Source organism: Lepidothrix coronata, unplaced genomic scaffold (genome assembly GCF_001604755.1).
Source record: "Lepidothrix coronata isolate B3197 unplaced genomic scaffold, Lepidothrix_coronata-1.0 Scaffold35, whole genome shotgun sequence".
Lineage (NCBI taxonomy): Eukaryota > Metazoa > Chordata > Aves > Passeriformes > Pipridae > Lepidothrix > Lepidothrix coronata.
In genome coordinates, this window is record NW_016690215.1 from 2,792,019 (window position 1) to 2,854,874 (window position 62,856).

General features: G+C 41.0%; 2 protein-coding genes across 5 annotated transcripts; both read left to right on the forward strand.

Annotated features, from left to right (window-relative positions):
- Nucleotides 1–658: 658 nt before the first annotated feature.
- On the forward strand, nt 659–5,405 carry LOC108495964 (transcription initiation factor TFIID subunit 4-like). The gene is made up of 3 exons (XM_017812218.1): nt 659–1,756; nt 4,217–4,264; nt 4,351–5,405. Exons 1-2 carry the CDS (start codon nt 659–661, stop codon nt 4,223–4,225), a joined length of 1,107 nt encoding a protein of 368 aa, XP_017667707.1. The 3' UTR covers nt 4,226–4,264; nt 4,351–5,405.
- Nucleotides 5,406–36,258: 30,853 nt separating this feature from the next.
- MSL3 (male-specific lethal 3 homolog (Drosophila)) lies at nt 36,259–60,021 on the forward strand. Of its 4 annotated transcripts, none has more exons than XM_017812298.1 (13): nt 36,259–36,549; nt 38,514–38,596; nt 39,186–39,281; nt 39,847–39,947; nt 40,659–40,750; nt 41,607–41,729; nt 42,192–42,352; nt 44,228–44,386; nt 44,654–44,916; nt 45,296–45,405; nt 45,591–45,690; nt 46,116–46,200; nt 54,642–60,021. In XM_017812298.1, exons 1-13 carry the CDS (start codon nt 36,451–36,453, stop codon nt 54,739–54,741), a joined length of 1,572 nt encoding a protein of 523 aa, XP_017667787.1. In that variant the 5' UTR covers nt 36,259–36,450; the 3' UTR covers nt 54,742–60,021. The 4 variants fall into 4 exon arrangements, 3 of the variants coding, with proteins under 3 accessions (XP_017667787.1, XP_017667784.1, XP_017667785.1); XM_017812295.1 differs by lacking the exon at nt 36,259–36,549 and adding an exon at nt 37,229–37,386; XM_017812296.1 differs by lacking the exon at nt 36,259–36,549 and adding an exon at nt 37,229–37,374.
- The last annotated feature ends 2,835 nt before the right edge of the window (nt 60,022–62,856 follow it).

The window sequence follows — 62,856 nt, forward strand, 5'->3', positions numbered from 1 at the left end:
GGCTGCTCAGTGCTTAGCTAGGACAGCTGAATCTCTGTGATAGCACACAAGGAAAAAAAATAAAATTCAATAAAGAGAAAAATATACTTATTTATACTGGACGGGAAAAGTGATAGAATGCTGTAACTTGAAACATTTGCTCTACTGAAGCAATAATAATGAAAACAGGGATGCTATTGTGTACCTACAATACAGTAGCATATATATTAGTGTATTGTATATATAACTATATATAGTTTATATGAATAGCGTAGAGATATATATATATAGCGTTCATATATATACACTATATAGTTTAGGGGTTTATTTTTTTAGAGAGAGAAAGAGTATTATGAGCTCTATGGTTAGAGCATGGTGCTAATAACACCAAAATCGCGGGTTCAATCCCCGTACGAGCCATTCACTTAAGAGCTGGACTCGATGATCCTCGTGGGTCCCTTCCAACTCAAAACAGTCTGTGAAATCCGTGGAAGCCAGGCACTTCAGCGCCAAACAGCAAGAACCTCTGAAACACCACGGGCAGCGCCGAACCCCGGGGGGCGGGGCCAGGCGGGGGCGGGGACTCTGTTTCAGGCCCCGCCCCCACCCCACCAGGCCCCGCCCCCGCCCGCCGCGGCCCCGCCCCCCGCCGCGCGCGCCGCCCGGAGCCGCCGCGCCGATGCCACGTGGGAGGCGGCGGAGCCGCCGCCGCCGCCGGGCCGGACCCGCGGCCCCGCTGACGCTCGGGACGGCGCTCGCCGGCCGCCGGGAGGAGGGGAGGTCGCGGAGCCCCCGGGACCGCACCGGCATCGCCGAGACCCGATGGGTGCTCGGCGCGGTGGCGCCCGGCTCGCGGCTCGGCCTCCCGGGCCTAGAGGCGCTGGCGGCGGCGGCCGGGCCTAGGGGCGGCTCCCCGCCCTGGGCGGCGCCCTCGCTGCTGCAGGTGCCGGCGGCGGCCCAGCCGGCCCCGCGGCGGGACGGCAGCGACCTGCCCGCGGGTGCGCCGGCCGCCCTGGCCGTGCTGCGCCTCCAGCCTGGCGCCGAGGGCTCGGCGCGGGTGGCGGCGGCGGGGGCCGCGCCGCGCCTGCGGACCGTCTACGTGAACCCGCGGTGGCTGGAGCGCCAGGCCGCGCTGGGGGCGGCGGCGGCGGCCGCCAGCCCCTGCGCCGAGGCGGCGGCGGCGGCAGCGGCGAGCGGCGCGGCCGCGGGCCCGGCCGCGGGCCCGGCCGGGGGCCCAGCGGCGGCGGCGGCGGCGGGGCAGGGCGAGGCGGCGGCGGAGGCGCCGACCACCCCCTACGTGGGGCTGCGGCGGCCGCTGGGCTACAAGCTGGCCAAGGCCACCAAGGAGCGGATCTGGCGGGGGGAGTTCATTGACCTCTTTTCCTTGCTCCACACAGAGCTGGCCCCCGAGCACGGCCCGCGCCCGGGGGACACGCTGGACCAGTGGGTCTCTGCCTTCCTGGTGTACGCCAGCGTGCTGTGCGAGAAGCACCCGGCGCGCTGCGGAGCCATGTTCAAGTACCTGGACACCATCCGCAAGCTGCACGCCACCTACGGGGGCACCTCCTGGATGAACTACGACGAGGACTTTAGGCGGCGGGCGGCGAAGAACCCCTCTCTGCCCTGGGGTGACGTCGACCTGGACCTGTGGATGAAGTGGATGGCGCCGCTCAAGTCCCTTGTCCCCAGGCACTCGCGGGTTGAGGGCGAGACACAGCCCTCGCCGGCCCCGCCGCCCCCGCCGGCGCAGAGCCCCAAGCAGGAGGAGAAAAGCCAGGTGTGATGAGCCGATGGCCGCGTGTTTTCCCGCTCCGCTGGCTGGGCATGGTGCCCCCTCGGAGGGGAAGAGGAGGAAGGGGCAGTTGGGGTGCCCATGCATTGGTCAGCGGCTCCAGTCTCACGGCGCTGACCCTTTGCTCGTGCTGACCACAGGGACGTGGTATCACGGGTGCCCAGCTGGCCACCGGCAGAGATGTGGTCGTTGATGGACGCTGAGTAAATAACTGTAACCTTTATTGCCCTGGCCACCAGAAAACAGGAACTCCACTAGTTCCCTCCCCCGATACATAACTTCATCTTCCTGAAGACATTAGAAAAAAGATGTGGTTTTGTTCTTTTCCTCTGAGTTGTCTTTAAAAAAATAACTTTCTCATCAATACAGTTATTTGTACGTAAGATAAAGCATCCAGACTTTCTTGTTACTATGGGAGCATGTGGGTAGTTGCAGGCTGTGTGGGAGGGCAGTAAAATTGATGTGAATAAAGATAAAATTCAGTATGAATGGCCACAGCTTGCAAATGCACTGTGATTTGAAGATCAAACCTGGTTTGGGACTCAGGAGATTTAATATACAAGTTATCACCTGTTTTGTGGGAAAAGATGGTGAGTGTGATTAGGGAAAGTGAGGGAGGATTTTATGTTTTTTTTTTTTTGCTTTCAGTAGAGGTATCACTGAGTTCCTCTAACCTCTGGTGCACACAGGCAGGTCTTCTGCCGCCTGAGGCATGATGCTGAGCTCTACAGCTACAAAGAGCTTCCTGCCTATATTAGGGGTTGTGCTGCTTCTCTTACTCTGGTGGCTGTAGTCTGCCAAATCCCCAGCACAGAAAATGCTGAATGCTGAACATTTAGTTTCATGCTAGCTGAATGGTGGTGTAGAGATTCTGTGATACTGGTTATATTTATTTCTAATCAGATTTTTTGGGTCTGTAGGAAGAATCTTTGCATTCCTGTAGAATTTTTGCTAGTTTATCAGATGCTCTGCTTCCTGAGGATTGCCAGCACAGAGTGGCTAAGTTGTTTGACTCTGTTAGCCTGATCTGGGAAGGGAGGATCCATTTTCAAGGCATCTGGACGTGTTTGGTGTGTCACACCAAGTCCTGACTTTAATACCTATTAAAAGTGACTTCACTAGGCCAACTGCTGACAAAGAAAGGGAGTAAACACCACACAGTAATATAGATAAACCCAGGTCTGTTGGCCTTGGGCCTTCTGTAGTTGATGCTCTATGTTCCTGCAACTTTTTCTGATATCTTGTTTATATTTCTCCATTCTCAAGAACAACAGCTCAGTTCTTGTTCTCCTACAGATCTCAACTGAGCACCAGATGAGCAATGGCTTATAACTTTCATCTCATCTGAGACTGGACCTTCAGCTTGTCATTTTACCCGCTCTTGTAACAACTTCTGCAGCAGCTGGTCTGTCAGTGCAGACCTTTGATCTGTTGTCTGTTGAGGCACCAGAGGTCTCAATCCCCTTTGATTTCATGGAAACTTCCCAACTGATTATTAGCAGTGGCATTGATACGTATTTCTTTCCACCCCAGAAAGTGTGTAAAGGAAAAATGTTTAACTAACTTACAAAATACTGGAAGTTTAATCTTTGTAGAAAGAGTAGTGCTTTAGCAGCACAATGAGAAAGTAAAAGTTTTGCAATTGTTCAGTGTGGTTACAACCACTTTTCTATTATTAGAGCAGTTTTTAATTGGTAGTGCACAGTGTCTTATAACTGCTTAAAAATGTCCTTAACTGAACTAAGGGTTTGAGCAGCTGTTAAATGTAAATGAGGCCTAGGATAAAGCATGAGTTTATCATTGGCAAGGCAGCAGCAAGGAAATGTTTTCTTGGAGGTGACTTCTGTGTTTCCCCCACACCTCCCCAGTGCCTTGCAAGCTCTGACTATGTTGTGTAAAACTACTTCAGTAAAATAAGATGTGACATCACACTTGGGCAAAAGAATTGGAGAATTAAAATGGGAGAGAATAGCCTTTTATGGGCTTACAACTTTGGCCAAAACCTAAGCTTTTCCACATTCATGCTGTCAAGAGGAAGAGGAGGTGTTCTACAAAAACCTTTTCCAGATTGTTAGTTTGAACTGATTTTGGTTCTGTAATTTCAACAGATAGCATTAGGCAGCATGACTGAATTTCATTTCCTCTCTAAGTCAAAGACTGGAATTTCAGCATCATTTAGTTTAGTGACTGTATCTCTGGTTTTGCATTTCCACAGATGGTTAAACAGTAAAGTCAATGTAAACAAAGTGTCTGTCTTCTGAAGCTATCTGTCCTTTCTAAGGCACTGGTGAAGAGCTGTATCTTTGCTTTACGTAGAAAGAACAAAGTGAGAAACCCTAGTTTTAGTTTGAATCTGGTAATTGGCATGTATGTAGGATAGCTGATATTCATTCCTGCAAATTTGTCTGTATATATAACTTCAGACAATTCTCTTTTTTTCCCCAGACTCCATGAAAACAGAAGGCCAGTTGGGATGGCAGTCAGACTAATTGGGTGAGTTTATTTATAAAACTGACTAACTTTGGATCTTAAATATTTGCAGATTTGTTAAATACAGAATTTTTTATTGGTGCCAACAGCCTGACTCCGTTGGTGTTTAAGTGGAGCTCTGGTATTCTAGTGCATTCTTTTACCTCTGCTTCTGTTGCGTTGCAAGCTGTGCTAGAGAAGACGTAGGAAATTCATTTTACCCAATCAGCAATTATAACAATGGACTACAAACCTGCAGAGCAAGCCAGTTTGCTGGAAAACAGGAATTCCTGCAGCGCAGCACTTGTCACAGACTATCCAAAGAGGGCAAAGATTCAGGAAGGTGAATAAATTGAACCTTGGTTGAATGAGGTCAGGAACAGTCTCCCGGAGGAGAACCCTGCTCTAAAATACTACTTTGAAAGTAAAAGCCAATTTAATGTGCAGATTAAACCTTCTCATTTGACCAAACTGTGTGCAATCCTGGATCTTTGCAGATCACAACCGGACACTTCAAAACCTTATGTATTATATTTGTTTAAAAAAAAAATAAATCATAACTTGTCTTGTTACAGCTGTTACTTTTGCCATTTCATTGAGAATATTTGCAACATAAATGTGTATTTGACTCAAAACAGTATCATACACTTGCTATAATAACTCAGGTTGTCAACAGAATTATTCTGTGAGGCTCAGTATCACCTCTCCATTGTTCTTTAAAAAATGAGTTAACCATTGCTGTCATTGCCAGATAGCCCAACTGTGCATTACAAAATTCTTCAACTATAGTAATTGACCTAAATTATAATTTTGTTTTTATTCTTGTTAGAATACTTAAGATCCTGAGCATCAGACTACACCTTTGTAGTCTGGTGTTCTTGAAAATTATGTTCGCTGGTTCATGGTTTAATCGTTCTGCATCTCAGTGTTTTGTTTTCTTTTCCTTTTTCCTTGCATACTAGGGGTTATGATCAAGGTAATACTATGATCCAGTAACACGCATGATGGTAAGGGTTTGCCTTTAGTTGTTTCAGGAAAAAGTTGCCATTATCTCCTCTCCTTTACCTTTCTCGATAGTTCCAATAATATGCGTAACATGGAGTGTTTGTAAATTAATATCAAACTGTTTGTGACTTCACCTAAATAAATTTTTATATTCAAATGCTGTTCTTAATCTTAGTGGTTTTTCCTCCTTTGTTCTTATATTGCCACTTCCCTTTTGTGATCACTTTTTTCTATCACCTGACCTTTTTACAAAATTTTTGGTTTTCAGTTAGTAAAGCACAACCAAATTTTAGCTGTGAAGAGAAAACAGCCTTTGAAATTTGCTTCCAATATTTTGCATAAAGACTTCATAATGTAACTGTAGTTGTTGTAGCTTATTCATCTGCCACTTGTTTAGACAGTGATAGGTATCAGGCCTTGATCTGTCTAAAAATGAAATAACTGCTGTGCTAAAGTACCGGTATTTTAATGGTCCCCAAACTCAAACTGATCCAGTGAATGCTGAGATTCCTGCATTCAATATGGTAGAATATAGAGCACTTTTACAGATGGAATTACAAGTTTCAAAATTCCTTTTCATTTTTGAGAATAGGCTTAAGCTCAATCATCAGATCATTCATGTAATTTTTCCCTCGTCCTGTTGTCTTAAGAAATCAGAATTTGGTTACTCACTGGTCTGTGCTGCATTTGTTACCATCATTGCTACATGAGCTACATGCCTGCTCCATCACTGCAGGCATCTCCTCCTGAGGAAGTGCTATAACAGTGGCAGGATTTGGGGAGAGATGTGGGAGAGGGAGGGAATGGGGAAGGATGAGCAAATACTGGTCTCTTCTGTCTCCCTCATGAATTGTTCAAGTGTGGGTCTTAACCTACTGACTCAGAGCAGCAAAGCAGCAACAGTTTTGGTTTTTGTGTCCTATTTGGGAGCAGCATACCCAGCTGGAGTCTGAAACACTTCCTAATGTTCTTTAATGAGTCCTTCTGCCAAGAAATTTTTGGGTTTTTTGTTACTCTCTCCAGCCTTCATACAGTCTGGTGCTCTTCCTGGCACTCTGTCACCTCCCAGTTTCCTGGTTGCTACTGGTGCTGAGTTGGACCACCCTGTCTGCTATGTCTGCTGTAGACAATTGCCAGAGCTTTGTCTTGCTCTCCAGCGTCAGTGGCTGCTTTAAACTTGCTGCCTGCTTTCATAAAGAAACTTGAATTTCACACAGTGCTGTTTTTACAACATGTGGGACCTCCCCCTTCTCCCCTTGTTTTTTTTCTTCTTCATCACTCTCTTTGAGCCACACAGTAATTTCACTGTGGTACTTGTGCATCCTTGCTTTGGGGTTTATTGTTGCACATGTGCTTTCCCCCTTATTGGTGTGCTGTAAGCTTCTGCATGAAACTTCCTCGTACACTAGTTTCTCGTTAAAAGTGTTGGGCTTAAATAGGTTTATTCAAATTTTAACAGTTAGTTACTGCACGGGTTTGCCTATGTCCTTGACACCCAGTGAATCTTTATCTTTACAGCTGATATCCCGTCCTTGTTGAGTCAGCATGATGGCTTATGAAAGGGTGGTGCCAAATCTTCTGTTCACCTCTGATTTATGAGTAGATTTTTTGGTGATTGGAAGCTAAACTTGCTGTCATTTACATGATATGGCAGGCAGCATGAAGAATTTGAAGATTTTTACAAAGGTGCTGCAAAGCTTTTCACCAAGACATGGAATTTCCAGTAGGGAGTAGGGAGTACTTGTAAAATGCATGGGAATCAATTTGTTTGGGAGGATGACCAGCATCTTATGGAAAAATAGTTTTCTCTCAGTTGACTAGAATTAAGGAGCATATACTTTTGGGGAGTAATTTCAGACAAGTTTATTTTTAGGGATTTCTAGCAGGATAGGATTCTTTTTCACAGATGTTCTTTTTCGTGTGCAGGATTGATACACATTGTTGCAAAGAACAAATTAAAACCAGTGCAATGTGACTGACAGCACAAAATGTGTTGCAATGTAGGATTGAGACTTAATTACCTAAGTCTTTATCAAGCTTTAACAAGAGTTGAGCTTCAGCAAAAGTAGACTCAAATTTCTAAATTTCTCAAATTTCTAAATTTCTACTCAGAAGTAGACTCAAGTTTCTAACTTCCACCTGTGTGCAGCAGTTCAGTTTGAGATACTTGAAGTATCTTGAAAACTCAATGCTGTTACTACTTTTGGTCGTAATGATGTGTCTTTAAAGGTAGGATGACAGCAGAATATTTTGCATGTGGGGTAGCCTGTCGCATCTGCAGTTGAGCAAAATCATTACTTCTGATCTCAGAAGATCTGCCAGTTATTCAGTGTGACTTCCAATTTAAGCTTAAAACATTGCTTTCCCATCTTCTGCTGTCTCCTATCGTCTTGCCAACTTGGTAATCTTCTTTATAAGAATCTGGTGAGCACAGCAAACGTTCTGAGGGCCAGCTGTGGGATCAGGCAGCATCTGACCAGCCTGTCTGCATGTACAGAGCCTTTCACCCCTGTATAGGTAGCTCTGTGACGGTGGTGGTCTCACATTAAGGAAGTCAGGCTGGATGGAGTGCACGCAGGAGACTCCCCAGCTACCTGCAAGGCTTGTGGGTTTTTGAGAAGCCAGTGGCATTGGCAACAGGTTTTTCTGTCCACTTCTCTGGTAAAACCAAAAGCCCCAGAGGCTGTTGCAACCATTGAGGGGAGGGATGTGACTCAGTTCAAACAGCCTAGGTGTTGGTGGAAATGTTGCCTTAGTGGTCAACTTCTTTTTAGGTTATATCCTTAACATATGCTACAACAACTGATAGTGTCTATGGAATACTTTTGGTAGTTCTTTCTGCAAAGAAAACTCAGCTGGAGAAATCACAAAGCTAGATGTTACTTTTCCCCTCTTAGTTTGGCACTCAGGTTTGTCTTTTTCCCTTTTTACGAAGTTCAGCATGCATCAGCCCAGTCCAATAAAGGACACACATTTTTATGCATAAAATCTTCTGGGTCCTGCACTTTTTTTTGATTCCCCTGGGAACTCTCATCAAAACCAGCTGGCATCTTTGCAGTTTAGCAGTTTACTGGGCAATCAGCTAAACAGCAGTGGAGATTTAAAAAGCAGGAACATGTTTATGGTATTTTACATTTTCGTAAACGTGAAATAATTCAGTAAGTACTTTTACCTTTTTTGGTGGTTGTTGCTCTTTCTTTACTTTAAAGAATACTTTCTTTTTCATAATGTCTCAGTGCAGTGTTGCTGTGTCAATATTTCCAAGGCAGCAGGGGAATGTTTACATCCAAACAAAATCTGTTTTCTTCAAATTTTTTTTATTGCAAATATTTGTGTCTATAAAATCCTTTCCATAAAACTTTTTTTTTTAATTCTGTGCAAAGATAAACTTGGATCACAGTTTTCAGATTTGTTTATTTTCTGAACCATGTAATACGAGCATTGTATCTGAACCTACATCAGCAGGTGTAGAAGGTGCCACTTCTAATGGCAGTTCTAATGATCAGAAGTCAAGTGGTTGTTTAAAAACAGCTACATTGCTTACACTGACTTCACATGTTACAAGCACCGTTTGCATTGCTGATGTTCAAAGTGTCCATAAATATTACCCCCCAATATGAGTTTACATGAAGACAGGAGGCAGTTAAAGAGTTACATGAAGGCAGTAAAGTGTGCTGGTGTGGGTTGGTGGGGCTGCTTCGTGGATAAGCTGCAAGATAACACGGTGGCAGAGGACCTGGGCTGTGTGTTCCCTGTACATGTGCCTGACACAAACAGAGGCAAGACATGCCCTTGAAAGGTGTAACATGGGACAAGAGCTCGTTTTCATACCTCCTCTGCCTAAACTTCCCACCCTCCACTTGGGTGTTCTGGCACATATCTTCCACCATACCTCCCTTGTTTCTGCTCTTGGGTTTTTTTACTTTCTAACAGTGAAATGTCATTCATGTGAGTGTTTGGAATGAAGAAATACCCCTGGGACATGCAGATGGTTCCCTACTGTCTATATGTTTCCTGTGGATGATCTATGCAGTGCTAAGGGAAAAGATTTTTTTCTCCAATGACATTTATACAAGTACTTAACAGAGGTGCTGGGATTCCAAATGTTAGCAACTGGATTCTTGAGAATAAAATAAGATCAGTTGGAAGTGGGGAAATTTCTGAGAGTGTCCTTGCTCAGGGCATGCAGGCGTGTATCTTGCTGCACTTGGTGTACCTGGGGGTAATGGACTTGAAGCAGTAGGCTTCTTGAAGTGCTGTGGGATTGGGAGAAGCATTTAATTTTCCTGTTCTCTGTCATTTTCCTTGTCCTTTCTCCCTCACCAACAGTCTTCCAAGCGAGATATGCGACTTTGTTGTCAAGCACTGGACAACAGGGGAAATCTCACTGCCGTTACATTGGGTTGCTGGGAGAAATTAGTGAGTTTATACCTGTAAGATTGTGGGGTTTTTCCAGAAGCAGCACAATAAATTTGGTGGTATTGAAGGGAAAAAGAAAGGAAAAAGAGTGACTTTGAGGGTACCTAGTCTGTCCTTTGCTTTCCCATCGAGGAAGAGAAGATTTAGCTATTTGGCTTAATGTGATATTGACCAGTGGAAAAGCTTTGGGCAGAGTATCTCAGTAAGATTTGGTACCAGAAAAGAAATTATGTGTGCATTGTTACTGCTGCAGGTGCTCTGTAGGCCAATATATGAGCAGAAAAAGGAGCCATGGCCAGCAGGTGAAGTTGGCCAGGCTGCCTGTGATGTTGACCCACTAAGCCTGAGGGTGTTTCATAGAACTGGTTACAGAATCATGCAGCTCAAGGAGGAAACTTAAGAGAGCACTCTTCTTGTGCCTTAGGAAGCTTTAAAAAAAAAACAAAAAACAAACCACCAAAAACAAAACTCAAAAAGTACTTTCATTGTATAACTGGAACGTGCAACAAATAATAACAAAAAATATATACTTGCAAATGCTTTCTGAGAGGAGAGGAGGTGGTATCTATTATGCACCATTGCCTACACCATGTGTTTTCTATTTTGAATATTATGATTGCATGCAAATGAAATGGAGTAAAACTGAATCTTTCAGTACAACTAAGATGGAGAATAATACAATTTACCAGTGTGTTAAGACAAATTAAAATGTTTTGTAGTTCTGTTAGTAAGCATTTTAAAAAAAAAGCATTTAAACATTAGTTTATTTGGGACTTTTTTGTCAGTACTCAAAGCATTGAAAACAAACCTTTAGTATGTTACAACATTGTTGCAATGTTGAGATAAGCATAAGTAGTTCGTGGCCCTGTGTTTCACAGATGTGTAAGTAATCTCAGTTGTTGCCCATCAGATGGGAGAGGAATGGATAAGCACATTACCTGCCTCTTTTATGAGGAAGCTATTAATTTGGAGTGGACAAGTTCCCAAGTGGACAAGCTGAGAACTAGACCTTGGGTCACCTGATTCACAACATCTGAACTGCTGGGCTTGGACATAGGCAGTACCTTTTTGCTTCACTTGATCTCTCCAGCCCACAGTTGCTGAATGAGCAGTTCCTGCAGAGCATGGAAACAAAGAAACTCTTCTTTTTCTGTGTTGTTTGTTTGTTTGTCTGTTTTTTCTGATGTTCCTGCAGCTTCAGTCTTGACGCCTTGTTCCATGAAGCTGCTGCAAGAGAGAATCGCTGAAGCTGAGAAACAAGCGAGGAGGGCTGGCTGAGGTGTTTCCTCACAGGTGTAAGAAAAGTGCAATGAATGCTACTCAGCTTTCCTAAGTCTGGGAAATGTTTGTTATAGCCTAGTTCATTGCTCACAGTGGTAGAGGACCAAAAAGGTAAACTTGCTTGTTGCTGTAGCTTATGTTGCCTAGCAGTGTATTACAGCATGTTCTGTGTATTGAATGGCATGGGCATGGGAAGATTTAGTTGTGGTAGGAGGTGAAAATTACTTGACAGACATGTCCTGGTAAGATGGCTGACACTGTGGTTTAACCTGGCAAGCCACAGGGAAGTAAAACATGTCTTAATTCTCTTTCAAAATGCAGAATTGACTTTCTTGAGATGGGGGTGTTGCCTTGAGCATGTGTGCCTGTTTGATGTAGGGTGATTAAAAATAGTGATGCAAATGACAGGCCTGGTCAAGCAAGAACCTGAAAGCTTTGAAATGTTAGCTCTAGATAGCTTCACCTGTGAGTTTGTTCTGCTCAAAACTACTGGCAATTAAATTAACTGCTGTATTCCTGTTTTAATGCCTGTGAAGTTGCACCACAGGTTTACAGTGGCATTACTGATTAATTACTTCATGCCCAACAATCAAAGGACCTATTCTTCTGATTTGTCATCTCCTCCCCCCCTTCCCCATCTGTGGGAGAAATGCCACTGTGAAAAGGAGAGCAATTTCAGGCATCATGGTGAAGGCTGGAGTTCCTTAGGAAGCTTCAGAGGGCCTTTTGCCTGATCTTCCCCTCTCTGTTGCTGCACGCCTTGAAAACAGGGAGGCCCAAGTCAAAGAATCAGCAGTACCTGGGTGGGTCAGTGGAGTGAGCCCTTTGAGATAGCTAAGGATGGGAGAGTTGTCAATATTTAATGACTTTCAGCTATGATGTCCATTTTAAGTATTTGGGGGAAGTAGGAAACACACCCACCTCACACACTAGTACTTACACAGGGCCTCCAGAAAAGGAGTGAAGTCTGGGGCTAGCTTTGATTCCCTCTTTCCCTCCTTGCCTCTCTGCCATGCCTGCTGTGGAGGCTTTGGCCGGAGGAAAGTCAATTCATCACCCCTGTTCCTCGTCACACCTGGGCTGTGGAGTTCAAAGTGGTTCTGGAACAGTTGGTGCTGCTCGGAGAGAGGTGGGGTGAACTGCAGCTGAGGGCTGGTGGGAACAATAGTGAAAATTAAGTTGTGCTGTGCCAAGGCTGCACCACAATTGCCTGAGCTCATCTTACTCCAGGAGCTGATGGTAGAAGCAGGAATTTAGTTGATGTCTACAAAAGCTGAGTTTTTCAAATTTGTAAGCATTGGAAATTGTAACTACAGAGCTACAGGAGGCTGGAGAAAACAGTAAACTATGGGAAATACTCTTTACTTGGAAGCCTTTTTCAAGCAGTAAGGAAATAGCAAAATCTGCCAGACTGTTGTTTGTCACGCTTTTTTGAGCAAAGGACAGTCAATAAGAGAGATACATCAGAAATTATTGAGATGCATTGTACAGCTCAAATTGTTGACTGTGGCATATGATTATTTCTTCCTTGTGTTATTTCTTATTGCAGTTTCTACTTCAGTCTTTGTCCTAGAATAACTCTTTTGTTTCTTTCTTTTTTTTTTTTTTTGACTAGGAGTTCCCAGGGGCAGTCAGTGGCAATGCCCTGAGTAGAAATTGTTTAGAGCCCTCCAAGACACACTCATGGTTTATCTTCCATGTGTGCTCCTTTGCTTTCATGTATGCTGGATTTTACATCCTGTTGTTCTGTGTAGTTCAATGGTTTCCCAGGGCCCTTGGCAATTTCTCAGCGTTTCCTTAAAGATGACTATTCAGCCTACATAATTTCCAAACATCACAGTATTCCTTTTAATTTCTTCTGAGTGGAGGTGCTTTCAACATCTCTAAATTCCTCTGCTAGGTAGTGGGTAAGAGAAGCTTAACTTCTATGTCCTCGTGTTTATTTTGTCTCTGTCATGCCTCTTGTCCTCTGAGACACTGTGCTGTTCTTTACAGTTCAAGCTTCTATGTCTCATTTCTAAAACAAAGCTTAGTCATCTGACCTTGGATGCAGCGTTATGCCCAAAAAAATCTCTCAATCCATTTTGTTCAAAGTGAAGCTGCTCCTATGCCAACTATATAAAAATTATTCCAATTGTTCTCAACAGATGTGTCTCTTACATTCAACGTCACACCTTGTACATTTATTTATAAAAGTATTTCCAATTAAGTGTTTTCATTGTTGAAGATGTTATTTTAAGAAGTTTCACCATCAGAAAAGTTGTTTCTTCCAGTAAACAGCAATTTCTATAAAACAGGAAAGGTCCTGAAAACCCATCTCAATTATTCTAAGATGTTTTGCTCCTTTTTACTCCATGAAAGGAAAATTGATTAATCTAGGAATTTGCACAGAAATTTCTCTCACTACTGCAAAGCCCTGGAAGGTCATTAGAATTGTCTTGTCGTGCAACTTGTTACTGCATAAAGGTGTGTGTGCTAACAATTGAGTTTTGGCTTTTACATTAATGAAGATGGCCTGCATCACAAGTGGGATGTTTCAAAACATTTTTAAATCAGAAATTTTAAATAATTTGTCTTTTTTTTTTTCTTACTTAGAGGATAACCAAACTGATATGAACCAATTTCTGGAACTATATTTGTAGCTCTATCTTTAGTTTCTATTTTGTTGTCCAGCTTGGAGCCAGACTTTTTTTTTGTTAACTTCGATTTTTTCCTGATACAATGGAAAACAGGCTCTGTTTTATTATTTGAAACATTTTGCAAAATCTCCTTTCAGAGTAGACTTTTCTAAATTAACCAATGCTTGTGCAGTTATTTTCTACTTCTTACCAAACCACAGCTGAAAGGAGCAATTAAAACACTTGATTGCTGCTTTAAGCCTGGAATTTAATCTGTATTTAACACAAGTAAGCTCTCATTTCAAGATTTGATGCAGCCAATGTTAATCGTACTTTTGGGTGTGTGCAGACTGTAGGATCTGGTGCTTGGGGATTTAGAAATCACAGGCTCTCATACAAGTGATTCCAGATGGGTGGATTTTTCCTTTGGACACTTCTGGCTCTTCCCAAGACATAACTTGTACCAACCAGTTCACACTTGCAACATGATGCCTCTCAAGAGGCATTTGGTGTCGCTAGGCTGTATCATGCCTCTGTAATCCTGCACCAAATTTCTCTCATCCAGACTTACCAGCAGAATAATACTTACCAATACAAAAATAAACACGTGAAAAATCCCTGGGGGTGACTCCCTGCATACTCCCTGCAGTTTCATTGTCATTATAGGAGCAGGGAGGTGCTTGGTTCAGAGACAGCTGAGCTGATCCTGGTGTTAGGTACCGCAGAGCTGTGGCAGCACCCTGGTGATGTAGGTCTGGCAAGTCCAAGTCCTTGCTTGCTATAAAGTGTCCCCAGCAAGACAAAAACACGAAGGAGGTGAACTGGTGCTCATCTGTCGCTTTTAGACAAGACTCTGTAAGGTGAGCTACAGAGCCAGGATTTACTCCCAAAGCAGTTTAAGCATAGGAGAGCACCGGGTCCAACTCACACCAGTCCCAACCACAGCAATGATTAAACCTGCATCTGACTAAGTTCAGCGCTGTCAGTACAGAAGGCCAAAGCATTATGCCTGCGTACCTTTACTCCCTTTGTCCCTAAAATATAAAGCTAAGTTTACATAAATATGTAAAATACACATATATAAATGTAACACTGATTTCATCCACAAATGTTAAATAAATGTCAATGGTCTAAACATAAATAAATAAATGGCTGTATGTGTCTGTTTTATTCAAAGCCACTTTTGCAATTCAGAAATGTTTCTTGAAGCCATCAGACTTTTCCCAGCTCTCAAGCAGAGAGAGAATCTACTTTGGGGAAACTGCCTCAGGTGCTACACTACTCATGAATGTGTTGCATCTACTAACTGCAACAACAGTCCCTGTCTGAAATTTGGGGCAGTGGAGGGCTCAACTGCAATCTTACTAGGGCATCACAAAGCTTGTCACGTATAATCAAGATACTTGTAGTTGGACTAACTTAGGTAAGCAATGTGAGGACAGAAAACCAGATCACAAACAGTTGGTAATACATAGTGTTGTTTGATTGCTCTCTTGGTGCACATCATTCCTGTGTTGCAGGAAAAGTCCCTACTATCAAAAAAAAAAATTTGTCTTGTTTTAAAACAGGATGCCAAATCACGTGCACAGGGTTGGTATCCACTAAGTTTCAGTGCAAACTTTTCTTTCCTGAGTAATAGAAGTTCTCATTATCCTCCTGAGGCATCGATTTCATTCTAGTTTTCCCAGCAGACTACAGAGCAAATAACAAATGAGTACTTTGATTTTTACCAACTTTTAGTAGTTGGCATGTTTTCATAACACATAAATTATTACACAGATTGTCCTTTTGGCTGGAGAAATGAGTTCTAACACATTGCAAAGCTTTAAGGGGGAGAATTTGTTCTGAGGACAACCATGTGTCCTGGGAAGAAGATGAGAAAAGATAAACAAAATAAATTAACATTTGGAATGGAAATGGTGAGTTAGTATCTGTGTTAGTGGAAAGCAGAACTCAAGTGTATTTCTTCACATGCATGTGCAGTAGTTTGGTATCTTGAATCAAGAGAAAGAACATGAAGAATCTGCCCATTCTTTCCATTAACTGCCTGCATGCTCACATCCAGCTAACATTTGCATTTTCAGTGTGAGCAGCAATACCATAAAAAGTCCTAGCCAACCAACAGATAATATACTGAAATGGTTGATTTGATGTATTGTTAATTCTAATCTTTTTTGTTCCCATTACATTTAGATGCTCATTTTGCTTTCTGTTTGAAAACTTAGAGAAGTTTTTTTCTGCTGTTTGATTTTAGCTATATAGACCCATCCTGCAGTGTATCACTAATGGGTAAGATTTTAATATCATAAAAACTAGACTGAGGAGTTCTTAGTTACAGCATTAGGGATGGATCCATCTTCCTTTGCGTTGATCATGGGTCAGCTGAGGATTTCACTGGTGTAAGACAACATATGGCTCATGCGCTGAAATTCAGCAGTGCTGAAATATGCCTGTTGTTGCCATAAGCAGCAAAATTCAATGTAGTCCTCAGGATCAGGCTGACAGCAGCTCATGTGTATGAAGGCACTTTGTCATGCTCTTCAGGATGTGCTGAAGAATCCTTAGCCAAGCAATGGAAATAAGGCACATTTCCAAGTCATGTCAGCAAGTTACAGTGCAGTGCTGGTCAGTAACTCTGTGTGTGCTCCTATTCTGTCTTGTTTTAGTCTGCCCTGAAGAAGGAGGAACTTTTGCGGCTTGAGAAGTACCTGTACCTGCTCTGGCTAAGCTTCAGACTGATTTTTCAGCTCCTTAAGCAGACCAAAAGATTAAAAGAAAAAGCCCTCTCAGTCTCTTTGAGCTGACTTTTTGTTCTTGTGGAAAAAAATATTTTTTTAAACACAAAAATTTTAGAGATAGTGTAGGGGATTAACAGACCTAGCTCTGTTCCTTACTGACAATGAAGAGACATAATTTGAGAAGGTATCTTTCAAGGACACCATTTGCTCCTTGTCAGTACAGGCCTACAATGCAGATTTAATTATTAAATGAAGTATTCCTCATCTAAAGTTTCTTCTGGGTGTTCTATTTACACATAGTCCCTATGCTGTTTGTTTCTTTCTGCTTCTGTTGTCAATCTCTTCCTTAATTTTTAATTATTTTTTTTCTGTGTTTGATTAAAAACACCTCTGTGAATTTTTTTCCCTTGCCTTATGACAGGGATCTTCACCATGCATCCAGTTTCATACGACTGTTCACATTGTATGCCAGAGCCTCTCCACGCCCTATCTCCCCATAGCACCATGCTCCACTTCTCTCCTTTTGCCTGAGGCTCTGCATCTCCTCCCACCTGCTCTTTCTTCACGACACTTAAGAGTGCCATGAATGTGCCTCTCAGTTGGTCCTCACACTCATCCACATTGTGGTCCTTCCCCAGGTCTCCCTCTGGCATCCCTGCCACCTGCCTCTGCTCTGCTCCAGAGCCCCTCTCCCAACTCAACCCTCAAACTAGGAGACTCTCCTGCTCCTGCTGATGTTTCATTTTCCTTCTCACTCACTGACACTCCTAACTTGGCAGCTCGGGACCTGGTTAAAAACAGGGTGTTGTTTTTGCAATTAATAAATAAATAAATCTTTCAGGCTCTCCATGGCTGTATTCAGCAAAGAAAAGGTGACAGTATTCTTGTTCTAGTAGAAATCTCAAAGGTAAATTGGTACCTTATGGGAGTAAGGAGGATAGATGAAGCAAATCACAGAATCATAGAATGGATAAGATTGGAAGGGACCACAGTGGGTCATCTGGTCCAACCTCCCTTCTTAAGCAGGGTCATCCTAGAGCACGTGGCAAAGAATTGCATCCAGATGGTTCTTGAACATCTCCACTGAGGGAGACTCCACAACCTCTCTGGGCAATCTGTTCCACTGAGCAGTCACACACACAATAAATTCTTCCTCATATTCAGAGGCATATTCACAGGAACTTCCTGTGCACCAGTTCCTCATATTCTTCCTCATATTCACAGGAACTTCCTGTGCACCAGTTCCTGCCCGTTGCCTCTTGTCCTATTGCTTGACATTGCCAAGAAGAGTCTGGCTCCATCCTCTTGGCACCCTCCTTTCAGACACTGATGGACGTTGATGAGATCCCCTCTCAGTTGTCTCTTCTTGAGGCTGAACAGGCCCAGATCCCTCAGCCTTTTCTCGTAAGAGAGATGCTCCTGTCCCTTAATCATCTTTTTTGCCCTCCACTGGACCCACTCTAGGAGCTCCACGTCTCTCTTGAACTGAGGAGCCCAGAACTGGACACAGCACTTCAGATGTGGCCTCACCAGAGCTAAGCAGAGGGGCAGGATCACCTCTCTTGACCTGCTGGCAATGGTCTTCCTAATTCACCTCAGGATACCATTGGCCTTCTTGACCACAAGGGCACACAGCTGGCTCATGGACAGCTTGCTGTCCACCAGGACCCCCAGCTCCTTCTCTGCAGAGCTTCTTTCCAGCAGGTCAGCCCCAGCCTGTCCTGGCGCAGGGGGTTATATTAAATGTTGCGATTTTTTTTTGTTAATCTGTACTGCCATCATTCAATAATCTCCTTTTTCAGTTTGTTCCATATGCCCATAATGCTTCCTAAACTGCCTTAATTTTCCCCGTTCCACTTCCCAGCCTTCAGTTCTATGGCTCCTGAGTCCCAGAGAAGCAGAGGGTGCAGGAACTCATAGGAAATGCTACAAACACCCACTGACTGTTTTTTTTCAACGCTGACTATTCCCACAACAACCTGCAGCCTTTTTTTGTGACTTCAGCATGTCTCACACTGTGAGTCTCTAGCCAGAAGCATATGTATAAGCAGGTGAATGATTATCTGGAGAGATGAGGCAATGTGGTTTCACCTGCGATGCGAAACCTCCTGGCCTCCATGACCTTCTTGATAAGGCCGGCCCCACACGGTGTGTCAGGTGCACACCTCTTGGAAGACAAAGCAGTGAAACATTATCTCGGGAGTCAAACTTCAGGTCTGAAAAGGTCTGTGAAAAGCTTCGTGAGCAGCTTTTACTTTTTCCTCCAGTCACAAACCTTATCATGGGTATGACTTTGGGAATGGGGTTGTGGTCAAGAGAATTAGGAGTGTATTCAGGTTTGCTACTGGGAAAAGAAACCAGCAGCAGCCTATGTTAAGAGAGCATTGTAATTAAGCCAGGTGAAAACTAAACCCACATTGAAACTCTCAAGTCTTTGAAATCCCAAACTACATATAATTTTTGAAGCTTAAGCAGATACTACTGTTAGATGCCTTAGCTATCTGCCTTAGGCTGAGGTCACCTTTGAGCCAGGAGTGATCTCATGACATCATATCACAGGTTCCTTTCCTGTTCTCCCCAAGACTAATGCATGAACAAGTCAATGACTGCACTGAAGGTTTCTTTTAAATAAATACCACAGATATGTGAGTTTAAAAAGTTAGTTACGATGTTCCAGTGTGAAATATAAAATGTACTGCTCCTTATTTGTGGCAAAGTCGCTTTAATAGCATTTTACTGAATGAGACTGTGTCACAGCCATTCTCTTGAAAAATGAAGCACACTTTTCAAACTAATTAAGGTCCCCAGTCTGTTTCAACCTGGAGGGAGTAAGGCAAATGCAAGATAGACTTGATCCAAATCCCCCTGACTTCAGAGGGAGTTTTGCTGATCTTGGGATTAGATTCTTCTGTAAAAAGTAACATAAGTCATGGTAATGGATACAGAAGCTGTACTACTGGATCACCTGGCAGCACAAATCTGATGATATCAGATGTGAACACCTCTGCATTACGCTGAATCAGAGTGAAAAATATGTTCTGTATGTTGATTTTATGCCAGCCACAGGAGGACAAACAATACCTCAGCCAAAAGAAGGTGTTATAATACTTTATGTAATACCTTACACATAGCTTATGTAATAAGAATTCAGACAGACTATGTAAGTCTCTAGGACAAGACATACCTCCTACCTACATTTTTTTGAACCAGTATGAACCAGTAGAGTGAGTTTGTCTGGCACTGTGCAATTTGTGTCTGTTAGGTATGGTATGAAACACCCTAAATCAGCTTGTCAAACCACAGCCTAGGCAAATAATAAACCAAGATATTTCATACAAAGTTTCAATCTTACAAGCACAGTCATACAGCTGAAGTCCCCCAAAAACACATACGTGCTCAGGAGAACACCTCGTGTGCTCAGAATTAAGTAATTAGCTGAGAAGTTACACAAAAGGGGCATTAATCCATAATTTCCACAGTTCAGTTTGGCCATAAACCTGGCAATGTTTAGCTAATACCCCAGAAATGATTCCAGCCTGGAAGGATATCTTTCCACCCTCAGCTGGAAATATGAAATAGGATGAAGTTTTCTGCATGGTGGGATCCAAACACTGCTGCTATAACATGTTTGCACAATCTCTGCAGCTGAGTTTCTCAAGAATTTCATGTACCAGAGGTCTAGAGGTTCTCAACAGTACCAGAGGCACACTTTGCACCTAAAAATACGAAAAGGTCACATCCTAGAACAGTGTTCTCTTGTTGTTAAAACACGAAGTGCTGTTCATTCCCTTACCTGACTCTTTAATAGAAGAAACCAAATATAAGGAAGAATGTTTGCATATGACTCCACAAGAAATGCCTTTACAAATCATTTGCACCAGAAATCATCTATTTGAAATATGCTGTCCTATAACATCATCTGTGAAGAGACAATGAGACGTCCTGGAAATATAACAGCTTAATGACACCTCAAGCAACACAGAACCATGCTGGGCTGAGGCTAAATATTTGGGAAGCTATATTTTTGGCTCTATTCAGCCCAGTTAATTAAGAGGACTAATTGTGTTACTGAAAGTTTTATTATCTTCTCAAATTCATTTGAGATCACTACTGAAGGAAATATAGGCAGTGATTTAACCACAGTAAGTCTCTCAAAAGATCAGATACTTAATTTTGCTTAAGCATAAAAGGCATCCTGAGGAAGAGAGGAGATTTATTTTTATAACAGGGTGGAAAACATAATCATCTGTCTCCAGAGAGGCTGTAAGCTGTTGGCAGTAAATATTTAACAAATAAAATGTAATCTGGTAATCAGTTTAGTGCTGTGCCTTTACCCTGATGTCTCAGTTTAAAGAGACTAGAGTGTTTTGCTAAGGAGGATGAGTTATGAGGTAGACCAAACTCTTCTCTCTCAGCAATTGTAAATCCGAATTAAGACGGTCCAATCGAGGAAGTATGGAAAAAGGAAGAAATAACAACCCTTTATTAAAGGATACATGTATATTAGCAAAAACAGTAACAGAACACAAAAACAACTAAGCAATAATCCTGTACCCAAAAAAGTCCCCTTCAAAAAGGAAACAGTCTAATACTTCTCTGTCCTCTAGCGTGATTCTAGTCATGGTTGGCAGGAACACTGTTGGATCACTGGAGGAGCAGAGCCTGCAGTGCTCAGTGTTGGTCAGCACGGAGCGCTGTTGGGCTCCAGTGGTCACTGCGTGGGGGCCCCGGATCACAGGAGAAGCCGAAATGGAGAACTTCCCCCCCACCAAGGAGGGAAAGGGGAAGAAAGGGGAAAGAAAGGACTCACGCTGTCTGCGGCTGGCTGTAGACACTACTCCCCCTTTGTCGCTAAGCACAAATTCTACGATGAAATCTGAGCAGATTCGGCTGGCGACACACAGACTGTGGCACTAAACCTGCATTATATGGGAAAACTGTTGTTTAAACATGTCTTAAAATGGCTTTTGGTGGTCTCTTTGCAAACACGTGTTTCTTCTTCCCAAGACCCCACACGGTAGTGTTATCTCAGGAATGTCCTGGGAAGATGTCCTAAAGTGTTTCATTGGACCTTGTTAACCCCTTCCTGTGATTGGGTGTTCCTGTAAGCCCCTTGAGACTTCTAATTGGTTACTCTGTGAATCCTCCTAAACCCTATAAATGTAACACCCCCAACAATAAACCCTCTCTTGCCTCCTCTCCATGCCGGTGTGCTGTCTCTGTGCCTGCCATGGGACCACGTGCGTGGGGGGAGGGGGGGACACCTCTCCCCTCCAGGCTCGGGGCCTGAAAAACCCTGTCGCTGGAGTTCCCTTTCCCCATCCCTCAAGACGTCGGAATGGTTCTTCAGATGGAGATGGAACTAGAACTGGGCCCCCCCACGTCGTGGGTGAGGAAAGGGATCCAGAACAGACCGTAGACAAACCGAGGCCGGAGAACAGACAGATGACCAGGTCGAGAGCAAAACGGTCTCCAAGCTTTTCCAACACACTGTCAGAGACTGAAGTGTTTGATGATTTATGCATTCTAGGAGACTTTTGCAGGCTTTTGACTTTTTGATGGGCAACTGGGCCCATCCCCCCTCCTCCAGCGCAGAAGATGTCAAGCCCCAAAAAGGCGGGAAGAGCCAAGCTTGCAGGCTTTTGACTCTTGCACTGTACCTCTGATGGCCCATAGGAGCCCATTCCCCCCCTGCCAGTCGGGAAAAGGGCGGGAACCAGGCCAGACAAAGCAGCTCTTGCGCAGGGCCCAGGGAGAGGTTGGAGGCTCGAGGTATGGCCCGTGACACTGACCATGGATATGATAATTCATAACTTCTTGGAGTGTGGGGGCTTCCCTCCTTCACCCCCAGCAGATCAAGGCCACCACTTCAACTGACAGACATGGAAGCTGCAACTACCAAGTTTCATCACTGGACCCCGTGGGCGGTGACTATATACATCTGTTCACTCTCAGCTTTTCTTTCCTTTACTCTCCCTTGCTCTTATCCTGCCTTTCTCTCCCCTATGCATTTTCTTCCCCCCCCCCAAAGGCTATCTCTGTGTCACATTGTTGTATGACAGCATCCAAACTGCTAGCATGCCTGTTGATACAGAATTGTTAAAATAAACCTTGCCAGTATATGTTTTCAGCCACCGATTATTTAGTGTCGTTTCACTTTAATCCACCCCAAGGGAATTACTGATAAAAACGTGAGTTACCCCCTCTCCTCTTTTCCTGGGGCGGGTCATAACACACACCTTGCCCCGTTAAGGCACAAAGTGAAGTGTTCCCTGTTTGTAAGGAGAGGAGGAGAAAAACTCCTCCCCCCTCCCTGCAGTTTTTAGATGGGCTATTAGCCAGGAATGCAGATCTGCCAGCTCGTTCTTTTGTATAGTTAGTTACCCCTTCCCCCTCCTCGTTCAACCTCCTTCTCTTACAGTGGAACAGGGGAAAGGAAAATTTCTGCTTGGATTTTTAGAACAAGTAAACCTATGACACCTGAAATTGTCTGTATGAACTCAGAGCAGAGCATCACTTAACTCCTGGCACCCAAGCTATGGCAAAGCAATGCCAAGCTGAAGGCATTTTCATACACGTTACCGCATCCACGTCAATAGTACTCGGAGCTTTCCTGTAATGAGGAAAACTAACTCCTAAATGAGGGGAAAATACACTGCTGCAGAGAAGTGCCAGAAAAGTCAGGTGAAAGCTGTAGTTATCCATCAGGTCGTGTTTCCCTGCACGAGGAGGGAGCTTGGGGATCCACTTGCTGGGATGGCCGGGTAGGGCTCACAGTCAGTAACAGCATCCCCAGCAGGGTCCCGAGACCACAGGACCTTCAGCTGGCCTGTTAGGAGATGAAAGGACTTCAGTACTTCCCTGGAACTAAACTATAACAATTCATAGTCTCTTTGAAATTGGAAATAGGTTGTATATTCTTTTTTTCCTTGCCCACATTTAGATTTCACTTCGATATATCATTAAAATGTGGGAGATGAATGTAAAACAATCAGATGAAGCATTTTCCTTACCTCAGACTGTGTTTAGGATTGGAATGACATATTATATTACTGTGGAGTAAGGACTGCATTTGTTTACTTACTGAAATACAGTCAAAATCTAATAGTATTTGAGTTCATTTTTCAGCCTTTCAATAAGCATGTCTTTTCACATCTGTTAGTTTTTCTGGAACTTGATCAGTAAAATGTCTTTCAGTCTCCATTTTTACATTCACGCTCTATAGATAGACTGTATGGTTTCTTACATATTATGTTCTGTCTGTATGATGCTCTATATGCATAAATCAGTTTTCTCGTGTTTTCTTTTCAAAAGATGCCTTAAAACTTTCTCAGAAATTTTCTTCTACTTCTTAGTATTCTCAGATATGTACAAAATATAAATCCATGCCACTTTCAGTAGCCAAGGCTATTCTGCTTAACAGCTTAGTATACATGATCCAAAGAAGTTTGGACATTGCATGAGTTGTCTGATGTAAACAATTGCCTTCAATAAATAAATTAAGTAGAAATATAAAAAAAAACCAGTGTAATGGAAAGTGATTTAGTTTACACAGAAATCTAAGTGTAAAATGTCATACTTTGGATGCCAAAAACTGTATTAATATGAGATAAAAATGAGCCACTTACTCCAAGTAGCTTCTCTACAACTCCACATCCTATCTTTCCAAAATCAGTACTGGAAAGAACAATCTTCTAGGCTGTTGTAATGATCCACTTCAGAGCTTATTCAGCCTTTCTCAGCTCTCCTCCTATGTTATGCACAATCTGCAAAGACCCCAAGACTCACCTGAGCCCCCACTGCCCACTAAGAAGATTCCAGCCAACAGCAGCTCTCCTGAATTTGCAGGTCTTGTCACAAGCTCCCTAGGCAGCCCTTGTCTGATGCTTGATGAAGATGAATTCTACAGCCCTCCCCAAGGCCCCTGAGCATTGAGATGCTGGGCATCCCAAGACCAAAGCTGGACCAGGGGTTGGGACCTCTGCTCCTCTGGGGACTTGAAGGCCTCTGCTTTGCCAGCCATCTTCAGTCATTCATAACTGGCACATGCAAGGAAAATAAACATAAGACATCTTATACTATTGATAATTGACTCCAAGATATCTATTTCTTTTTTCCTAATAGGCTGCCAAGGTCATCATCAAAGATTTCCACATTTTCCTCAGACTTGGGTACACTGTTTTTGATAAATTTCATCCTGGCCTTAGGCTCGCAAAGCAACTACTGACTGTATACTGACTCTATCTCTCCTTTCACCCCTTAACAGTAAGGCATCTACTGAATATAGCTTTATTGAAGGGGTAAAGTCTTTTTGATTGACTTAATTAGGAGATTACCTTGTCCTCTAATTCCTGGGGACTTCTTTTACTCTAATCAGTGAAATCATATCTTACTCAAGCTAGACCAGTATGCCCTGACCCTGTCCAAGCTCAAGGTATCCATGAGTACCTGAACTTCTGGACAGGAGAAAGCAACCTATACAGGGCCATCAGACATGTCAGTGGACAGATAACCTGAATATCTTCAGTTTGGTTTTACAACCCCTAGTACATTATGTATAGATCAAAGAAGGACTGATAAAGACTTGCCAGAGAGAACAAATAGGCCCTTCCTGTTTTCACTTTTCCATAGAAAATTGTTTTTGGAATAAAAAATTAAAAAAAAAAAAAAAAAAAAAAAAAAAAAAAAAAAAAAAAAAAAAAAAAAAAAAAAAAAAAACAAAACAAAAAAAAAACAAAAGCAGACCTAGCGAGAAAGTGATAAACAAAAAGAGACATCCATCCATATGGACAGATAGATCTAAATGGAGAAAAATAAAAAACAAAACAACAAAAAAACAAAAGCAGACCTAGCTACCTAATCAATAAAAAACCCATAGTGGTTATATCTGTTCTTGCACTTTTTTCTTAAAATTGCTGCCATATGAAGTGTGTGATAAATTGCTGAGGGTGCCAGGACATAGCAGGTGCAATAGGGCAGGGGAGGGAGAGGCAGATTTGCATGCCTATGCCTGGACTACACAGAAGTGTGAGGGACCAAATCCCACAGGTGGGCTGAGCACGAGATGTATCAGGCAACATTAAACTTCCTCATGGCAAAGCACACAGGATCTAGCACAAAAAAACCCCAAACCACTACCACCACCAAAACCAAAAGCAAACAGAAAAAAAACCCCAAGCAGATAGAATGAGCAAGCGACCCACCAAGCTGTTTTCTGAGCCTGTTAGCACAGCTCTTTGTTCTGACTCTGGGTGTCTGGAGATGCCTGTAGCTGAAAGTAGCAGAATACCAAGAGCTCCCACATCTGTGGGATCCCACACCAAGAGCATACCAGACTGTCCTATATCCTACAGTCTGGGCATCACCCTCATGTCTGTTCTTCTGCCTTGAAGAGCTCCAGAGGTTCCCTGGAGAAACCATGCTGAACATAAATAGGGATGATGTTCCCCTCTTGACTTTGGATGTGACAAAGCAGGAACCTTCAGTGTTGTCACAACGGTGATTCCAGAACTTCCATTATTTTCCTCAGCTTTTGTTTTGGCCTCCTTTGAATGCCAGGTCCCTTTATTCCTACAGCACCCACAGTGATGCACGCTGTTGGTGGAAGATGCTGCTGGAACTGGCTGTTTGCCAGACAGAAGGGCATCACCTAGGGGCTGGTGTGAAGATCTCTGTGCTCAGTGCTTATAGAAAAGAACCAAGGGAAAAGATCTTGCTTTTGCTGAAGATGACTCTTGTCACCATCCATCCAGGCAGCAGAAGTGAAACTCCAGGCAGTCATTTCTTCAGTAACTTTGCTGTATCTTATCAGCTTACTTTCAAACACATGATTGCAAACTATTTTTGTGTGTTGGGACTTTAGGTATTTGCACCACTTTAAAGTCAAAATTTCTCCAAATTATGCACACAGAATGGCAAGAAGGACAGCTAAGAAGTGTTCTCTTATTAAAAAAAAGATTTAGGCACAGTTTTTGACACCAAAGTAGGTACTAATATTTCAGTGTGTGTTAATACTCTTTGCTGAATAGGAACTGAGTTTAGCTTGTGATTAATTTCCAGCAAAACAGGGAATTTCAAACATGGGCTAATCATGTGTTTTGCTGAATTTTCAGCCTCCAGCAAAACAACCAAAGAACACAGGTGAGCCTACCGTCTGAAAAGCTTTCCTGCTTTCTCTTTTCAGGGTGCATTACCTCTGTTTAGTTGTATTGGCAAATGGTAAAAGAAACAAATTGCACTGTGTGGCTTTTAGCTGAACCATTCTTCCCTGGGAAAGGCTGGTTAGTCCAGAGCAGACCAACTAATACCAGAAGGCAGAATAGACAAGAAAGAACAAAGACACTTAGCACTAAATAAGTATGTTGAGAAAGGAATTGCTCAAGGCTTGAAAGAATATGAAAGCACGTTTTTAATTCTCTAAGTACCAGTGACAGCAGCCTGAGTAATCAACAAGAGGAAGTAATTGCTTTAAATTAGCATAACCTATCCCCCAATTTTACTAATAAGACACAGTGGGAACATTTATATTATTAGATTTTTAACAATAAATCTTTTCTCTAAAACCAAGCAAAAGAAAAGAAAGTAAAAAAGAGTCCCATTAACTGGGAAAACAGTTTAAATATTAGGTATTAGATAGGTTTGATTAGGGAAAAAAAATCACACAACTATCAGAGGAAAAGAGTTGTTACTTTCAGTTCATTGAAGAGAACTATCTTGAGGTGGTGTAGACCAGGGCTATGGCAGTTTGTCTACCTTTAATATCTAAATCCACCTCTCCCCATATCTGAGGAATTGCTGTGGTCTCCGGGTGCTGCACTAGGCTAGACTGACAGTTTTTCCTCTTGATATTTTTCAGACTCTGTGAATAATTAAATATTGACTGGAGCAGGGGTAGGTCCAGGCCCTACTTCCTGGGAGAAGGACCCAGGCACTGGCCTGCACAGTCAGTCTTCATCACTTAGTCTTTTTTTCACAGTAGTATTTACACACAGTGAAACAATATTAAGGAAAGCCTGGAGGAAGCTCATTGTGGACAACTTTGTGAATTGAATGTTGGGTGGTATTCTAAGAAATGGGAGAAAATCTCTGGCAATGGGAGAGTGAGGAAAAACAAAAGCTCTGTTTTTCCATTCCCATTTTCAGACTGGTTTGCATAGCCTTCCTCACAAATTAATTAGGATGGATTGAGTGGGTAGAAGGGATGGAGAACTTCTATGCTATATTTCTGAACTGGTTTCCAAATCACTCAGAGCCTGAAAGCAAAGGAAGGACTGAGAGGATGGGATTTCACGCCACAAATGCATAATTCACAGAGATTAGTTGTGGCTCCACAAATTCTTTCCCACATCATCTGCTGCTCACCACGCTTAGTCCTTGACTCATAAGCCCACCTCTGACCTGTATCTCATGCCAAATATCCTTAATTTTATAATTGTAGACAGGTCTATTGTCTGACTTCAAGAATTTGTCTCAGCTTGGGAAGAGAGGAAGAAAATGTGAGAAGACACACAACTGTTCCCAGTATTACACCCTTTCCTATACTTATTTTTCCAAAAGCTATCAGTCAGACACTCACTCTGAGGATAGCAAAGGCCATTCATGGTTATTTACCATGAAGCCTGGACTGCCACTCTAAACTAAGGGGCTCCATTGCAAATACATGTTCTGCAAGGAAGAGCATGGAGGGCTTCACTGTTTCAGAGAGAATTTTCTTCTGAGTACTCAAAAAAATGACATTCTGTTCCAAAGTAACTACACGCCAAGTTTCAAGCTAAAGTCATTTTGGAGTTATCCAAGCAAGAAAGAAAATAAAATACATATCCAAAAAATGTTTTAACTACGGAAATTTATGCTCAAGGTCTAAATAACTCAGGAGATGCCTAAAAAACTTTTGTGAATTACGTAAAGAAAAAATCACTTAAAAGCACAGGGGCCCAATAAAGCATGAAAAATATCAAACTACTGGACAGATTATAAACACATGAAAATGTAAATTTAAAACTTTAAAATTGGCCCTATCTCCACCATTAATGAAAAGAGTAAAAGTATATTAAGAAACAGTCTCCCCCATATGGATTTTGCCATGTCAGTACATTTAGAAATAATTCAGAAGTGCTCTTGTCATGTCAGATGAGAAACTTTCAAGAATGCTTCAAGGAAATATATCTTCATTATAGCAGGCATTGTTATTTGTATCTTCCAAAGGTTGCCTTGGTAACTTTTAACACTGATCTTCCACAAGTTGTATAATCCACATCCTGTTGCACTAGAGACTGCTACACCTTTCAAGAACGCTAAATCATATTTCAGTGACAGTCTATACTTTGACTTCTTAAACTTTGCTTTGTCAGACTTATTCAATGTACAGGTACAGAAACAAAGGGAGGAACATAAGCTGTTGACTGAGTGACCTTACAGAATAAAAGACCACACTGTATCTTGTTATCTCAGGTATTTCTTTTTTAAAAGTCTCTCCCCTTCTTTATACTTTGGAATAAGATGACCATGAAAAATAGAGCTTAGCAAAAGAATGGACATATGAAAAGAAAGACTTTACTGTACCAGCACTTCAACTGAAGATATGCAGTATGTTTGGCAGCATGAGGACATGCCTTTCTTTGCTAAAGGTAATTGCGAAGATAAAGAGGAGAAGGTGCAATTCACTTACCTGTACTTAACATCAACTTCTCTGACTCTTTGAGTAAAGGCACAGGGTCAGGTTTTTTTATCAACCACCATTTACTTTCATTAATTGCCAGTTCACGCTCTTACATCTACATGAGGAAAAATCTTGACCTTGGACATGTACTCACCCTTCGTTTTCCAAGACATGCAAAAACTCCTACATCCAAAGAATATTAATGGGAACGTGAACTCCAACCAAGTGAGCAGGAGGTGTGGGGAGCTGAAGGCTACAAGAGAGGATGAGAAGCTGAGGCGTGGGCAGGGCGGAAGTTTGTTTTCTTGGAAGTTTTTCCTGAGCACTACTAGAAAGCTTCAGGGAAGTTCTCCTCAAGCTTCCTACTTAGAAAATTGAATAGGAATGAAAAAAAGGCTTAGGTGAAAAAGCAGATGCAAATTTTGTCACAGATCTTCCACGCCGGGTAGAGATATCAGCCCATTTCTTTACAAAACAAAGTGTCAGTTCATCTCTCCCCACCCCACAAAAATGGGAGATGAGTGAGGAAAAAAAACCAGAAAAACCACATGGTTGTGGGAGACAACAAATGATACAGATGAAAGAGGGAAAAGAGTAAAAAATGTTGAAATAGAAAATGGGTGTGGAAAAGCCTAGGACTGCTGGAGTTACAGTGGTTACATTAAAGAAGAAAACAAAAGCCATGTGTGCATCCCAAGGTCTCCCCTACATGTAAAGGATTTCACCTCAGCCTGTGCAGCTGCCTGAACTCGAGGAGTTTTCTGCAGACCACATCAAGGGACTGCCTGCAACAAGAAGCTGCTCTAGAGCAATACAAGCATCAATACCCAGGGAGTGGCCTTCCAAAGAAGAAGAAACCAAAAAACACTGTTCTGTGCTGTGGGCACTGCAGAATGGAAAAGGCTGACTCCTAAGGCTGTGTTCCTCACACCGTTGGTGATCCTCTCTGATCAGGGATGTGCTGGTGCACAGCCTGGCCATGCTCCACATACACAGGAAATGGCTTCCTCTGCCCTCAGACTGGGGGCAGGGAGTGCCCTCTGCTCTCTCGGGCACTAGCTGCTTCTGCTCAGCCTCAAAACACCCATCCACCCAGCTCTCCTGCAATGGCCCCAGTTCCCTCCCCACTGGAATTGCACAGGCCCTGTTACGCACCCTGCCTCGCTCTGCACTTCCCTGGGCACCAAGGCAGCCGTAGTGGCTGTATTTGCTTTTTCCTTTCCAAGCTCCTGACTTTGGGGCAGTAACTGACTGCATTATTTACGATGTTGCAGTGCAAAGGCCAGGAATAAGGGCGGTTTGCATTCCAAGAGAGCCATTTCTTTCCCAAGAAAACTATGCACAGTCCTAATGCCCAGAGTATGTTTTCTACTCCAGACAATTAAGTTCTATGATGTGTGGTATGTATATATACCTTATTTCTACCTCTCCTCTTACGACTTTTGCCCTCCATAGCAACATAAAATAATGACAGACCCTGTAGGAAACCAGCAACATTTTGTCTAATTTTTTTATATTTATTCAAAGTTTATGGGGTTGAGCATTTGTAAAACGTCAATGAACACCGTTTGAATTACCTGTGGTTATGAATACTTAATCCTTTTTTGCTCCCTCAAATACTTCTGCAGCTTCACTGACCCTGCTCTGCTACCACGGTCAAGCCTCTCTCAGAATAAGTGTGTTCAGAGTCTCCAAAGAGTCTCAGGCCACCAAAGGGCAAATATGAAGATAAAACTGCAAATACAACTGAAGGTCCAAGCACTGTACAGCTTGCTGCCTGGATGCCTGCAGGCTTCATGCCTTGCTGCCAGCACCACTTCACACTCCATGATTACTTCATGGTTCATTTAAACCAGAAAGGTGTGAAAGTTTTAGCTTTAGTTCCCTGCTGTCTTGAAGTATTATTGTTTCTTCACAAGATAGGAACCAAGGCAAAACCACTGAAGTCAAATGTAATTTGTATTTTGTAATAACTACACATGGAGATATTTAAGTCTTGATTATTTTTTAAGAATATTTGTTACTATATGTTATTCATACTTCAGCCCAAACTTCTGCTCAATTTTGCTACAACTATAAAGACTCAACCCATATTCAGATCAGGCTCCTTGCTGTGCACACAGCTGTGCCAGGACAGCTGGTGGTGGTGAGAGAGAAAACAGCCAGCAGCAGAAACTTCTTGAGCTTCTTCAAGGAACTCTGGCCTGAGACCTTCTAAAATTAAAGAGATCTCTACTGGTCAGATGAAGTATAATGTTTTTTGCCTGAAGTACTCTAAAGCTATGACTACAACACTAGAAAAAACAGGGCCTGGAAATGAGCTTAAGCTGCTAATTGCCCATTATGCTTAACTGCAAGCGTGTGTCCTGGAAAAAGTTTGGCTCATGTCAGCTGGCACTGTTCCAGACAGAGTCCAGACCAGGAGATGGTGCATGTGCAGCCCATTCTGGCGGGCAGCACACACCAGGCAAATGCCACATCAGCCTCCCTGTTTTCCCCTTTCTGTGTCCAGCATCACCTTTTTTTCACTGTCCTCAGGTCCTTCAAGGCATAGCATATATATTCTCAGCTTCATACTATGAAAACATCAGTCCAATAACACTCTTTTTTTTTTTTAGGAAAAGAAGGAGCCAACCAAAAAAGCACAAACGTACTACTGATTGTGTCTTAGGTTCATGGAAGGGAAGCAATTGCTTTGTAAAGTGGATCAGGCCAAGTCTTGGCACTTGGCCAAAAAGCAGTCCTTGACTTCTTTTATTTGGTGTTAAAAATGTAGCCCAGTTGCAAGAATCTGGTTTTACCTTCGCAGGGATGGCAGAAGGCACATCTGTGACGCTAAGGCCACCAGCCTGCTGAAATCCTTGAGGGTCTTAAGCAAAGATTATTTTGATTTTTTTTTCCTTGTGCAGAACAAATGTTAGTTTTGTCCCTAGGAACAACAATTGCTTTGGCTGAAACCGCTGAGTTTGAAAGAGACACCCAAACAAGAACATCAGGAGGAATGTCCTTCATAGGTAATGATTATCTCCTCATATGTAGCCCTTTTTTATCCCAGAGATGTCTGTAGCTTTACAGTAAATTGGGGTGGGTGTTTTTCTTCTCTTTGTTTTTATTTTTAAGATCTCACAATTTAATTATGTTGAAGCAGAAAGCATGCTTTATTTAAGTGATGTCAGGATTTTCTTGAACTGTTTCATGGGAAACATTCTTATTTCTTTTTCTCTGTTTATACTGAAGGTTTATGAAGCCAATGTAAACAGCAGAAATGAGCGTAAACACCAGGGACTAACTTTAGATTTGAAATGAACGAGGTTTGTCTTAATAAAATTAAGCAAATAGTTTAGTATTTCTATATAACTCTATATATAGTTCAGAGATACTGAAGAAGTATGTTCTCCTTATTAAAGGAGCTTTGAGGTTTTTGAGGATCACCTCAAAAAATCAAGGATAGCATTATGTTGGTTTTCAAGCTATTTTTTTATTAACTTCAGAAAGAGAACAACTGGGTTATTGCTTCATTAAATGTGCAGCCACACACACGGAAGTTGTTCTCTGTGCTGCAATCCAGCAAGATTGTTATGCAGTACAATATTCTTTGAACAATTATTGTCTCTTTCTCATGAGCTGTGCTTGGATTTTAACTGCCTCCTCCTTTGCTCACTGTAGATGTCCTCTGTTTCCTCTGAGTGTCCTATAACATTAATGGGAAAATTTCTATGATCCTAATACTAAAATTACTTGTGAAAAATGAGTGGGCAAAAAAGAAGAATATCACTCTGCCAGAAATAATGTATCATCTTGCCTTGCTCAATGCCAAACCAAATAATTTTGTTTCCTAACAAACAAAATATACAAGAGAACATTCAGAAGATGGCTATTGAATAAAAGTTTAGGAACCAAGTTATACAGTTTTAAGGGATTCCAATCTGGGCAATGTGATGAGAGCCTCTTAAAGCCAAAATACCCTCAGAATGCTGAAAAGTTTCTGCTCGCCTTTTCTGTCCTGAAAGAATGAAGAAGGGATTTTAAACAAAAACTCATTGCAGGGATAAAAAAAATTATGGATTACTTAAGTATAACTTAAAGTCTCTTACTCTCTCAAGTGTAAGTTGAAGTTTCACCAGGATTTATAAGTATAATAACACTGGAGTTCTTAGAAGCACCACTTGTCTCTGCTGCCCTCAGCTGACGTGCTTTCCCCTCCAGCGTGTGCGGGCTGAGCACCGGGCCAGCTCAGGTAAATACACACCTGCCACCCTAACACCGATCCCAGGCAAAAGAATGGAAATCAGGGAGGGGGCAAACAACGGCAACCAACCCAGCTATGCATATTACATCTTGCCAGAGTAACTGGGTATGTCTTTAGAGTGCTGTCACCTTTCTTTTTGGGCTGCAGGTGTATAACTAGATGCCTGGTAACAGCAAACGGGGGTAAAACTGGGGTTACACCAGTTGGTTTTTTTCCCTGACGCACCGGGTCAGGAAAAGCTCTGCACAGAACGGTGGGCAGGCACTGGCCCGCCTGCCGACGCGGGCACCCCTCTTATCCGGACAGCCTGAGCCTCGGTGTTCCCCAGAGCGCTGTGCAGAAAGGGACGAGGCAGGAAATCCTCCTCTTTGGGAGACCCTGAGGAGGACTCTGACCCTCCCTTCCCTGCGAGGCGAGAGAGCGGCCCTAGCCCCCCGCCGGACTACAGCTCCCAGCGGGCCCTGCGAGAGCCGCCGCCATGTTGCTCCCCGTCTGCGAACAGCGGGGGTTGCGTTGTTGCAAATAAAACCCGTTCTTGAATAAAACTTTCTCAGAGTGTGCTTTGAGCCTGCAGTGAGGCGGGCAGTCGAAATAGTTCCTCATTCTGCCGAATTAGCCCTCATGACCTCACTGGGTGCGCTTTGCCAGGGGTTGCTTGGCAGCAGGCCAGGGGTCTCCTCTCCCAAGCCACTGTCTCCCAGAGGAGCTGTAAAAGCTCTTTTATTTGCTGGAGGCAATGTAGTGTCCTGGGAATGTCCTCAAAATACGTGGTGGGTCAGCTCATCTCCTGATTCTGCAGTATTCAACAAGCCCTGCTGCTGGTATATCTCACTTGGGACATTTATCCCAAACACTGCCCCAGATACGGCTCCATTGTCTGTGACTTCCCCTTGGAGCACACTTGGTGCATACGATTGAGGCACAGCTCATCATGGCATGGGCAGTACGTACATGCACCCACACAGACACCATTTTCCTACTTTTTTTTTTTTTTTTTTAGTTTTTCACAGCCATTCAGCAGCCCTTGCTATGAAGAACACAGTACCTTTGAAAAATCCACATTCTGCATTTTATCTAGAGGTAGGCATTGCCTGCGTAGCACTATCCCAGGGCAAGTTTTTCATAAACACACCAGCAGTTTCTCCTCTCTGGGTTCCCTTTGGGTGGATCTTATTTAAGCACAGCCCACATACAGGTTTTTAAAAGTCCTGCTAGAGGAGGAGCTTTGGTGGGAAATCTGGCAAGGATCATCTACAGCCAGGTGGCTCAGGGAGATAAGGAGAGATACACATGTGCACCTATCTGAGTGTGGGAACTGGGAGAGGATAGGCAGGGAACAACTGGATCTCAAATCCTATGGCAGAGATCTGTATATAAGTGTTAGGAAACCCGAATAAGAAATTTGAGTCAAAAGGCTTGAGGAGTAGCTTGGGTGGGAGCCGTGAAAGTGGGCTGGGGTGAAGTAGGAGAGGCTGAGATGAGATGAACAAGAAGCAGAGTCTGCAAGTGGACACCACTTGCAGGGGAGGAAGAAAAACGGGAATCTAGGAGGCAGTGTGGAAATATGTAAGGCTGTTAGTGCAGAAGTGGTGTGAGTACTCTTAAGACCAGGTTGGAGGCAGGGACACAAAGCACAGGTTGGTGGTTCTCCTTCCCTTGTTTTGTTGTTGTTGTTGTTTTCCCCCATTTTTAAAAGCATGGTAGTCCCTTGGAAGCAGCTTTATTCTACAAGTGTCCAACAACATTTGCTTTATCTTAAAAAAAAAAAAGAAGAGAATTTCAGTGACACTCTCTGCAATTGACATTGAATCCATGCATTTTTGGAGCCTCTTTGTTAACCTTAGCAGCAGTGGGCTCTGAACAATGTCAGAAGACTTCCTTAATTTTCTCTCACTCTTTTCCATCAATTGGCTTCTCTCACTCCACTCTCTCTTAGCAGCAAGTTTGCAGATTTTTCCCACTACCCCCACTATAAAAAACATGTAAGTTTTGAATCAAAAGAAATTGAGTACTTGGTCCATCCTATCCTAAGGATACCTACCCTCTCAGAGTCTTGTTTTCTGGGCACCCCGTATCACTTTTTACCTTCAGAAACCTTCTGGTAATACCCTAGCAGCTCCCTGTTCTTTCCCAAGGCATTCCTGCCAGTTTCCAGTTTTGTTACTGGAAAAAAAAAAGACAATTTAAAGTTCTCTTCCCCTTAGCACTGGACTACTCCATTGCAGGATTGCCTTTCTCTGTTTAGAGTAATCCACCTCCTGAACAGCTTTTACAGAAAGGCAACTTCAAAAATGCTAAATAATCACAAATTAACTGGTCTTTCTACGAGGCTGGCTAAGCCCAGGCCTCTCAGCTCTGTCATGGTCTTGTGTAAATCAGAAATGCAGAACTGGCATCAAAACTGTAACAGCCTGAGGAAGCACCTAATAACTAACATCCTGTGGGAAACTGCAGTGTTCCTCTGGCTGAGTCCCTTCCAGGCATCAGTGCACTGGCAAGAAAGCTGTGTATTGATTTTATTTCCACTACTTGCATGCTCGTGGAATCTCAAATTAAACATTGGAAAGACAAATCAAACTCTAAGGCAACGGCCTACTTATTTCGAGCTTATTTTCTTGAAGAACAATGAAGGAACAATGGAGAGGAAAACAAACCTTGCAGGAGGTTACAATATACGGATAGCCCACTTGGGAGTAGGGGCTGTTCTTTGCTGAGCAGAGAACACGGGAAACAGGGTAAGGACTGGGAACGTCTGGTGAGGGGCAGCAGCAGCAGAGAGGACAGCCGTTTTCCTCGGGGTGCATCCGGCCCCGCAGGCGGGCACAGGCCTAGCGCAAGGCCCTGCCCCGGGGGCACTGGGGCTCCGCCAGCACGGCCGGGAAAACCGCGCCCGAGCGCTCTCGCCTCCCCCTGCTCGGGCTCTCCCGGCCCAGGGCAGGCGGCCGCCCTCTCGCTCGGAGGGACCCGTCCCCCGGCCGCCGCCCCTCCCTCGCCCGGTCCCAGCCGCCCGTGCCGCGTACCTCGCGGAACCAGCGGGGTGGGCACGGGTGGGCAGCTCATCCCTGCCGGGGCCGGGGCCGAGCACGACTCCACCGAGGAGAGCTGGGGTACCAGTGCACAGCACCTCGACTTGCTCTGCCCCGCCCGCCCCTGCCGGAGGAGCCGGGGGCGGGGCCGCGCCGGCCGCAGCACCTCCCCGCGGGAGCGGGCGGGGCTCTTCTCCTTTGCGCCATGATGAACAAATGACCTCGCGGGGAATGAAATTTAAGTTCCACCGGGGAGAGAGAGTTCTCTGCTTCGAGCCCGACCCCACCAAAGCCAAAGTGCTCTATGATGCCAAGGTGACCGGCCGCGCGTGCCCCTGTCCCCCCTCCGGCCCGTCCCCCTCGTCCCCGGGCGCGCGGGGCGGGGCCGGCGCGCGGCCCGCCTGCTCCCGTTACCGCTCCCGCTCTCCCGTTACCGCTCCCGCCGGGTGCTGCGCGCGCTCCCGGGCGGGAGGCGGCGCGGGAGGGAAAGGGCTGCGGGCCCGACCGGGGATTCGGAGGCGGGAGGCGGGTCCGCCAGCAGCAGCACTTGTTGCGGGAAACGGGCGCTGGCCCGGAGAGGGGGGAGAAGGCGGAGAGGTCGCGGGGCGGGGGCCGCCCGCCAGCACGGGGCAGGGAGGCGAAGCGAGGCGGTGCCAGCCCCGCCGGGCTTCTCCCCTCGTCATCGCTCCCTGCGGGCGGCTCAGGCCCGTCCCCTGGCGAGACTCAGCTCTGTCCCTCCGCACACGGAGCCCCGGGGGCGAGGGGAGCGCGTAGCAGCCGTGTAGGAGCCTCTGGGCCTTTCCCAGAGCGCTGGGGAGCAGAGGCGGGTGACAGCGATGGGGCCCGGGCCCTCGGGGCCTGGCTGTCGAGACTGGTAGAGCGGAGCCGCCCAGGATTTCTGGGAGTGTCGGAAGCGCTTCCCGCCTTCTGTTTTCTGCTGAACACCTGCAAAGTAATTCTGAAATCTGGTTTTCATCCCCGCAGTTGCGTAGCGTAGATAGATTTATTCCCCCTCACGCTTTCCCACGCTTGCTGCCCTTCTGCCTTTCAGAAGGGTTTAAGTGGTACCGCTGGTGCTGAGAGTATACGGAAATAGGATAGCAAGCAGTGCGCGGTGGATCCTAGGTGTTGGAGTAGGAGGTGACTGATTCAGTAAGGCCTGACCTTAAGAGTAGTAATAGTAATTACAGAGCTTTATGTAAATACAGGATTATTTTGCAGTCCTAAATCATCTCTGCCCAACTTGCAAACAGAGGGTTTTTGTTTTGTTTTTTTTGTTTGGTTGTTTTTTTGTTTGGTTGTTTTGTTTGTTACAGAAAGGGATGAAAAGGAAAGTATTGCAACTGAATTCTTGACCAAATCAGTAGTTTTTGGTGGAAGTTTGCTAGTTGTGTAGGTCTGTGTTTCTCAAACACTTTTGATTAGGAACACCACCATCCTGTAATATTTTGGGCTGCCCTTTTGTTTGTACACATATTCTCATGTTCTGACAACCCCAGCAGCTTTAGTTGCTATCCACAGAGGTATCCTGAGTGCAAAACTGTGTAGTGCCTTTTCTTCCTCACTTTCAAATACCCTAAATAGCACAACTGTCCTTGAATCCATCAATAGTTCTTAAACTCTGGACTCCCAAATTAAACATCACACATGTTTTTAAATTAAAACATCACTGTAGCCTAACTGCTGATACATGATCTACTGAGAGCTACTCAAGTGCAGGCTGCATGATTCCTTCCTTTATTATTACTATTACCAATGCTTTTCTTAATGATCCACTAGATCCATCTTTTCCTTCTGAGGTGCAGGCTCTTTCAGACTAGCCCATGCATGAAAGAGAAAGAAAACAAAGGCTCAGATATTCACAAAGCATTTTAATGTTTTGTGGCAGCATTTCTGGGGTTTATATATAGAGAAGTGTTTTCTCCTGCTTTGTGGGCTTGAGACAGCACACAGGAGAAAACATTAATAGCCCAAATCTGCATATCCATGTTGTGCTACTGCGTTGTTTGACATCGCTCTTTGTCTGTCTTGAAAGCATGGGATATTTGAGGACAGGACAAAGATGGTGAGCAGCCTCCAGTGTTAAAAGTACTCAACAAGAAAGCTAGTTTTTCTGACCATTTAGTATAATCCATATCTTCTGCTCATGTCAGTGTTAACTGGCAAAATAATAAGTCCATTTAATTTAATTTTCTTTGTTTGTGCATAAACTCTCTAAATACTGGAAGAGTTACTTTCTCTCACACTTTTTAATACATACTATTCAATGTTTGTTTCAGATTGTTGATATTGTTGTTGGGAAAGATGAGAAAGGCAGAAAGATTCCAGAATATCTGATCCATTTTAACGGTTGGAACAGAAGGTAAGAACCCGTATATCTTGTTTCACTTCTCCCATTTCTTCTATTTTATTCTGCAAAGACAGGCATTGCACTGAATATCAAAGGACTGCTGTTGTCAGGAGTATTTTTGGTTTTGTAAATGCCTTCAGTATACTTGCTCATGTTGACACATTGATCTGTATCCATAAATTTCAGTGAATCAGTTTGATAGCCGTGAGTTTAAACTTCATGGGATATCTGTCTGCGACATATACTTGTGGCTCCTAGGTTTCCATTAATAAAAGTTTATGCTTTGTTAAATCTAGACCTGGATTGTTTGCTTATCAAGGCCAATACGTGAGTGCAGCGTCTGCCTGTGATCGATAGCATGTGTTGGTGTTACAAACGCTCTTGCATGTGAAGTCAAAGCTCGAGAGGTTTTAGACAACAACGAGAGTTGAAGCCACGTAAATGCAGAAGAACGGAAACCTTGTGATACAGATGTTGCTTCTTAATGACGTTAAAAGAGTGCTTTGTAGATTTAATGTATATTAATTCATTAGTAATCATGAATTCATTAGTAATCATCATATGTTCATATGTTCATAATTTTCTTTCTACTTATCCTTAGCTGGGATAGATGGGCAGCTGAAGATCATGTTCTTCGTGATACAGACGAAAACCGCAGATTACAGCGTAAATTGGCTCGGAAGGCTGTGGCTCGCATGTAAGAAATCCTTTTGGCCTCAAAATAAATGAGAGATTAATTTTCAAATTCAAACAGATACAAGTCTACAAGTGAGCTTGGCCTTAGCTCATGCTGTAGATGGTAGATATGTACTCAGTACAGTCAGTGCATTGTAGAGAGCTACTCTTCTCATACTGAAGTAGATATCTATGTATTCTTCTTAAGCACCACTCTAAAAGACTAACACTTAATAACTGTGTTATTCTTAACTATTGTGCAAAATGCTTGTATATTGGATCTGCATCTTCCCAAAGAAATGTACTTGCAAAATAACTTGGGAAAACCTGAAGTGTTTTTCAGCCAAAAGCAATAATATAATATTGGTTGGCCATGGCTTGAGGATCTGCTTGAGAACATGAATATGAGCTACTGTGCAGATATTAAGGTGTCCACTCTCAAATAAGCATTGCCCAAATTATTTCAGCATTAATTAATGAAAATAACTGAAACATATGTTTCCTGTGCATTTGCATGTAGTTGAATTAGCTAGGGTAAACAAATTAAATATTAGCCAAATTTCAGTGAACAATTTTATGTTCTGTAGGAGAAGAAAGGGAAGAAAGAAGAGACGTTGCAGGTTGCCTGGTGTTGACTCTGTGTTAAAAAGCCTTCCTGCAGAAGAAAATGATGAGAGCAGCGAAAACTGTGAGCTTATTTTCATCCTTTGGTAACTGGTGGGATGCCTTTAACTTCTTGACCTGGGGAGCAGTGCATGCTGTAACTTGCTATCAGGATGATGTAAGAGTATCGTGGTCCTGTCTGAAATACACAGAGGCAGTTGTATGAAGAAGGAGGCAGTAAGATTATTTTTTCCCTAGTCTACCTGGCACAAAGGTCTGTTTCTTGTCAGCTGACTGGCTGATTTTCACTTTCAAGACAGATCTTTAATTTCCTGCAATTTTCTTTGTAACTAGAAAGCTAGCAGGAACACTGGCTGGCACTTAACTGATGTTCTGGAAACTGTCACTGCACAGATCCAGACCTTTTGATTGAATGATTAATGTGTTAATTCCCTGTTCAGAATTAAAGACCAATGAAAATTGAGAAGATCCCTGCGTGTTCAGCAATGTAGGGAGCTTTTAAAAGTGAGTGTTTTTAGAGAGGATGCAAGAATACTTCCTATAAACTCATCTTACATATTTAAGATGTTTATAGCGTGCTGTAAATAATACTTGTGTGTTTAATTCAATTAGAATTATTCATTCTCATTAAATAGAACAAGCTAGTTGTGGTTTTTGGTGGCTTGGTGTTTTGTTCTTTTTTTTTTTTTTTTTTGCATTGGGGCCTGAAATTGTTTGGTCATAACCTCTGCAATGTAATAACGTGACATAAATATGTGAAATCTCTTTTATGCAGCTATAAGTAGTTCTTCTTCTGATGACAGTGATGAAGGAACAGATGAAGAAATAAAAAGTGAAGAAAGTGACATAGACGAGAGGACAGAAATGGTATATTCATGAGCTCCCTAAGTTAATAGAATTTAAAAATCTGTACTTGAAAATCTGGAAAAATTAAAGTAGATGAAATATAGGCCACAGGTGGTAATTTAGTTGGAATTAAAACCATAATTTTCTTACTCCTGGTCTCTACTGTTGTTGAGATTTCAAAAATTATACAGTATGTCATATTCTTGTAGAGTTATTTGATATTAATCTAAAAACACAAATTTGTTTCTTTTCCCCTCTTCCTACACATAAGGCTTGTGTGGAGAAAATGTAGCAGACTAGATTTCCCAGTTTTGTGGGTGCTGTGAAAATTTACTGATCTGTGCAGGTTGGACAATTCCTAATAGCAACAGGTTCCTTGTGTGTTTTACTATGACATAGACACGTCAACCCTGGTCTTAAATTAAGATGTAGAGGACTGACTTCAAGAAAAAACATTTATTTTTCTACAGTTGTTCTGAAGGTGTGTGGAATCTAAGTAGTACAGGGAGGGTGATCTGAAGCAGCAAAACCTAACAGATTTCTGGTTTGGTTTGGTTTTGGGGTTTTTGGTGGGGTTTTTTTGTGTTGTTTTTTTGTTTGTTTGTTTGTTTGTTTGTTTGTTAAATACTTAAGAGAATGCTAAATTTAAAAAAAAAAGTTTTAAGAAATGAATTTGCAGATGCTTTCAAAACCAGAATTGTTAAATAGCTTACAGTAAGACTATTATCCACTTAAATATTTATTCCATAAATAATACAATTTTATTTTTGTATGAGAAAAATGGATTGTTATATTGCATCCTGACTGCTGAAGTTCTTTTTTCACTAATATTCATGAGGACAAACAATATATTGTTTCTTGCACTGATCTGTTGTAGAAAGAAGAACAGGACACTCATACAAAAAGGGACATGGAAGAAAGAGCAATAAGCATAGAAATTCCTGAAGTCTTGAAAAAGAAGCTTGAGGAAGACTGTTATTATATTAACAGAAGAAAAAGGGTATGAAATAAAAGTTGTGAAATGAATGTTCATGGGAGGGTGAGGAAGATATCAAAAGTAGTTTTTGTGTGTACAAGTTCTGTTTTTTTTAATTTCGAGGTAAAGGTGAGCTTAGACAGTATAAGGAAGAATACCAATAATGTAGCAGACTTCTCTATAGTTAAAGCAATGACTTGTCATATTTAAGTGTAGTGTCTCAGTACCCAACTGTATTTTAGAATGCAGATTGGTTTTAAAGCTGGAAATGCAGCAAGCTTGTTAACCTGACCATGTTTTTTGTTGCTCCAGATGTTTATAAAGCATTGATCAAAAATGCAGTTTAAGGGTTGAAATTAATCAGTCCTGAAATAGCTTCATGCACTAGACATTTACTGAATTAATTGGTACATTACAAGCTCCTGTTTTAATTTGGTATGCTTGGTAACTGTTTTTATAAGACATTAATTTATTGTTTCTTTTTAGCTAGTGAAGCTTCCTTGTCAGACAAATATAATAACCATCCTGGAGTCATATGTGAAACATTTTGCTATTAATGCCGCTTTTTCAGCCAATGAAAGGTCTCGGCACCATCAGATGACTCCACATGCTAATATGAATCTTCATTATGTGCCACCAGAGAAGAAGTAAGTAACATTTAGTCCAGTGCTATTGTCACAAGAAGAATGACCTTGTGTTCTGTTTTATGGCTGTTCACTTGTGTGAGCTTATACCATGATGTATGTCTGTTTATAAGGCTTAAGGTATTTGACAGATACCTGTAGTACAGTAACGCTGACTGCTTATCAGTGAGAGTCCCTATATTCTGAAAAGTCATTATGCAAAAGTATCAATATCCTGTTTTAGCATGTAAGTTTTTGTAAATATTGTGACTCGTTTGGAAGAATGTGTTGCTGTTGTCAATGTGAAAAATTTCATATCTGATACGAGAATGTCCTGCTTAAATAAAACTGAACGGGTTCAAGTTTTATAAAGGATGAAGAATTAATACAAACACTTCTAAAAAACTCTAAGTGCCGGTTGGGTTTTTTTTTTTCAGTTGACATATGATCTTAAATCCTAGAGTCAATATGTAGGGAAGCTGTGGGTAGTAACACCAATCCTGTTTGTTAAAATTAATTGTGTCTTAGTTTCTGTTTTCTCAGCTGAGCTCTATATTCTTTTACCATACTACAAACAAATTAACCCTCCACATTTGCAGTGTGGTGTTTTTTGTTTGGTTGTTTTTTTCTCTCATGTTAAAGATTCTTGGTGTTAGATGAGGCTGCTTCTTTATGTAAGTTTACAGTCTTGTATTTTATCTAAGAGTGATCTTGACTTGTGTTACAATGTTCTATTTCAGTGGTGTGTAATTACACTATTCCTTGAAATACTTCCGTCTATATGAGTGTCTAGGTTTATGTTGATGTCATTCATTCTTTGACAGATTAATACTTTTCCTTTGTAGTATAATCTCCCAAACAAAAAGCTAGAAGAAATATCAGAAATATGAACAGAAGGTTGTACACACATTATAATTTTTAAAGGTGTATGTTTAAGGAACTTCTCCAAATGTGTATAGTTTTAGTGATCCATTAAGTAGGAGAGGTTCAGCGGATGGTTTTATTATGTTACCCTTACTGCTCTAACAATGAAGGTTATTGACCTTATTGGATCTAGTATAATTTCTGCACATGATGGTCCCCCAACCCAATTTAACTGTAGTATTTAAAAAAAACAAAGGCAGTAGTTTTAGCAGCTGATATGAAATGGTAATAGGTTTGGAATTTCTAACATGGGTCATTTTGGCAGAATCAAATTTCTATCACCCTACACATATATGCACTTGAAACATGAGAGTGGAATACCTTCATAGAGGTGAGAGGTGTTGCAGGTGGGCTGCACTTGGTGTTCTTTGTTCTGCTGTAACAGCACCACCTAACATTGTGAGTCTTTTGCACAAGCCGAAAACTGAAGTTCCTAGTAGCCTCTAAATGTAGTGTTTGATTACTGGAGCAGACCATTGGAGGCTGATTTCCAGTGGAAATTTATCTGGTTTTGTTGGTTCACTGGATATCTCTTAAGCACAGCCTTAACTGCATCTTAGCAGCTATAGATCAAATTCTTTGTATTCCTTATATACAGAGATTCAGTCTGTTGAGTACTTCCTTTTTCTGTGCCTCTGTTTTCAGCCTAGTAAACTTGGAAAAACAAAATAATGCTACATGAAAAACATCTGACTAACTTTGTTTACTCTACAGTAGATTTCATTAATCCAGTAATACAACAGAAAAATTGTGTAGTTTTTTTGAGGTTATGAAGCAGACTTTTTAAAAATTTGTAACTCTAAGTTAATGAGAACAATCACTGTCTTTTTAAGTATGCTTTTAATCACTTATTACTTAGTGATTAAATCAGCATATTGTAGTTATGATATTAATGGTCCATATTAAAGGGCAATTTTGTACAACTATGCTGAAAATTTTTGACATGCAACTTTTCGTATTCTTTTTCCCCTCTAGTGTTGAGTTATGCAAAGAGATGGTGGATGGGCTGAGAATAACCTTTGACTTCACACTTCCATTAATTTTGCTCTATCCTTATGAACAAGCTCAGTTTAAGAAGGTGACCTCATCAAAGTTCTTTCTTCCTATCAAAGAAAACTCAACAAATACTAACAGGTAGGTTGGATATAAGGAGTTTAATACTGCTCATCTCCTCAGTAAAATGTAGAAGAATGTCGTATTTGTGGGTTTTAACTTTTATTTGAAAACAAGTATACTTCTGGAAAATAGTATTTAATAGAAGGCCTCATCACTTTAATAGTTATTGGGAGGAGACTGTCTCATCCGAATAAGTGTTTAACAAGATGTGTGAAACTGGAAGAATTTCTTTTGTGGGGGGAGCCCTCATCTCTTCAATTCTGTAAAGCTGCCTTAATTTCCTAGGAATCAGGAGGAACTTTCCCCAAGTCCTCCTCTACTGAATCCGCCCACGCCTCAGTCAACTGACAGCCAGCCCGCCACAGGGGAGCCGGCCACGCCGAAAAGGCGGAAAGCTGAGCCTGAAATCCTGCAGTCTTTGAGACGTTCCACTCGCCACAGCTCCAACTGCGACAGGCTATCGGAAAGCAGCGCTTCCCCACAGCCTAAGAGACGTCATCTCGAGACCCCGGCTTCTATGCCTAAGCTCTTCTTGCACCTGGAAAAAAGTAGCTTTTGCTCTTCAAATTGTTGGTCTAAACAAAGTGTAAAGTTCTGTTCTTTTCTTAATGCTGTGTGGACTGAGAGTTGTGTGATTGAAGTGGGAATTCATTACTTTTTGTGTCAATTATTTATCTCTGAGGCATTATTACCAAAGAGAGAAATATAACACAATATTCTCAGTACTCTGAATATTTTTCCACAGTATTCAATGAGCTGCATTTCTGAAAGCCTATTTTAGGATAGCTTTTATTGAATTTCAGTTTTTAAGACTTCAAACATTTTAGCAGCAGACCTTAGTTGAGTTTAATGACTTATAGTTTCACAAAACAAGCAGTAAAATTTATTTCTGATTTCATTTGTTTTGTTTTTTCTTTCTTTTTGAAGAAACCCCTGTCCATAGCGGGTCGTCTTCACCAATAACTTTGACTCCTAGCAAAGAAGGGAGCACGGTTTTTACTGGCTTTGAAGGTAGAAGAAACAATGAACTGAATGAGGTAACAGATTTTAATGTTACTACCCTAGATTCCATAATTAAGGGTTTTGTGGACCTCAGAGTAGGGCTATGCAAAAAAAGATTTTGTTGGTATTACTTATCTTTGCATTTGAAGTTCTGTACAGACTAAATTATTTATGATGCTATAAAGATTTAATAACCAATGTCATCACATTTCATGTTTAGGTTTTGTCCTGGAAATTGATGCCAGAAAATTATCCACCAAGTGATCAACCGCCACCTCCTTCGTATATCTACGGATCTCAACATTTGCTGCGGATGTTTGGTAAACTGATGAAAAACTCTCTGCTCAATCGAAGTTGCTTTATTTTTTTTTCCTGTTGCTTATACCTTTGTGACTTTTCTGTTTGCTTTATCAGATTAAATTTTATTCTTTGCTAAATGTACATTTTAATCTATTTAGAACTCCTAGGCTATTCACAGATTTGGTTATCTTTTACTGGCTCTGTAAGCCTTCATTTAAGAAAAGCAAAGCAGTGTTACTTCCAGTACACTATCAAACATCATTAAACCAAGCAGCATTTGCTTTCTCAGCATGTTCCTATTTAGTAAGGCTTTGAAAGATCAATGAGTAGCTTGCAAGGAAAAGTGGGGTCTGTGGGGAGAAGAAATTTTTATATTCTTTTCTTTATACTGGATAAAAGTAATTAAAAGTTGCTTTTACAAGAACATTATTTCTTTTATTTACAGTAAAGCTACCAGAAATATTGGGGAAGATGTGCTTTCCTGACAAAAACCTAAAGGCTTTAGTAAAACACTTCGAAATGTTTCTGAGGTAATGTGACACAATGTACTACAGCAATGTTTCCATTGTTACTATATATAGAATGACAAGTCTTGGTTAAGAACCATGTTTGTGAAGAAATTCAAAGTCTACATTGTTATTTTTTTGAGAGCATAATCTTGAGAGTTTTGACTTTCAGTGACATAAGCAGGGGAAGAAAACTTGTGCTTTAAAACATGTTTTTAATTATGGTCGATTTTTTAAAATAAATATCTGTCTGAATTGAGCTTTGAACAGCAAGGTTCCTCTGTGATGTAGTGCAGTGGTTTTTAGAGATACCCAAACGATCTGAACACACAAGCTCCACAGCTGGAGTCAGTAAGCTCATACCTGCACCATGATCAGCTTTATTTCTACCAGGTGCTGTAGTTAGTATCTGTGCATGACAGTGAGGTGATAGATACCTAGTGTGGCACTGTGCTGTGCAACATCAATACAGTGGAAAATAAAATTGCCAAGAAAGTTTTGTAAATGTGAAACATTTGGAACAAATGTTGAAATTGTAACTTAATTTTTGGTCAATGACTTTAGTAGCCACGTATGGAAAAGTAACATAACATTACTCTAGCATAAATAAACGTCCTATTAGAGATCAGAGAGATGAAAGCTTAAATATGCTTTTACTTAAATTGTTTATCGAAAATAAGATGTCTCAAATGTCAAAGTTTCTACAATACAAAATTTCTCCCTGGAAGCATTTAGCTGTTAAGTGTTGCATCTCTCTCTTTTGTCAGATCCTTGTTGGCATTCAAAGTACCCTAAAGTCAAACAGGACAAAAGTAGAGCTCGTTGTTGGAAACCTGTTTTTGGAGTGAATATTTCTTAGGGAACTTAACTCACTATGGATCAGATCAGTTTTTATCAGACCTTTGCCTGTTCAGATTCTTCTGTGTTGACCACAGCAGGTCTCTGCTTTTTAGCATCCTTAATGCAGTGTTTTCATACCCATTCTATGGTTGAGCTGTACTGGAATAGAATAGAGGAAAGGAGAAACATGTCCCCTACTCCCTATACAAGTAGGGAGGTGGCTAAACTGAAAGTTCTAGTGGTAGTATCTGTGTCTGTCTTATTTTTCCATCTGAACATCTCATTGAAATGCGTATTCATCTCTAAATAGCAATAAATCACGTTGGCATTTTTAGGTGAGATAGAACTGTGCTTTTGAAGCAAATCTTTTGGTAGTTCCCATTTACCAGGCTTTGTGTTGGGATGTGGAGTGCTCAGAGTACACAAGCTGCATTCCTTGTAGAAAACACTTAAGTGTGCTTCAGTCCCCAAGACTAGGCTACAACTAAACCAAAATGGCCCCTCAAGGCAAGCATATCTGCTACAGCAAAATATTTGAAGGCTCTTAGTTAGTTTTTTTAAGTGCTTTCTTTTTTGACAGTGCCAAAAAAGCTTCCAAGTTACAGTTACTTCTGTAGGCAGCATTTGGTCTTTGGTAGCTTTGTCATACTCTTCTTAGTCTAGTTTCCTTATCAGTTATGCTGTGTAGTCAAATAGGTAGCACAGAAACCATGCAGATTATTAGATTTTTTTTTTTCTCAACAGATATTCATGGTACTTTAACATGTCTTTCATTTGGGTATGTATTTCTTTGTCCCATGTGTCATTGAAAGTGGTCAAACAATTACATTTTCTAGGAACTTGTTTATGCTTGATTTTTATCACAGAAATAATTCTGCATTATCTATTTCTAATTACAAGAGAAAAGTTGAGGTTGAGGTGACATCTTGTACTAGTTCTTCAATTTTCATATTCTGTCTTCCTTTTTGGGAATGAATTAATGGATGTTTATTATAAATACTTTATATCAGTTCTATTCCGGCTTACTTTCAAAGGGTAAGATCTGTACACATTAGATGATAGCAACCAGTTTACTTGTGGACCACTTAATTTTTTTTTAGTGAATTGCTCTTGATTGACAAGCTGAAGTACTCTCCATTTCTTTATTTTTCTAATAGCAGACAAAGGATTGATGTGTCTGTTTGCATTAATAAAACTGCTTCTGAATCTTCTTTGAAGTCTAGGTAGAGTAGTCCAAGCATAAGCAGTTTATATATTTTTAACTAAAACTTCCATGTAGTAGACAACTGATTTAGTTCTTACATAGATACTGATTTAATTTTGAATTATAATTTTATGGCTAAAATTTACAGTTTCATTTAACATTTATACTATTAATGTCACGTGGGCTGAGGAACTGAGACTTACTTAATACTTTGTCTGGAAGCTTGTTTTATTGAGTTTACTTAGTACTTGATAGATGCATTAAATTTTCTTTGAGATGCTACATGGATAATATTTTCCAGTCATGCCCTCAGACTGCTGCGAGACAAGATTGTTCTCAGTTTCCCAGACAACCTGTATTTTTGAAGAATGTATGAAATGCATCTTTTTGACTTTCTTGTTAAGTAGAAGCTGTACCCTTTGTGCTTAGTGCAGCTTTCTACACGTGTGCATAATGAAAATTTCTTCCTGGAGAACATGAAAGTTGATTTCTCAAGTATAGAATTTGCAGATGTAAAGAAAATCAATTTCTCAAATTAAGTACAAAACTCTGAGTCTTAAATTATTTAGTTTGGAAATAATTCATAGTACTTGCAGTCTGAAGTAGACTTTAATGACAGTCACCAAGTGGTTTCACCGAATTTCACTTACAGTTTGAGTTTAGTCTTGAGGAGCAAGCAGTGGAAGCTCACAGAATAACTGGTGCTTGCTTACTGGTATTCCAATAGTGAAGGACTCCTGATTAAATCTTCCTGCCTGTTAATAGTTTTTGAGTAGAGAAGGTATTATCTTTTAACTAGTTCCATTATTTCAGCTATTTTTAAAATAAAATGCTGTATGGGCTGTATTTTATGATTTCTCTTTACTGTGAGGTGCCTAGCATGGCTCCAGAGGCTGCTTCAGTGATGAGAAATGATAGGCAAGAAGGTGCCAGTTTCTGGTTTGCTGTTTCCATTGATTTGAACACAGCCTTGACTTGGAAAACTGTTTTGGAATCAGAGAAGTCACTTCTCAGGACTGTTGTCCAACAGGAGCTACTTAAAAATTAGGAGACATTAGACACAGCATGTCTGTTTTTACAATAGCAGGACCCATTTTCACCGAGATAATTTCAGGATTGTATTGTAGGAAAAAAGGCAAAGCTAAGTGTACAGCACTTCAGGAATACAGGTATTTTGACTTTCATGAAATGCAAAATGTGATGAAATATTTCTAAAATATTGCTTCTAATACATATTTTTCAGATGAGGCCAACATGTATTCTTTCGCATTATGGAGAACTTATTTCTTAATAGTCTCTAGTTTTGCAATTTGTCTTGAGTTTTGAAATACTCCCAGGTATTTCAAACTCAATATTTCCTGTAAGCTTAGATCTATTTTACCCTGATGCTTTACAATCTGCTCGTATCTATTGTGCCACTCTGCTCCATGGGTAGAAAAGTATTTTGATACTGTTGAGCACTTTCTGAGAAGGAAGCCAAGTGAGACTGTGACCAAATTAGAGAACTGTAATAATAAAATGTATGTATAGAAAGATGACAAGTTGTTTCAAGTAACCTTAAGAAACAGAACTCTGGTTTTGACAGCACATTTTGAGTGTAGTAATTGTATATGTGCAGTGGTGAATTATCACCACTAGTCTGTGCTAATGTACAATTAATGAGAGGTTATTAGTGTCTGAGAATGAAAAAATGAAGCACTGCACATGGTGAATAGAAGAGAAAACATCTTTAGTTAGGTCAAGTTTCTTTGTGACAGAATTCCTGCTCATTGTGATTCATTGTGGCTTAATAAAGTTGCAAGATGATAACTAACTAAAAATCACTTTCTGATAGATCATAAAGAATGCAATTATGCCAGTGTTTGTTATATTGATTATTAATTGATCCATATTATTGAACATATTAGGGTTTTTTTGGCCTCTCAGTTTTTGGGATTAACCAGTTACTTGGCAAAAAGTATCTGTGCAACATAGCAGTTATGATATACTAGAGAACTTTATGAAATTGGAGCTTACATGTGAGAAAATCAAGTTTTCGAGTATAAATTGAGGTGTGGGTTTAGAGGGCACAGACATAAAGGAATATTCTTTTAAAAGTTTTGAAACACTTTGAAGTAATTCTGTTTGCACAGTGCCTTATTTCAGGGCATTACTATCATTTATTTGGGCTTTGCTATATTCATTGAATGGGTAGAAAAGCAATTACCATTTTAGGTCCTCTCAAACGTTTGGCACCTTGATGTTGAATGCTTTTTAGTCAGTGAGTACCTGGTATCATACAGGTTCTTATTTTCAGAGGGCTTTTGTTTGCTTGGTCTGCAGAATATGCTCATCTGTGCTTATTGTTCTTGACTAAAGAACAATAAGGTTTGATTGCTTTGCCAAAAATACTTGCTGAAACTCACCATGTGGTTTGCTTCTCTTCCTTCTGCTTATCAGATCATGAGTGTTTGGGTACTCGAATGAGCATATTGCTGGTCAATGGCTGAGGTTTGGATCACACATCTAAATTGAGAGGTTGCCCAAAATACTTTAAATGTGCTACAGTAGCTTTTTAGAACGCAGCTCTAGGGATCTGTGCTGGCCTTACCACAAGTGGGTCTTCATCCTCAAGACAAACGAAGGACTCCCGTATTGAGCTCTTGTAGTGCTATTTTCCCAAAAGTGGTACTAGAAGTTACCACTTTTAATGATCACTCAGCCTGATTACTGGAAATGCTGTGTTGACAGCTTGGCATCTTCAGAGTTCTCTGCCCTCTCCCTTAAAAGACCAAGGGCAATGGTGTTATGATGGAGTTTTTGTTGGGGATCTTTTGCTCTGAACAGCCTTCCAGATGGAGATAGGCCTATAAACTGGGGAGATAACTCTTATTCTGCAAATGACGTTTCTTTTGATGAGGTGACTCATAGAGTTAGGATCCATAATGCTCTCTTAGAAAATTCCTTTTGATAGATCATTACAGTTGCCTTTCAAACAGCACCTCTCTCAGGCCACTGATCTCTTCAAAGCATCTGCTTACCTTCTCAAACTCTGTAGCATAAGTGTTTAAGATGTCACCTTCCTGGGAGCTTTTCCTTTGGACTCTGTGTTCTTATACCTTAATGGCTGAGGTTGTCTTTCTAAAAATTAAAGTTTTCCTTTCATTGTCATTTTCACACTTTTTGGACTATCCCTGAAGTTTATTCATGTGATAGTAGCTGATGCTGAGTAGAAATTTTTTTCTTCAAGCAGAGACTGGTCTGTTAATAAGTTGTGTTGATGCTGTCAAGACAAGGCCCTTTTTGTTAAAAGGTGACGCTGTTAAAGCTCATATTAATTCAGTGACTCGTGTTGATAAATGTTCCTGACATGTGTCAAGTGGCTTTCTAATGTGGATAGTGATAATTCTGGGCCTCTTTTGTTAGATCTGCCTGTATAACTCAAAGTCAGGTGGTAGTACATTTGTGAGGCTATTGCTTGGAGTCACCTGAGGTAAGCTTGCTTACAGGCTCCCATGCTTGAAGATCAGAACATAGGAATTCTTCAAGCTAAGTTGCCTACATATCTGTTTCCCTCGTCTCCATCCCCTCTAGTCCTTTGAGAAGTATTGCCTCTAGCTGTGGTAGGGAGGGAAATATCTGCATTGTACCATGTTACCCCTATGTTCTAAGCATGAGTGTAAAGCATGAGTTTTCTTTTTGAGGATGCTCATGATGAAAAATTGTGCAGTCTTGCATCAGTGTGGACTGTGCATCTCAGAACTTGGTTACTCATAAGCAGTTTCATACATCAACTGTGTAGATGTATGCATATGAGCTCTATAAAAAGCATAAAAGTGAAAAAGGCAATAATGCAACAGGTGACTGAATTGATCAGCTTTGTGAGTTAAAAGTAATGAAAGAGTTTCTGAGTAACTCAATAGCAATGTGCTTTCTGATCTATAGCTGAACATTTGTTCTGCCTGCTAAGTACAGCTCCCTCTGTCTTTAAATCTTGGCTCATGACTTAAAGGTACCATTGTAGTTGATCCTGGAGCTATTTTAGCTTGTCCAAGAGCAAAGCATTAGTGAAATATCCACTAGCTAAGAGTCTTAGGAGACTCCTAATATTTCTGTGCCAGCGTTCTGCACTGTGATGTAGTTTGAATAGAAAACAGCTTCAGAAGGGCCCTGCTCTTTGTGTACAGATATAGAAGGGATTGGGACAGAAGGTGACCATGTGTTTATTTCGGCAGTTTTCTCCCACTTCTCTGCAGAAAATAATTTGTTTGCTAGCTCTGGGGTATTTTTTCTTTTTCACAACTGTTCCGTGGAGAACAGGGAGATGTACATTTGACTGCGTGCATTCTGCCTGCTTTTTTTTTTCTTTTTGAGCTGTAACTGTGGCACAGCATCTCAGTTAACATTTCTCATGTCTACCAGCTGTCACTTCAGTATACACCAAACTGGCATGTATGACTGATCTTAAGCAAAAGTCAGGAAATTTGTAAGAGAAAATGAGCTTGTTTCCCATTACTTGCCGTTAAAATTCTTGGAACTGTCAGCTAACCAATGCCCCCTCTGAAGGTTCCTTTGTTTTAGTGTTCTTTTAAAACATGTTCCCTAGTATGATCCAGCTCTTAGTACTCTGTTTTACTGAATGTTATCTAAAGACACTAAGATTTTCATCAGCCCCTGTAATCAGTTGGAGTCATCAACTTGTGTTAATGAAGAATTATTAATTAAATACCACTTGTAGGTCATCTTAATCTTGTGTTTTCTAAGCATGTTAGGTGCAACTCTGTTACTACTTAGATGTTACCACACTCAGTTCACACTAACCCCTGGTATTGCAGAAAATGATTGGTAGCTCGTCAGAGGTCATAGCAGTTGATGATTCTGGTATTTTATTAGCTTCTAAATTGCCCTTATTTCAGTACTCTTGTAGTGGTTTGAAACATTTTACATCGGAAACCATTCTAGGCCCCCCTGTATACTCTTAATTAGAGAGCTCCTATGAAATAAGCAAGTATGGAGGAAGTTGACAACATGCAGTCTGAATTAATGATGACACACTGAAGGATTGTATACAAGCTGAAAAAGCTTGTATTTCTCACTGCTCTTTCTAGACTTAGTGGGATATAATTAGTTATTCCTCCAGTTTAGCACTTGTTTGATACCCGTGTTTAAGTACAAGTGTGTGGGAAAAATCAACCTTTTTTCGCATATCTGCAATTTTATGCTGTCACCATTTGATGTGAGCTCTGAGCAATTAATATACTCCTTATTAAATTTAAATTGGTTTATACAGAGAATCTTGCCAGTATTCTTTGATGCTTTTGCTCTGTTAAGATCAAAGAATTCAGGCAGTGTAGCAGTGAGTGAGGTTGGAGAAACACTGTTTTTTAGTTTGGACTTTCTGTGTCCAGAGTATTGGTTCTGCAAAACTGATATTTCTGGCTTCCAGTAGTGAAGTCATCACCCTAGCCACTGTTAGTTGAGAAAATCCAGATCCTGCAAATGACATTGTTTCCTGTCATTTCTATTGCTTCCTCCTCTTAGCTCAGAGAACCTGTAGCTAAGTTTGCCATGTTTATTGATGCTGATCTTTAATATCCAGGTATTTTTGAAGGTCTGTGGGATTTTTTTCTGAAGCGCAGCTTGATTGTAGTCTTGAATTTAAGAACTGTTTTGCCCTTTGACCCCCACTTATATACCCAGTGTCTTTGATTACAAAGGAAAGAGCAGAAAGCTTATAGTCATTTTAGCTGTTTGTTACTAGTGTTAGTAGTAGCACTGTTTATTCTCATTTTCAGTCCTAAACAAGGAAACAGTTGTGTATTAGAAGAGCAGGAAGACATCATAAAATATTGGGTGCTTAGCTGTTTGAATAATACTTTAAGACCATCTTGCAGAAATAGGAAAATAAGGAACTGGATTTGCAAAGCATGTGTTTTGTCTTTGAGAACCATATTTAAATCAGATACTCCTGAAAGATGGAGACCCTAAATGCACAGGCACATGAAACATGAAATCATAGCTTTACTTACCTTAAAAGATACAGCTTGACTTAATGGTTCCTGGCCATTTGTATAAGATTCTGTCATGATAACTGAAAATACTGGTTTCGACACAAATGAAAATAGTATGCTGAACAGGCAATTTACAGCAGTTGCAGAAAGATCTCTTTAACTTCTTTTTTCCTTCTGTGATAGTTTTTGAGATTCTTTTTCTGAGTGTAGCTTCAGCTTTTGAATTTTTTTTTAATTGATAGGGAAAGGCTGTTTCTCACTATGTAAAACTTGTGAAAAATAGGGCAGGTCTTTTGTATGCCAAATTTCAAAGTTTAATAATTCTTAATTCCCAGGCTGTAGTTTTGCTGAGCTTAAAAATTAATTTGAAAATACCATTTCTCTTAAATGTTTCATGTTCTGTTCCTTTTTTTGGTGTGCTTTTTTCTCAGGTTTTTAGCAGAATACCATGATGATTTCTTCCCAGAATCTGCTTATGTAGCTGCATGTGAAGCCTACTACAGTACTAAAAATCCTCGGGCAATCTACTGAAGTTATTAATAAGGATTAAATCCTACTATACATAGACCATGACAATGCTATTCTGCTATATGGCTACAAGATGAAGATGAAAAAGGAATTAAAACAACTTCTAGAGTTGAAGAAATTGGAAAATATCTTTTGTGATGGTTGGATTACTTAGGAATGGAGAACTACTTTTCAGAAATGTGTGTAGACAGCATTGTGAGTCACACAGAGGATTGGATATAAATCTGATTCCAGATGAATGAAGAAGCCTTGTTCTGACTTCTAATGCATAGGACTTCCCAGGACTAATAAAGAGGAAAGGAGGCAAAAGCAGAGGCATTAGCAACAGGACATTTTCATGAAGATAGATCATCATGCTGTTTCATTTTAGCTCAGCCTCTCCTGCCTGAGAAATAAGACTTGACTACACATAAAGAGAACATCTCTTTACATAAAGAGAACATTTAACTGGTGTCTTATGAATTGTTTTCCTCACAAATTACACTTCATTTTGTGGAACCGTCATGATAGAAAGGATTGCTTAATGTAAAGATGGCTTTGCTATTTGGCTAGCATGGCATCTGCCTCAAGAATGACTTTGTTGCTTGAACAAAAGATGTGTTGCTTACTTTGCATTTTGCAAAGGTGAATATAGCCCTTTCATGGTAAGACTGCCAGAGTTCCAAGCAGACCATACATTGCTGGGAATTCAGCATTTACTTGGCAATAAATGATTTCCAGAGCCATTATGAAAGAACTGTTTTTCTACAACTAAGTGGAGAAGTCAATAAAGTCATCGCAGTTTAACTGGCAAACTTCTTTTCTTAATAAAGTTCACAGTGGCTGCTGTGTAAATGTGTGATTTTCACTGTCTAAAACATCTTGGTTTTGCTTAATTAGTATTTTTGAGGGTGCTAAGTGTGCGAATAATGAGAAGTGGGAGCACTGACAACATACGGAGGAGAAGCCTTTTTTGTATCATTGGGTGTTCTTCTGCAGACTTGAAGGATGTCTCTTTAGACAGTTTTAGACACTTTGGCTCTGGAAATAGCAATTCAGTGAGAACTGAGTTCCTAGAAATCTGACAACACATTCAGTAGAAATTAATTGAAACATAATTCTTGTCATCAAAACCTCATCCATGACTTAGAACGCTGGCCTTCAGAACACTCTGCTATGTCGAGATAGACACAGATTTTAAAAGCACAGGGAGAAAACAGGACTCTGGCTTACAGACCACTGCATTAATCACTCTGTAATCCTTGGTTCAGAAAACTTCTATTAGAATGCTGTCTGTAATGCAAAACTCGAGTTTCCTCACAGATTTGCAGAAACCAATAATATGGAGAAATCATCTTTCAAATGTAAATGGCAAGCTTAGTCTAAGGCCAAAGAAAACCTGAAATCTGCTGTTGACATGCATTGTTGCTTTTCAGATTGCACTGCTGTGCTTTTGAAAATATATGAATTAGCTTAATTTTAGCAGTTAAGGTTCTTCTTTTTAGAGAAACTTCTATGAACAGTCTGTTAAACTCAATGGTTATTAAACCAATGCTTGGCATGGACACATGCAGATTTGGTGGTTGTTAATTCTAAAGATTACTGTTTAGCAGTACTATTTTTTAAATGCATTTCTGTTGTACCAAAAAGCCCCCACATTTGTAAGCTTTCCTCATTCTCAAGTGAGAAGTTTTGAATCTCTAGCAGAATCGATGTATGCCAAAATCCACTTTGCCAACATGTTTCATTCTAAGTTTAAACCATGTTTCTCTAAGAAGACAATTCTACAGAACACTAATGACTCTCTGACATGAGCTTAGTCTAGGAATGCTGCCTGAAATTTCATCCTCTATCCTTTCTATTGCAGGAATGTTAGTGTATAATATGGCAGGTCTGGTTTTGTTCAATTGTTGGTACCTGTGCGTACAAGGCAAGTTATGAGCAGCATTTAAACCTTATTGTATGACTGTGTTTAACCATTAAAATGGCAATTTTTGCATGTGGGTGTTGGGAATACTATTGGTATTGCCTTGTTGATACTTTGTGGCGATGCTCAAAAGATGTGAGGGGGAGAAACTTCTGAAGGTCCAGTTAGTGTAGTCTTCACCTGAACAAACTTTGTTATGAAATTCTCTTGGAGCTGCTGTTGGATATAATGTTACAAACTATCTTGCTCTCATAACAACCAAAAACTTTTCTCAGAAGTTGCACCTTTTTTGTGCTTCTTGACGCTTCTAATTGATACAACTTTCCCAGACACTATATATTTGAATTAAAAAAAATTAGGCTTACATATTCAATTACATCTTTGTAATGTACATCTTTGACATCCCCCTTCCCTACTGTCACTCTTCCTTTACAGCATTTGTGGTTTTATACCTGATTTATTTATTCTTAAGCTGCAGGAGTGGGAGAGACTTGGAGAAACTTTAACTAGATTGAGTTAGAGGGATAGTTCTTACTAGTCTTGAAATACATAGAGACTTACCCTAGTGTGGGCCCCAAAATTTGCTTGAAATGTAATGTTCAAGGGTTCTTGTGGCTGGAGGAACCTAAGTAGTGTAGTTATACTTCCAATGTGAATCTGTAGCTCTTTGAATGTCCTTGACTGATCAGATATTTGATGGGATTCACATCCATCTGAGATGATGAAAGATGCATTTAACTGTTTGTTATTCCCTGGTCACTCTTTGTAGAGCTACTCATATCAATGTTTTCTAACCTGATTCAGTCAAAATGGCTTGGGTTAGCTGAAGGAATGTGAAAACCTGACTGAAACAGGCTAGAGAGCCTTCAGGGAACAAGTCTGCTGGCAGACTTCAGAGACAGCCTCTGCAGAGGAGGAGCTGAGCTGAGAAAGCAGGTTAATGGACAGTGATAGTTTACACCAACGTCCCTGTTTGTACAAGTCACATGTGCTCTGCTTCCAAAGGAAGAGGGGTTGATTTGTGTATTTAAGGGAAGTATCCCAGTGTGATTACAGTGCATACTTATACTGGTAAGTCTCTATGCTGAAGGCAAATCCTTCCACTTGCCTTCAGGAGTGGAGTGCTTCCACAGTGAGAGTGGTGTCAGGTTTTGGATATGACTATTCTTGGGAAAAGGCAGAGGGGAGGAATTGCAGCACAAGTTTAAAAGCAGATGATGCAGCTGTTGTGGTGTGGAAAGAGTGCTGCTGTTTGTGTACCTGAGGTGCTTGGTCTGTGCTTACACCACTAATTTCAGTTCCTGCTCTGACTTTGTCAGCATGAAGGTGCCTGAGTAACTCGACAGTAGGCTACAGGACTGTGAAACTGCCCTTATGTAAAGTGCTTTACGTAGACAGTAAAGATTACCAAAGAAGAATAAATGAACAGAATATAACTTTAATATTCTTCTGCTTTATTCTTGATTTTAGGTTTGATTTTGTACCTATCATGCTTAAAAAAAAAAAGAAGATACTGTTCTTTGAAGTGCACTAACTAGAGTTGCCATGTTGCCTTTTGTTTTGCTACTGTGTTTTTCAAGCTCAGACTTTTATGTAGGGTCCTTTTCTGCTGAGATGACCAATGCAGAAGTGACCAAGTGCTAATTTAAAGTATGTTCCATGTCCAATTCTAAAAGCAAACTTATGCAGATGTTAGGGTTTCCCTTGGCACTTGATGTGGGCTTACATCACGTGTTGTCAGCTGTTACGTCGGGAATGTTTGATGGGAGCTTGTCAAACAGTAGTATAGGATGACCTTGCTCTGAATTATGCCAAGAGGAATATTTGTAGTCAGAGGAAATAAAAAGCTGATTGGAAATAAAAAGCTGTTAATACTTTTCATGTTTGTATCATAAAAAGTGTTATCAAGACATTTGGGAAATACACTGGAGAGATTGTTATTGGAGTTAAGATGTATATGTATATATTAAATCCTTCTTTTCTTGAAAATGATAGATTTTCCCTGCTGGAGTCATAAGCACATCTCCCAGAAATTTGTATACTGGGGTGGAAATAAGCTTTTCAAGGCAGGGGGAAGGAAGGAACATGTATTATCCTTAACCAAGCCAAGTCTCAAGTCAAGCCTTTATTGTGGTAGTTAGCTGTAGAAAAGCACTATGCTGACAACTGTTGGACAGAGAGTCTTGTTTTAACTTCTGGCCTGGTGCATGTTTGATTGTTTTTAACTTCTTGACCTATGAACAGAGCTGGAGAGCAAGTTTGTGCACTTCAGAGCGCACAAAGTCTACTCTCTAAATTCAAGGATAAAATGCCAAATAGCAGCAGCAAAAGCATACTTAGGCCAAATGCATAAAAAATATATATATTTGTCCTGTGTACTGTAGTATCTTTGTGGTATGAGATCATGGCATTCAATTGCATGAACAAGTCAAGTTACCTGTTTAGTTTTCTATGTATATACATGATAGTGTCATGAGGTTCCCAGGAACAACAGTTCTAGATGGCATGTTATGTTACATTTGCAGTGCATTTGGCTGTAATTGGTACAACCTCAATGTGTTTACACAGTCAGTTTTTTCACTTGCTTATGAAACATTGAATTTGGAGGGATTCTCAGCTTTTTGTGTAGTTGCATCATTTTTCTGTATGAAATTAGTGAATACAGGTACTACACTTCTACAGTCAGATGTAGAAACACAGTGCAGTGTTTCTGTCTCAATTTTTAATGGCTTTTACTTCAATGACAACACCCCTCACGCCGCAACTTCCAAAGCAAAGTTTGGAGTATATATTGCCTCGGGAAAATGTTATCAGCAATGACTGAGTAGCAGATGTAGATGCTTACTAAGATCTAACTTAATGCATCCGCCCTATTGCATGCATTATGTATTTCCCCCTTCTAACTCATATAGCAGATGACTTTTTTGCATTAAGGCTAAAGATTATAGCAAGCTGAATAAAATCAGTGTATTATAAACTCGTGCTCAAAGATGAAAAAGAAGTCTGTTTTAAAAAAAAAAGTGTGAAGGGCAAATGAAGTACACATTGTTCCTTCTGTCAGCTGAGAGTGGTTGCTCCTGTCATGTGAACTGGGCAACATTTTGAAGAGAATGAACAAATCTCAGATGCAAATTGATAAATCCTAGCACTAATACAGACCTTTAAAAATGTCTTCTAAGGAATGGAGAAATGGAATGCCTTCTAATTTCTCTGCCATTTTGTTGCTAGAAATGGCAGAAAGCTTTGATTGAGAAGGGCTTTTTCTCTTATCGATACAAGACATTGTATGTACTTCTGGGGAGAGCAACCCAGGTATTAAAGCGTTGAATCATACAATATGTTTATGGGGATATTTCAGCGTGATGCCAGAAAACAAAGTATGTTTATATAGCAAGAAATGTAGAGATAAATGGGTTTAGATCCTGGAAAATGAACAGCAGATGCCTCCATCACAGCAGTAGCGTGCAGGTTGTGCTTCTAATATCTAATGTCGAGCAGATGTTCAGTTTATTAAAATTTTTCTAGTCTTTAATTATAAGCTATTAATAATTACTAATATGATAATTAAGCTATTAAAGTCCTTGAAACAAAAATATGTCTGAAGTATTTTCGTTCTTTACTTCCTTCTTTCCTAGCTTATATATTTCTAGTAGCCTAGAAAATTTCAAAACTATACTTATGAGGTTCATGGAGAGGGGGAGAATGGTTCTGACTCAGACTAAGCAAGTTGCATGTTAAATGTTTAGATGTCTCCAATTCCTTCTGACGTACAATCATCACATCTGTGTTACATATAATTAGGTTTTTATTTGTAGACTTGAAAGAAGAGCTGAAACGAAAGAGTCAGGTGAATCGAATTGTGTAAATATCTAGTTGAATTAATGGACAATTTAAATACGCCTGAAATTAGTTCTACTGTATGTATTTAGGGGGGGGAGCTGGTTAGTTTTAAATGTGGCTTTCTGATTTGTCTCTGTTACTTGATGCCAAGCATTGTAAATGAGGGCCTTTCTCTAAAGTGTAAAATTGATTAAATGTCAGCATGAGTAATCAAAACATCAAATTTTGCCATCAGTTTTAATTTGAATGTAGAAATGCTACCATCCCGTGTTATAAGCAAAGAGCCATTCTGCCCTCCTTTTTGCAGCAGCTTCTTAGAAATACAGTGTGTGACAAATCTGCTGCCACATGGCTGGCCTCGTGGAGGTGTTGTTCTCAGTGGCAGGACGAAGGTAACCTGCAGCTCTCCACTAAGTGCCTTCAGCCCATGCAGAAGGTGCCCATGGTCTTCCACTGGTGGGCTGGGGGTGTTGGTAAGCACTCAATGAGACAATCCTCAGATGAAATAAACCTTCACAAGTTGCCCCTTACGTTTGTATTTCAATGGCAGCAGTACAGCGAATGCTTGCATAGTTGATATTTAGTATAAGAGTTTTCATGGCTTACAACCTTCTGTTTTGTAGGCTGCTGAGTTAAAAAATTTGAAGTAGTTTTCTTTAGGTTTCACATGCATGATTGAGTAGAAGTAGATTTTACTAATTGTTTTTAATCAGATTAATGAGGAATTTATTTTCTGTTGCTGTGAGTGACTACTGCAATGATATAACTTCTTTGGCACCAGAGATTTGAACATTATTTTAAAAAATCATTTATTAGAAACAGGGTGAGTAGTAACTAATTGGACATGTCATAAAGATTTTGTTTACTAGCAGATGGATGGTATGACACATGTCATGTATATACACTATTGCCAACTGTAGGCATTAGAAATCATGAGTCAGATGCTTAGAAGTCTTGAGAGTGGTTAAGAAAATGTGACGATTAACTCCTGGGGTAACATGAGTCAAGCTTGCAACAAGGCTTGCTTGAGACTTTAGAAAGGAAAATGGGATTTTGGCTAATCGCATGTCCTTTAGAGTTGGAGCTTTAGAAAAAAAGAACAAAACCTTGCAAGACTGGCAATGAAATGATGATTTGGCAATGCTCTAATAGAGCAGGATGTCATTAATCTGAAAATAATCAAGAGACTGAATTTATTTGTGAACATCTGTGCGAACATAACACAAGCCTTGGATAGCAAGGTTTTCTGGGTAGGAAGGTTATATTCACTAATCTACAGAACAGTCTGCCTTTGCCAAAGGCATAAATCTAAATTTGTACATTCAATTTTTTAATTGTTTGGAATGACTATTAATAAACTGAGAGAGATAAATTGTTTACCATAGTAACAGAATTACCCTGTGCATGATGATGTTGATGAAATCATGCCTCAGAAGAAAACAGGAAACAAGATGAGAACACTGTTTCTATGCTGTTATTTGCAAACCTCATATATTATGTTGTTGGACCCACTCTGAATTATTTGTCTCTCTTCTGTTGTGACAAGACAACAAGTTGTCACTGTTGCCTTAGGCCTGGCTATGTCAAAGGCAGTAGGTGTCTAAAGAAAAATCTAGGCTAAGATCTGTAAGCAAAAGGAAGCAATCCATGAATCCTTTCTTTTTCTAAATGTAGCACTGCAATCTATATGTAGCTGCCTAAGTTTTTCCCAGTGAAGTTATTTAGATATGAAAAAGACCAATGGAGCTTTTAGCACCTGTGCCAGGTTTGTGAGGCCGTGTGGGATGTATGGATTGAGCACCAGTCTTAGCACTTGATTCTGCTGGAGGATGTGCATTTTGCCCATGGCAGTGCAACCCGTGTTATAGCAAGAGCAACTGCTCTAACAAGAGGACTGGGTTGGAAATGTGGTACCAAGTCCTTTTGATACACTGATTTAAAGGTTGTTTAGAAAATGGGAGATCTAGATTTGGTAGCTACTCCACATGAGAAGTTTTGCTATGCATTCTATCAACCCTGTTGCATGAGGCTTCCTTTTACACTGCTTATAACACTGCCTCACTGCACAGGAAGGACAGTGAGAGCCATAGACCTGGAAAGAAGAATTTTATTTCTCATTGAACTGGAGAGTAACATTTCCACTTGCTTGTTCTGATATTCCCCATACAGCTCCTGGATTCCTTTTTTTTGCACACCTTGAGGACAGCCTTGCCACCAGCCTGCTAGGAGATGCTGAAGTAATTTATTTAAGGAATACCAGGCCCAGCTTCAGAGTATTTTGAGTGGGTCGAAGTTCCACTATAAATCTGAAATTTTGGGTTCTTCTTGTAAAGACTCAAAAAAAGCCCCCAAGCCCCCCCCCCAAAAAACCC

Coding starts and splice junctions, on each gene's coding strand:
- LOC108495964 (XM_017812218.1), top strand. CDS start 659: ATGCCACGTGGGAGGCGGCGGAGCCGCCGCCGCCGCCGGGCCGGACCC.
- MSL3 (XM_017812298.1), top strand. CDS start 36,451: ATGACCTCGCGGGGAATGAAATTTAAGTTCCACCGGGGAGAGAGAGTT. Junction 36,550..38,513: donor AAGTGCTCTATGATGCCAAG/GTGACCGGCCGC, acceptor TGTTTGTTTCAG/ATTGTTGATATTGTTGTTGG. Junction 45,406..45,590: donor GAAACAATGAACTGAATGAG/GTAACAGATTTT, acceptor TTTCATGTTTAG/GTTTTGTCCTGGAAATTGAT.